This window comes from Coregonus lavaretus, assembly GCF_964263955.1.
Source record: "Coregonus lavaretus genome assembly, chromosome: 6".
NCBI lineage: Eukaryota > Metazoa > Chordata > Actinopteri > Salmoniformes > Salmonidae > Coregonus > Coregonus lavaretus.
Window position 1 is genome coordinate 55,079,829 of NC_139993.1, and position 71,755 is coordinate 55,151,583.

At 41.9% G+C, this 71,755-nt stretch overlaps 4 protein-coding genes across 6 annotated transcripts; 1 reads left to right on the top strand and 3 right to left on the bottom strand.

Moving 5' to 3' along the window:
* Positions 1-1,262: 1,262 nt before the first annotated feature.
* On the bottom strand, positions 1,263-18,826 carry scp2b (sterol carrier protein 2b). Of its 3 annotated transcripts, none has more exons than XR_014613437.1 (6): positions 18,541-18,654; positions 17,671-17,770; positions 12,786-12,915; positions 12,451-12,530; positions 4,009-6,006; positions 1,263-3,890 (listed from the first exon to the last, which is right to left on the bottom strand). XR_014613437.1 is itself a non-coding variant. In XM_084164655.1 (6 exons), the coding sequence occupies exons 1-5, from the start codon at positions 18,582-18,584 to the stop codon at positions 5,911-5,913; spliced, it is 450 nt and encodes a 149-aa protein (XP_084020781.1). In that variant the 5' UTR covers positions 18,585-18,655; the 3' UTR covers positions 1,263-3,890; position 5,910. The 3 variants fall into 3 exon arrangements, 2 of the variants coding, with proteins under 2 accessions (XP_084020781.1, XP_084020782.1); XM_084164655.1 differs by having other exon boundaries at positions 5,910-6,006; positions 18,541-18,655; XM_084164656.1 differs by having other exon boundaries at positions 1,263-6,006; positions 18,541-18,826.
* A 9,796-nt stretch (positions 18,827-28,622) lies between these two features.
* LOC311131252 (carnitine O-palmitoyltransferase 2, mitochondrial-like) lies at positions 28,623-35,109 on the top strand. Its single transcript, XM_084164116.1, has 8 exons — positions 28,623-29,091; positions 29,466-29,546; positions 29,650-29,756; positions 30,722-30,983; positions 31,214-31,550; positions 31,692-32,102; positions 34,012-34,306; positions 34,457-35,109. Exons 1-8 carry the CDS (start codon positions 28,907-28,909, stop codon positions 34,783-34,785), a joined length of 2,007 nt encoding a protein of 668 aa, XP_084020242.1. The 5' UTR covers positions 28,623-28,906; the 3' UTR covers positions 34,786-35,109.
* A 2,852-nt stretch (positions 35,110-37,961) lies between these two features.
* On the bottom strand, positions 37,962-42,512 carry LOC311131253 (protein mago nashi homolog). Its single transcript, XM_084164117.1, has 5 exons — positions 42,274-42,512; positions 41,750-41,808; positions 41,543-41,653; positions 38,451-38,533; positions 37,962-38,193 (listed from the first exon to the last, which is right to left on the bottom strand). The coding sequence occupies exons 1-5, from the start codon at positions 42,362-42,364 to the stop codon at positions 38,094-38,096; spliced, it is 444 nt and encodes a 147-aa protein (XP_084020243.1). The 5' UTR covers positions 42,365-42,512; the 3' UTR covers positions 37,962-38,093.
* Positions 42,513-44,265: 1,753 nt separating this feature from the next.
* On the bottom strand, positions 44,266-53,482 carry LOC311130617 (uridine-cytidine kinase 2-A-like). Its single transcript, XM_084163402.1, has 7 exons — positions 53,364-53,482; positions 48,048-48,207; positions 47,178-47,274; positions 46,947-47,089; positions 46,550-46,647; positions 46,335-46,383; positions 44,266-45,839 (listed from the first exon to the last, which is right to left on the bottom strand). Exons 1-7 carry the CDS (start codon positions 53,466-53,468, stop codon positions 45,703-45,705), a joined length of 789 nt encoding a protein of 262 aa, XP_084019528.1. The 5' UTR covers positions 53,469-53,482; the 3' UTR covers positions 44,266-45,702.
* Between the last annotated feature and the right edge of the window lie 18,273 nt (positions 53,483-71,755).

Sequence of the window (71,755 nt, forward strand, 5' to 3'; positions counted from 1 at the left end):
ACCCAACCACGACCCATCTTCAATGCTCTTACTGAGGGAAGGAGGTTGTTGGCCAAGATCTCGCGATACATGGCCCCATCCATCCTCCCCTCAATACGGTGCAGTCGTCCTGTCCCCTTTGCAGAAAAGCATCTCCAAAGAATGATTTTTCCACCTCCATGCTTCACGGTTGGGATGGTGTTCTTGGGGTTGTACTCATCCTTCTTCTTCCTCCAAACACGGCGAGTGGAGTTTAGACCAAAAAGCTCTATTTTTGTCTCATCAGACCACATGACCTTCTCCCATTCCTCCTCTGGATCATCCAGATGGTCCGTGCTTCTACACCTGCATTACTAGCTGTTTGGGGTTTTAGGCTGGGTTTCTGTACAGCACTTCGAGATATTAGCTGATGTACGAAGGGCTATATAAAATAAAATTGATTGAAAATTGATTGAGATGGTCATTGGCAAACTTCAGACTGGCCTGGACATGCGCTGGCTTGAGCAGGGGGACCTTGCGTGCGCTGCAGGATTTTAATCCATGATGGCGTAGTGTGTTACTAATGGTTTTCTTTGAGACTGTGGTCCCAGCTCTCTTCAGGTCATTGACCAGGTCCTGCCGTGTAGTTCTGGGCTGATCCCTCACCTTCCTCATGATCATTGATGCCCCACGAGGTGAGATCTTGCATGGAGCCCCAGACCGAGGGTGATTGACCGTCATCTTGAACTTCTTCCATTTTCTAATAATTGTGCCAACAGTTGTTGCCTTCTCACCAAGCTGCATGCCTATTGTCCTGTAGCCCATCCCAGCCTTGTGCAGATCTATAATTTTATCCCTGATGTCCTTACACAGCTCTCTGGTCTTGGCCATTGTGGAGAGGTTGGAGTCTGTTTGATTGAGTGTGTGGACAGGTGTCTTTTATACAGGTAACGAGTTCAAACAGGTGCAGTTAATACAGGTAATGAGTGGAGAACAGGAGGGCTTCTTAAAGAAAAACTAACAGGTTGTGAGAGCCGGAATTCTTACTGGTTGGTAGGTGATCAAATACTTATGTCTTGCAATAAAATGCAAATTAATTACTTAAAAATCATACAATGTAATTTTCTGGATTTTTGTTTTAGATTCCATCTCTCACAGTTGAAGTGTACCTATGATAAAAATTACAGACCTCTACATGCTTTGTAAGTAGGAAAACCTGCAAAATCGGCAGTGTATCAAATACTTGTTCTCCCCACTGTATATCTAGCCTAGCTGTAGAAGAACTCACATCTGCACAGTTTCACGTTGTACATCACTCTCTTGTTTAATGACGTGCCACTCATTCTGACAACACATTCATCCGTAAAGCAGCACACTGTCGTAAACCATAACAACGTACAGCACATCGTACCATACGTAACAAACATACTAACTCTAAGTCAGTCAGGAGCAAGCCAGGTAGAATTATTTAGGCTATATTATTATTATTATTATTATTATTATTTCTTCAAGGCTATAGCCTGCCATTTAAGAAATCAATTGTGAAGCATTTGTGACACTACAGGCTGGCAGGAGCGCTCAGCACTTCAACAACATGCATATACATTTTGCATTTACGCTCTATAATATTTATATATTTTTTTAAATAGTTACTTAGAACTAAATAATAATTAAACGAAAAATGCGTTATTAGGCTATACAGTCATTTTACAGTGCCTTTGAATTCACTTTTTGATACACGAGTTTGACCAGTCTTTGGTTTGAGGATCATGCGGTGAGCTATGCATGCCTAGTTTCTTAATTTAGTCTAGAAGATGCTCTTAAATTCCCATGCCCTAATCACAGTCAACACAAATCTATTTTGTAACAACATCATGGAACAAAATTAATTAGAAAATTATAGTTTCCCAAATAAATAAAAAGTGTATATTGGCCTACCTGATGATATGAGGCTACTGTGTTAAACAACAAACCCCTTTTTCTCGAATTCATTGATAATCAGATATTTCAGTTGTAACTGTTTCTGTTGGGCTACATTTTTACAGTTGATAGAAAACTTTAGCACTGTTCCAAACTTAGACTACCCTCTTTTTTAACAACAGCCTGTCTAGAAATCCAAATGTCTCCAGTACTGCTCTGTTGTGGTATTAAAAAATATTATGCTGGTCTCCAGTCAAGTGAAATTATGTAGAATTGCATGAAATGCATTCATAAAAGGCAAGTTTTTCGCAGACCGCAAATAAGATGATAGATTCATGCAGTGCTTTTATTACAATGGTTATCTTTTCACCCCTACCCTTGTCTGCAGTGGTCTGCGAACCCACAACCTTCTGGCTACTTTGCCATGTAATGCTTACAAAACGAAGAACAGTTTCTAAAACTGCATATATAAGGTTCTGGCCTGTCTTAGGAGTGAGGGTAAAAAGTAGGCATGTTCTCTGCTATCCACTTTATGCTTCAATTATTATTTTGGGTATAGGGGAGGGTCAAAATAAGCGTTCAGGGAGGGTAGGGTAAAAATATATTTTCCTGAAGGGCGGTCAGATTTTCTCCAGGTATTCCTCATTATAAATAATGTACAGTCCCTTAAAAGGCAGAATATTTTACAAAACATGAACAGTTTGACAGTCCTAAAAGCAGTCATTGATGTGGTAGCTATACTAAGTGAGTTTTGCAACCCTTTAGTCCAACTAAAGAGAGCTGGACCCAGAAGAGGCCTGTGAGAGAAAATCAGGCCAGAGCCAAGCCAGTCCTGCAGTACGTAGTGGAATCTGGGTCAGAGCTCGTTAACAGATTTCTGTTGTAGCCACACTCTCGCACTCGCTCTCTTACGCTCTCTTACTCACATTTACAAAGGAAAAACTAAACGTGTGGCAGTGTATAGAACCAGGAACGAGGTGAATGGGGTTAGAGAGAAAGAGCAGAACCCTCAGAGCAGGATGACACCAATGATCAAGAACTGCCTGCCTCCTGGTTAGGTGACATCAGGTAGAAAGTTCAGAAAAGGTTGGTAGCTCTGCAGGGCAGCTGACCATTAGGAAACTACAAAAACAAGTTGAGACTTTCTCACCTGATGTCCTTTTTTAGGTCAACCTTGCCATCACAGGGAACAATGACGTCTTTTCAACCACTTTTGCTCAATCAGATCTGAACCGTACCACCTCAATGTATTGATTAAAGGAAACTGAATGAATGGTGTGAAAACTCCTTCATACAATGCCTTTGTACATTTTTGAGTTTCAACCCCGACTGGCACAGGAGTCTATCTAGAAAACGAAACTCTCAATAACCGGTGTTGGGCAGAAAGTAGACAGATATTTTTATTTATTCCAATAGACATAGAATATTGCTGCTCCCCAGTGTTCCTGCACAACAAATATCTACAAACGTTTTGACTTTGGACACAGGAGTCTGGCATGATGAGCCTCCAGCCTGCACATCCTTAGACGAACTTCTGTATTTCCTGCGAACACATCACCGCTGTTCACACAATAAACCCCAGAGGTTGCCTTAAAGGAAAAATCCACCCAAATCTCTATAATTTACAGTGTTACATAAAACTAATATGTGTGAATCTTATTTTTTGTGAACAAAGGTTTCATTTTGTCGTTATAATAAGGTTGGTAGCAATGTGAAAATCGTTGTGGAAATCAGTTGCAGCTCAAGTCAACCACAAAACCCACAATGCAATGCTCTCTCTATGGGCAGGCTGGCTAGCTAGCTAGCTAGCTAGCTAACTAGCTAGCAAACAAGGCTACACACAATAATACCAAAGTCAATATCAGCATGTGAAGTAGTTAGCTGTAAAATCGCCTAAACCAACTGCACTATCAGTTTAAGAGTCTACAATCTCACCATGTTCAACCTGCAGATCGATGTGCCTCAGAGTAGAGTCTGACATTCGCAACGGCACCATGCAACGGCACCCTAGACTGAAGAGGCAGACAAATATGAGGAATGTGTTAGACCCTCTGTTAAATAAAAAATTTATCGAGGAAGGAAAATCGCAAAAAATATGATCAATGGCTAATTTGAGAGAAGACAACCTACCGCGTCATGACAACGGCCAGTATTGAAATCTGACATGTATGACAGACATTTTCGCCATCTAAAAGGCGTTTTCCTATTAACATCCAGTGTAGTGAGAGCGGCTTTACGTCATGCCAGGAGAATTTCTGCCTGCTTGAACGGTATGAAAACATGAATTGACCCAGGCAATCGACAGAACATCACTCAGAGATGCACAAAATCAATATAACATAAAAAATGGGTTAATCTTTACTTTAAGACATTTGGCCAATGTTTCCCCTTCCTTAACCTCTGCCGCATGCGTCCCCAACAACCGGACATTCCGGTTTTCAGGGGAAATGTAAAGAGAGCCTATGGACATTAACAATGTGACAATCCATCTTAACTCCTCCTCCACATTTACTGGATTGGTTGAACAGTGCAGAAGAGAACCTCCCCTTAAAGTTTGTTTTCTTCTCGTCAAGATTAGTATGGAGGGGATCTAGTTTCAGGCGTTTCTTTTACACCTGCTAGGTTAGGTTACCCCTTCCTCAACATTATCCATAAATTATCCATGGCCATGGAACCATAAAAGACAAAGACTCTGCCTCCCTCTGCCCCTAGAAAACGGGGTCAGCAGTAGTCCAACAGATGTGTTATTGTGGATTCAGATTTATGTACTGGTAGCCAGATCTGTTAGTTCTGTTTGTCGACAACATCAGGTCAACAAGTAGTCAGACAAAGGTCACAGGTGGTTGAGGATGAGAGCCGCATAGGGATATACTCCTTTAGATAAAGAGAATAAAAACAGAGTGATATACTGTATGTCAAGGAGGGGAAATGATTGGGGGGGAAATAAATAATAATAAATAAATATGCGTGGCCCCAGGTGGTTGGAATCTGCAACTTTCTCCTCTGTAACTCCCACTATATATCTCCCTCCCTCCACTCCTTCATGCCTATCTATCTAGGAGTAAACTATTTCTAAAGAGGGAGAATCAAACTTATTTTAGTGATTATTAGTAAGTGAGTTTATTTAGTAGAAATCACTTTAGCATCATCAGTCCCAAAAACATGGCTGAAAGTAACAGAGTAACAGAGTACGAAAATGTATGCACTCACTACTGTAAGTCGCTCTGGATAAGAGTGTCTGCTAAATGACTAAAATATAAATGTAACCTTCAGTGGTCCATCCATTCAGTCCTGTTTTAGATATTATGAATCTGATTATGAGACCTTATCAATGTATTTACACTTGTTCATGACACCAGGGAATATTGCACACCTGAGAGGCACTTCACTGTTTTATCCATTCATCTCTCATAAAGGCTGAATAGGGAGAAATGACTGTGTAGCACAGCTCTGAGACCATATAAGACATGATTCATCCTGTCCCAAATGTAAAGAGCAATATTATTTCCATTACCAATACACACATGAAACTTAAAAGGGGAAAAAGGTCAGAAATCGCAAGATGAGAGGGGCATGATTCAATTAATGACATCATACAAACAGATCTTCTCTGAGTCATAATAAATCAGTCTGAAAAAAATATAAAATGACACAGTTGGAGAGAAAGAGAGTAGAGTGCAGCCCTACTGTATATCTCTAGTCTAGTGTGTTCTGGTCATTAATATATTAGAAAAAGACAGAGGGGGTCAGAGAGAGAGAGGTAGCGGTGGAGAACAGTCTCATCATTCCATCTCATCCTCCTCTACTCCCATCATTTCCTCCTACAGTGCCCCCCCCCCCCTACTCTCACTACTAGTTGGATGGTGGTGGCTGCTGTGGAGCTACTGAAAATGTAGAAGTTACCCCTTAGTGCAGGTCTTGGACCAGGTTTGTTGTTGTAACCCCTAGTGGTTAAGGTTAGCATTGTGATATGAAGCACTTATCCTAGACCAGCGCTAGGAAGGTAACCTCTGCCTAACCCCAGGTTCTACCTCACAGCTTGGCTTTGCCAGGCTGCAGCTGCAGACTCTGGAGCTTCATGGCCATTCCCATGTTCCCTGTGATCTTCAGCTTGCCCTGGAAGAATGCCTGAGGATCAGAAGAGAGAGTCAGTCATTAGAATCAGAACAGAGAAAGGGAGAAACTGGCTCTGACAGTAAATCTCAGTAAGACAAAAATAATGGTGTTCCAAAAAAGGTCCAGTTGTCAGGACCACAAATACAAATTCCATCTAGACACCGTAGCCCTAGAAAACAGAAAAAAATTATACATACAGTGCATTCGGAAAGTATTCAGACCCCTTAACTGTTTCCACATTTTATACCGTTACATCCTTATTCTAAAATGGATCAAATAGCTTGTTTCCCATCTCAATCTACACACAATACCCCATCATGAAAACGCAAATACAGGTTGAGAAACTTTTGAAAATGTATTACAAATAAAAAACGGATATATCACATTTACATAAGTATTCAGACCCTTTACTCAGTACTTTGTTGAAGCACCTTTGGCAGCGATTACAGCCTTGAGTCTTCTTTGGTATGACACTACAATCTTGGCACACCTGTATTTGGGGAGTTTCCCCCATTCTTCTATGCAGATCCTCTCAAGCTCTGTCAGGTTGGATGGGGAGCGTCGCTGCACAGCTATTTTCAGGTCTCTCCAGAGATGTTCGATCGGGTTCAAGTCCGGGCTCTGGCTGGGCCACTCAAGGACATTCAGAGACTTGTCCCGAAGCCACTCCTGCGTTGTATTGGCTGTATGCTTAGATTCGTTGTCCTGTTGGAAGGTGAGCCTTCGCCCCAGTATGAGGTCCTGAGCGCTCTAGAGCAGGTTTTCATCAAGGATCTCTTTACTTTGCTCCGTTCATCTTTCCCTCAATCCTGACTAGTCTCCTAGTCCCTGCCACTGAAAAACATCCCCACAGGATGATGCTGCCACCACCATGCTTCACCGTAGGGATGGTGCCAGGTTTCCTCCAGACGTGACTCTTGGCATTCAGGCCAAAGAGTTCAATCTTGGTTTCATCAGACCAGATAATCTTGTTTCTCATGGTCTGAGAGTCCTTTAGGTGCCTTTTGGCAATCTCCAAGCGGGCTGTCATGTGCCTTTTACTGAGGAGTGGCTCCCGTCTGGCCACCCTACCGTAAAGGCCTGATTGGTGGAGTCCTACAGAGATGGTTGTCCTTCTGGGAGGTTCTCCCATCTCCACAGAGGAACTCTGGAGCTCTGTCAGCGGCCATCCGGTTCTTGGTCACCTCCCTGACCAAGGCCCTTCTCCCCGAATTGTCTGGCCGGGCGGCCAGCTCAAGGAAGAGTCTTGGTGGTTCCAAACTTCTTCCCTTTAAGAATGATGGAGGCCACTGTGTTCTTAGGGACCTTCAATGCTGCAGACATTTTTTGATACCCTTCCCCAGATCTTTGCCTCGACACAATCCTGTCTCGGAGCTCTACGGACAATTCCTTCGACCTCATGGCTTGGTTTTTGCTCTGACATGCACTGTCAACTGTGGGACCTTATATAGACAGGTGTGTGCCTTTCCAAATCATGTCCAATCAATAGAATTTACCACAGGTGGACTCCAAGTTGTAGAAATATCTCAAGGATGATCAATGGAAACAGGATGCACCTGAGCTCAGATTTGAGTCTCATAGCAAAGGGTCTGAATACTTGTGTAAAAAGCTATTTCTGTTTTATTTTTTATACATTTTCCCAAAAAAATTACAACCCGTTTTCGCTTTGTCATTATGGGTGTGTAGATTGATGAGGATTATTTCTTTTTAAATCCATTTTAGAATAAGGCTGTAACTTAACAAAATGGGAAGGGGTCTGAATACTTTCCGAATGCACTGTACCTCGGCCTAAACATCAGCGCCACAGGTAACTTCCACAAAGCTGTGAACGATCAGAGAGAAGGCAAGAAGGGCCTTCTACGCCATCAAAAGGAACATAAAATTCGACATACCAATTAGGATCTGGCTAAAATTACTTTAAATCAGTTATAGAACCCATTGCCCTTGTGAGGTCTGGGGTCAGTTCCCCAACCAAGAATTCACAAAATGGGACAAACACCAAATTGAGACTCTGCATACAGAATTCTACAAAAATATCCTCTGTGTATAAAGTAAAACACCAAATAATGCATGCAGAGCAGAATTAGGCCAATACCCGCTAATTATCAAAATCCAGAAAAGAAACGTTAAATTCGACAACCACCTAAAAGGAAGCGATTCCTAAACCTTCCATAACAAAGCCATCACCTACAGAGAGATTAACCTGGAGAAGAGTCCCCTAAGCAAGCTGGTCCTGGGGCTCTGTTCACAAACACAAAAATATCCCACAGAGCCCCAGGACAGCAACACAATTAGAATCAACCAAATCATGAGAAAACTAAAAGATAATTACTTGACACATTGGAAAGAAATAACCAAAAAACTGCGCAAACTAGAATGCTATTTGGCCCTAAACAGAGAGTACATAGTGGCAGAATACCTGACCACCGTGACTGACCCAAAATTAAGGAAAGCTTTGACTATGACCAGACTCAGTGAGCATAGCCTTGCTATTGAGAAGACAGGCTGTGCAAACTGCCCACAAAATGAGGTGGAAACTGAGCTATTTTGATAAACTCCCATATCTATTGGGTGAAATACCACAGTGTGCCGTAACAGCAAGAAATGTGACCTATTGCCACAAGAAAAGGGCAACCAGTGAAGAACAAACACCATTGTAAATACAACCCATATTTATGTTTATTTATTTTCCCATTTGTACTTTAACTATTTACACATTGTTACAACACTGTATATACAGTGGTGTGAAATAGTGTTTGCCCCCTTCCTGATTTGTTATTTGTTTGCATGTTTGTCACACTTAAATGTTTATTTTCCCTTTTGTACTTTAACTATTTGCACATCATTACTACACTGTATATAGACATAATGACATTTGAAATGTCTATTCCTTTGGAACTTTTGTCAGTGTAATGTTTACTGTTTATTTTTTATTTCACTTTTCTTTATTATCCATTTCACTTGCTTTGGCAATGTAAACATGTGTTTCCCATGCCAATAAAGCCCTTTGAATTGAACTGATAGAGAGACGAGAGAGACAAACAGAGAGAGAGAGACCGAGAGAATGCTTTAACTGCTGCTCTGTCAGCTTTTTGGAGGGGATAGCACAACAAAACAAATGCTACTAATTAATAAACAAAATCTATTGACGGACACGTGCGTCAATCTAAGTAACATAATAAAAAAATCCCCATAAAAACCGGTCAGTTTAAGCTAGAGATATGTTTTTTTGCATGGGCTGCGTCTCCATCCACCGCATCCACCTATGTCGGCCTTCCGCATCTGCGTAGAAGGTGACCAAGCTACATCGGTGTTTCTTTCTTTGCAGCAATTCGACCATGAAGGCCTGATTCACGCAGTCTCCTCTGAACAGTAGCTGTTGACATGTGTCTGTTACTTGAACTCTGATGTGCAATCTGAGGTGCAGTTAATTGCCGATTTCTGAGGCTGGTAACTCTAATGAACTTATCCTCTGCAGCAGAGGTAACTCTGGGTCTTCCTTTCCTGTGGCGGTCCTCCACGAGAGCCAGTTTCATCATAGCGCTTGATGGTTTTTGCGACTGCACTTGAAGAAACTTTAAAAGTTCTTGAAATTTTCCGGATTGACTGACCTTCATGTCTTAAAGTAATGATGGACTGTCGTTTCTCTTTTCTTATTTGAGCTGTTCTTGCCATAATATGGACTTGGTCTTTTACCAAATAGGGGTATCTTCTGTATACCCCCCCACCTCGTCACAACAACTGATTGGCTCAAACGCATTAAGAAGGAAATAAATTCCACAAACTAACTTTTAAGAAGGCCCACCTGTTAATTGAAATGCATTCCAGGTGACTACCTCATGAAGCTGGTTGAGAGAATGCCAAGAGTGTGCCAAGCTGTCATCAAGGCAAAGGGTGGCTATTTGAAGAATCTCAAATACAATGAATATTTTGATTTGTTTAACACTTTTTTGGTTACTACATGATTCCATATGTGTTATTTCATAGTTTTGATGTCTTCACTATTATTCTACAATGTAGAAAATAGTAAAAATAAAGAAAAACCCTCTATATGTTATACCTAAAGGGGTCTAATATTCTAAATCAATTACCTAAATGATCCAGGGTATGAACATCTTAAAACAATTCCATATGTTAGCTTAGTAGGTTTTACACAGAAAAAATATATTGCACACACAATTCATCTCTCCAAACTGTTCTTCGTCAAAATGCAGCACCTCCATTTTGAGCAGTGGAAAGTAAATCCCCCTGCAGTCAACAAAGCGTGGAAATATTATTCTTGAGCTGGTTGGAAAACAAAACGAATGGAAATGATTCCTGACCTGCACTTCACTCCAGTAATGTGTGTGCTCCTGCCTCGTTTAAAGAGTTAAAGTGGAGAGATTAACCTCAGAGTGGAAAGTGGGGCAGCAGCAGGAGGAGGAGCAGGAGGCTCTACAGACCAGAGGGGCTTATAGGAGGGCTGGGGACTGACTGTGTCATGTGTGGCAGGCAGCAGTGGCACAGTGACTCTAGTGTATTTGGAGAACTGAGTGAGTGTAAAAGACCACTGGGGAAGGTGAAACCAGATTAACTAAAACAGCAGCCCTCATGGACAACTCTCTCCCTGTCCTACCAATACACCCTGCTCAACTCTCTCCCTGTCCTACCAATACACCCTGCTCAACTCTCTCCCTGTCCTACCAATACACCCTGCTCAACTCTCTCCCTGTCCTACCAATACACACTGCTCAACTCTCTCCCTGTACTACCAATACACCCTGCTCAACTCTCTCCCTGTCCTACCAATACACACTGCTCAACTCTCTCCCTGTCCTACCAATACACACTGCTCAACTCTCTCCCTGTCCTACCAATACACACTGCTCAACTCTCTCCCTGTCCTACCAATACACACTGCTCAAATCTCTCCCTGTACTACCAATACACACTGCTCAAATCCCTGTACTACCAATACACCCTGCTCAAATCTCTCCCTGTACTACCCAATGCTCAGCTCAATCCGATAGTGATCAGAGCCACAAGTGTGAACACGTTCTCTGAAGTGCATGTCCCCCACATTCTGCTTGTAGGACGGAAATCATGACTGAGTCTTTAGATTTGTATGAAAAGAAACTAAAGCGAGTACAGAACTCAACGGACACATGGTAACAGAAGCCATGGGGTGTCCTTAGTTCCAAAGACACCTATCCTCCATTATAAAAGAGGCTTTATATAAACTGACAGTGTAGAAGAAGAAGAAATGGACTCTGGAAAATAATTATAGAGAATAGTACTTATAGATCTAAGTATGACATCATCGCACTATGAAGGTCACTATGAACTGACCTTACAGACAGCATAAGGCAACACAAAATCAGAGCTGAGTTCGTATACTACAATATGGTATAAGAAATTCCACTCAATCACACATACCTACATGCAGAGCAAATTAAAAGTGAAATAACACGGTCATTGACCGCAGCCTTACTCATATTGAACACATTATTTATTCCAGAACATGTCCCACTTAACCAAACAACAAGGGTAATAGGCTCTTTTAAGTTGAGCACCTGTCAGGAGGCTAGTGCTGCATTCTACTGGGTTCCTCTGGGAACTATTTCCCCCCCAGGTCCCTTTAAATGGACAGACCAACAGATGTGCATGGGGGCCAAGAAAGAAGGAAGCCACTTCTAAAGGAGCCATAAAGACTTAACCTGTTCCCAGATCTGTTTGTGCTGTCTGGCCAAGTCCTATCTATGGTGGTTGTCATGACAAACAGCACAAACAGGTCTGGGACCAGGATAATAAAGATTCACTGGGCCCCATAGCAAGAGTCTTGACTGACTTCATCAACGCAGTCTATCAGTGAAGCTTGTTACCTAGCATACCATAGTACGGTTTTTTATTTCACCATTGACCATTTGCTGACCTATGGTGGACGCTGAGTACACAAGAGAAAAAAAGCATTTCAGCACAATCATCCTAAATTGTCATAAGAAATTAAGTGGTGTTTTTGGTCTAACAGTAGCCTAACATTATCTATGCTATTATATTCGGTTTGTTATGTAGAATACGAATGAATCATTAAGTGATCTTATGAGACACCGCACCATTCTGAGAAGTGGCGGAGTGTGCCTCCGCTGCTCACCGCCAGCACTACACCCCTGATTATAATGGTTAGATGACTTCGGGAGTTTCACGTTACCACAGCTCTACAAACTAAATGGCGCATTCAGTTGACAACCATTTTTTTTTACAGCAGCGCAAAAGTTTTGGGGCTGACCCAAAATCATTCAGGCTAAAGACCCAAAGGTCAGGTCCTGGTGATGTCCATGTGCAAGGTTATCACCATGAGACTGACTGGAATACAGCGTATTAACTCCCTCAAATCATAACAGCAGAAGTCAGCTACTAACAACTATAGGGAAAATAGTTTGTTGAGTCTAATCACACCCCATCAAGGCCAATACTTACTGTCTGTGGGTTCATTTTCCCCGTCATCAAGGACAGCAGGTCTGCGTCTGACATGGCAATGGTGCAGTTTGCTTTCTTTGCTAGAAGGGGGGACGGAGGAGAGGAAGGAAGAGAGAAATACAGAAAGAGATTGAGAAAAAAAACATGGTTATTGATCATAAAATACTGTAAATTAAAAACCACAAAAATCATGACACAGCCTGTGAAAATACAACTTGATTTTTTTCACTACATATGTTTCTTTGTGAATTCAGCTTTTTACATTCTCACTCTCAATATGGACCAAACCGCTATTTCTGACCTGTCGTTGTGGATGCAGCCCTTGCTGTTCTTACCTGTGTCATTGTGAACGCAACCCTTGCCATTCTTCACGTCTACTATCCAGGTCGCCTCCTGACCATCCGGACCATCCTTCACCTTAAAGGCAAACACCCCTCCGATCTTCTTCACAAATGACTCCCCATCCTACAGAGAAATACAAGGTATTAGAAGTCATAACAATTAGGATCATAAGTACTGTGTTCATCAATCAAAAGCAGTTTTTATTATCATGTCATGTCTGAAGACGGTTATAAATATTCTTATTCATCCCAGACATAACATTTCACATCCAGTTAAACCATTTTTTTAATCCATGTGCTTTATAAAATCAATAAAAGAACAAAGCATTCACTGAAACCACACTGAAAACACAGACACTGAAAAAACACACTGATAAATACACTGAAAACAGACACTGAAAGCACAGACACTGAAAAAACACACTGAAAACACAGACATGCTACTCATACATTCACGATCAATTAGGCTACTGGACAACTATTTTCTGAACATGTGTAACAAGGAATAGGACTTTTTTTTATTTCTGTAATTACATATTCTCACAGTACAGATGGGTTTCAATATTGTATTAATCTGTGGATAATCACATACATAGCAGTGGAATAACATAATACCAAAACACAGTGAGCGATCCTAATGGGAACCAGATAGCACCACTCCACTGCTGCCAGACAGACTTACACAAGGATGGAAAATCTAAAAGTAGGACAACAGAGGAAAACCTCCTTGAGTGGAGATGACGTCGCACATCCTGAGTCAAAAGAGTTGCAGATTGGTTTAGTTACGTTTAATTCTGTCTATATATGTTTAATAGACATCTAGTTGTGTATTTTAGACCCAACAGACTGCTGTTTGCTGATGGCTTGGCTGAGTTAAGGCGAGAGACCAAGAGAGAGAGCGAGAGAGAGAAAGAAAGTGAGAGACAGGAAGCGAAAGAGCTTGAGTGACAGAGGACGAGAGAAAGCGAGAGAGAACGAGAGAAGAGGGGGAGAGGGAAAGAGAGAAAAAGCGAAAGCGTGACAGAGAGCGCCAGAGAGAGAGCTCTGTCATCATCCAGCTTGTGATGTTTATAGTAGTAAGGAGGTCAGAAACAGAGCAGCTGCAGATGAACACACAATTTAGAGTGCAGAACCATTTATCTGATTGATTCAAAACAGCATAACAACTTATATCATAAGCTAGGTTTCCATCCAATTGGCGACAGATTTTCATGCGAGTATTCTAAAATCCGCATGAAAACAATGTGCATTTTCCCACCAGAGATGTTTCCATCAAATTGACTTGTCGCAGATGAAAGACTGTGCGTGATGACATAGTGCACATAAAAATACCTTTTGCGGGTAACTTCCCATGTACCGAATAAAAAAATACTAGTTAAATGGGTTTCCATCGCATTTTCAACTCTACTGATGTTTTTCTCACAAAAAAATGTTCCGTTACATAGCAAGTGTGCCCACTCCGGTATTGGCACGTGCGTTCTAGCCATGCACGCTGTTGGCTAGAGCGCAAGTATAGCCTACATGATTATTTTGTCATATGGCAGCCAAGCATCGATTATCATGTCACCAGAATAAGACCCTCGATATTTATTAGAAAGGAGCATCAAGCTCATCACCTTGCACTTTCACCACCCTGTGAAGTTCATCATAACTTATTTCATCTGCAGCCTATTAAACTGCATGCTTTCACGATGAGTCGTAGTGGGAAGACCATGCAACATGTCATCTCGTGACTCCAAGTTTACGTCCGTATGGTTTTTATATCAATATTTGCACGTAAAAGCGTTTCTCGCATAATTCATTTCACCGACACAAAAATATCCCACCTTGTCTAGCATATTTTCTTTTGTCGACATCAGGCCTGTCATTACATTTTTTTTATCCAACATGGATGGAAACCTGGTTATTGTATGACATGGAGGGGAAAGCCTGTTTCCGGGAATGGATCCAAGTGTGCTACAGTCGAAGTCGAAAGAGAGTCTATTGGAATGGAAATGTTTCTCTTCATGTAGGATCAATGGGTTGTTTTCAATAAAACGTCACAATAAGGTGTAGCGTGTTCGATTTGCCTGCTGGGGAGCAAGGAGACCCACAGCTCTGCTAAAACCATTGACAACTTTGTGCCGTTTTCAAGGGCCTTAAATGTTAACTATTTGTTTGTAATATCATCACCTCTTGAAGAGCATAGCTAGACCTACACATTTCTGATTATTCTATGCAAAACAATTGCGCACATTTAGATCAGTTATACAGCACGTAACTGCATACTTTTCATGATCTGTAAACATCAATTGATCATGTAATTTCAGATATGTGAGGGTAGCCTAAAGATATCTCTCAATATTGGCCACCATTAATTTGATATTTTTTTTATATACACTACCGTTCAAAGGTTTGGGATCACTTAGAAATGTCCCTGTTTTCAAAAGAAAAGCAATTTTTTTGTCCATTAAAATAACATCAAATTGATCAGAAATACAGTGTAGACATTGTTAATGTTGTAAATGGCTATTGCAGCTGGAAACAGCTGATTTTTAATGGAATATCTACATAGGTGTACAGAGACCCATTATCAGCAACCATCAGTCCTGTGTTCCAATTGTGTTTGCTAATCCAAGTTTATCATTTTAAAAGGCTAATTGATCATTAGAAAACCCTTTTGCAATTATGTTAGCACAACTGAAAACTGTTGTGCTGATTAAAGAAGCAATAAAACTGGCCTTCTGGTGTTTTGGTGTTTTGCAGGTACTATTTCATGAAGCTGCCAGTTGAGGACCTGTGAAGCGCCTGTTTCTCAAACTAGACACTAATGTATTTGTCCTCTTGCTAAGTTGTGCACCGGGGCCTCCCACTCCTTTTTCTATTCTGGTTAGAGCCAGTTTGCGCTGTTCTGTGAAGGGAGTAGTACACAGCGTTGTACGAGCTCTTCAGTTCCTTGGCAATTTCCTTGGCAATTTCTTGGAATAGCCTTCATAGCCTTCATTTCTCAGAACAACAATCGACTGACGAGTTTCAGGAGAAAGATATTTGTTTCTGCCCATTTTGCGCCTGTAATCGAACCCACAATTGCTGATGCTCCAGATACTCAACTAGTCTCAAGAAGGCCCGTTTTATTGCTTCTTTAATCAGCAGAACAATTTTCAGCTGTGCTAACGTAATTGCAAAAGGGTTTTCTAATGATCAATTAGCCTTTTAAAATGATAAACTTGGATTAGCAAACACAACTTGCCATTGGAACACAGGACTGATGGTTGCTGATAATGGGCCTCTGTACACCTATGTAGATATTCCATTAAAAATCAGCAGTTTCCAGCTACAATAGCCATTTACAACATTAACAATGTCTACACTGTATTTCTGATCAATTTGATGTTATTTGAATGGACAAAAAAAATGTATTTCTTTAGAAAACAAGGACATTTCTAAGTGACCCCAAACTTTGGAACGGTAGTGTATTTTTTTTAAACCTTAATTTAAAACAGGGAGCCACCAGAGACCAGGGGCTCTTTCTGCTGCAATCTGGTAAATGGTGTCACCATAATCAAGAACTGGCAGGAATGTTGACTGTACAATCTGCTTCCTGCTATTTAGGGAGAGGCAAGATCTATTTCTAAAAAAGAAGCCCACTTTAAATCTTAGCTTTTTAACTAGCTCATCCATATGTTTTTTTAACATTAAGTCTTTGTCAATTCAAATGCCCGATATTTGTAGGCGGGAACCTGCTCAATGGGAGAACCATCCAACAAATAAATATGTAGTCCATCTGAAACAATTAAGTGATATAAAATAAAAGTGAACTATACCTGACAACTATGAGTGGTTTAGGTTAATTTCCCATCTTTTGTGGGCTCTGCCTGTCTAGCAGCAGAAGGGCACATTTGCCGTGGTACTGTTAGCTGATAAAGTTTTACTTTGCAATCTACCTAATCTCTGATGAAGCAAGCTAAATGATGTTAGCTTAGCTAGCCACATGTCAAATGGATGGGTACCTTCACGTATCTGAAATTACATGATCATTGATGTTTACTGATCATGAAAAGCATGTATATTGAACAAAAATATAAAAGCAACATGCAACAATTTCAAAGATTTTACTGAGTTACAGTTAATAGAAGGAAATCGTTCAATTGAAAAAAAATGTTTTAGGCCCTAATCTATGGATTTCACATGACTGGGAAGGGCGCAGCCATGGATGGGCTTAGGCCCACCCACTTGGGAGCCAGGTCCACCCACTGGGGAGCCAGGCCCAGCCAATCAGAATTAGTTTTTCCGCACAAAAGGGCTTTATTACAGACAGAAATACTCCTCAGCCGATCCCACAGGTGAAGAAACAGGATGTGGAAATCCTGGGCTGGCGTGGTTAGACATGGTCTGCGGTTGTGAGGCCAGTTGGATGTACTGCCAAATTCTCTAAAAACGACGTTGGAGGCGGCTTATGGTAGAGAAATTCACATTCAATTCTCTGGCAACAGTTATGTTGGACATTCCTGCAGTCAGCATGCCAATTGCACACTCCCTAAAAACTTGAGACATCTGTGGCATTGTGTTGTGTGACAAAACTGCACTAACACTTTATATGTTGCGTTGATATTTTGTTCAGTATAGTTATAACTATATTTAACAATCCCTTGAAAATGGCATGTAGCTGGGGGTCTACTTGGCCCCCAGTAGCCAAATCGAACGTATTGTGATGTTTTATTGAAAACGACCTATATAATTAACCCTTATACTATGGCTGTAGTGTGGAGGAAATGGTCTGAGGTAAAGGATCAGAAAAGAGGTCTAAGCATGTTGGTGTGAAAACAGGATGAGGGTTTGTAGCATAAACTGCAATAGATGACACCTGAAACAGATAACACACAGTAATGAAGGAAGATACCTCCTCCAGCTTCTTGTTGATCTCCTGGAAGACTGCATGGGCCTTGAACCCCTCCAGGCTGCGCTCTGCATTGGTGTTAACTGACTGGATCCTCTGAGAGCTGAGACACACACCGAGAGAGACCACACACACACACACCAAGAGAGACAACACATTATTGACAGCATAACAGGAGGCATGCCATACATAGCCTGTGAGGTACAACTATAACAAGACAATTAGGATTATTCAGCAGGAGAAAATAGAAATAGCATGATAGTCTTGAAAACCCGACGCTAGGCAACAGACTACTAGGATGTGGGTAGATTACACAGGCTTACTAAGAGTCCTCATAAGGCTCTTGCCACAGTCACAACATGATGGTGTTGCACTGTAAACCATGTCTGTCAACTGGTCTAATTATCAGTGACTAATCTGAGCGCAGTTAAAATGCAGATGGCATGTTTAATGTAAATTGTACAAAAGGGTTGGCTCTAATTTGACTACATAACTAGACTTATCTGTAGCTTTAGCCTACATCTAAATGCAATATGATGAATGTAATGCCAGTGGGTTAAAATTAATAACCTGCAAGCAAATTGATAAATAAAGTTGTATTCTATTCCTATTGAATCCATGTCAGGTTGGCAAGAGTTTTTATCTCGGGTGGTGTGATTTTCCGGTTAGTATTGCACAAGTCAGGTGTTAGCACAGCAGTAAGCTAACTTCTAACAGTTATGTCATTGTTTTCAATGAGCTAACTATCAAGCTAGCTTAGCTAACGTTACACCCTTGCAAATTCACAAGGGTGACCCGACCCAGATGAATACTCCGAGGTAACGAGTGGCAATTAAATGGCTGTGATAATTTTACTAACCCCAAGTATCTCACCTTACAACCTGTGATTCGCGCATTTTGTTATGTGAAACAACCATTGTTCAAAGCGGCCGATACAGCTGGTGTGCAACTCAGCGTGCTGCTGTGAACATATAGATAGATAGAGGACTCAACTTTGTATCTGTGCCATTTTAGCGTCTGTGATAGCATTGCCAGGAATCCCTCTGGCTGTTCTGTTTTTTTTGTGTTTTACATGTTACTGTTAAATAAATAAAAATTCAAAATAAATGTTTAAAAGACACCATTGCCAACGCCATTGAGGCAATCTCCATTTTAAAGTAGTACATTTTCTTCTTCATGATTGGCTGATCCCTCCTGATGACCCGGTTGGACATGACTCCACCAGGAGGGATCAGCCAATGAAATTGGAAGTACCACCCGGTTAACTACATTAAAATGGTGGAAGCCCTCAATAGCGCTGCCCATACTGAAACTGTCTTTTGGCCACTAGAGGCCTCTATCATTCTCTATGGTTGTGAAACAACTTTTTAGCTACCCGGAATTCCTTATTTATGCTGCTATGCAAGACAGTACCTGTCGATAGCAGAGAGGGTGATGATTTGATATTTAGTGCAGCACTCTACAGTTCGCTGGAGGTAAAGATTGTTCATCTACAATTTCAACAAAAAATGTTTTGCATGAACAGCAAACAATTCTTTGCATGAACAGATTTGAGCTATTCAAATCATACATGTTCAATACTATTCTGGCGTAAACTCCTAATTTCACCAATGATAAGCGTTGCTATGTTTAGGACATATGCATTATTTATTTCACTGTTGTTATGTGTCTGACGCACTAATGTATATTGTTTCTGAATGTGTGCTTATTACAAAAGGCACCAATGATCATCATCATCCTCACGTTCTAATTTAGGCCTACATCTAAAAAAAATCAATTATCACATTTATTCACTAGAGACAACAACTTTTGTTCAACTTGTAGGATGTTGGTATATAGTGGATCAAGGTCTAATGAAAGTTTAGTTGGTTGTCACAGAACCAGCCAACCAAATATTGAAATAGAGCAAATGTGTAGTACACACTTAGGAAAAAATGGTTCCAAAACGGTTCTTTGTGGAGGGATAGGGTTCTACCAAGAACAGTTTTGATCTAAATAACCCTTTTTGGAAGACAAGGGTTATTTGTAAGGCAAAGGGTTCTACCTAGAAACTTTAACATCCTAAGAACCATTTTTGGAAGAAAGGGTTCTTTGATGATTCTTTGGAAGGCAATAAGGATTCTTTGGAAGGCAAGAAGGATTCTACATAGCCATATATCATATTTCCCAGCATGCTCTATTGCAGGGTGATTTTCAGATTTGTTTATTTTAATATCTGTGTTTTTGCATGTACATTGATTGGTTGATTAATTTTATGCTACACAAAGATAGATAACATACATTTTTCTAAACTAATCTAATCTGTTAGTAGTTGGATTTATTGCACCCATTACTGGGATGGTTATCCATTTTAGATGATTGAGGTAGTCTTAGTATTCAATCTTCCCTACCCTGGCAGTCATTCTGAATGCAGGTTTCGGGTTATAAAAAATTACACTTGTTGAATATCCTAACTCTGGATTCCAATAAGAATTACACATCACTTTGCAAGCCAGCATAATGTGATTTGCAGGCCTGGTGTGGCCTGTAAACCAGGAGTTTCCCAACACCATTGTGTTAGGGTATAACTAGGCCCCAAAGAAAGGCCTTATGATCTATGTAATTATTGTCATTAAAAAAATCATTGTAAAGGCTGGTAGAACCGTTCATTGTCGGTTCTAGGAAGAACCCTCCAAAGATAAAATGGTTATCGGTAGAACCATATACAGGGGGTTCTATGAAGAACCCTACATAGAAGGTTCTAGGTAGAATCCTTTGCAAAGGGTTCTTCTACCTAGCACCAAAAAGGGTTTATTTTTTATTTGTATTTAATTAGGCATGTCAGTTAAGAACAAATTCTTATTTACAATGATGGCCTACCAAAAGGCAAAAGGCCTCCTGCGGGGACGGGGGCTGGGATTAAAAATAAAAATTATAGGACAAAACACACGACAAGGGAGACACCACAACACTACATAAAGAGAGACCTAAGACAACAACATTGCATGGCAGCAACACATGACAACACAGCATGGTAGCAACACCACATGACAACAACATGGTAGCAACACAACATGGCAGCAGCACAACATGGTAGCAGCACAAAACATGGTACATACATTATTGGGCACAGACAACAGCACAAAGGCAAGAAGGTAGAGACAACAATACATCACTCGAAGCAGCCACAACTGTCAGTAAGAGTAAGAGTGCCCATAATTAAAAACAAAGGTGTCATTGTACGCTGATGATTCATGTTTTCTTTTAAATCCACAATTTGAGTCCCTCCACAGCCTCATAGAGGATCTAGATACATTTTCTAACCTCTCTGGATTACAACCAAATTATGATAAATGTACTATATTACGTATTGGATCACTAAAAAATATAAAATTTCGATTACCATGTAGTTTACCAATAAAACGGTCTGATGGTGATGTGGATATACTCGGAATACATATCCCAAATGAAATAAATGATCTCACTCCAATACATTTTAATAGAAAGTTAGCAAAAATAGATAAGATCTTGCTACCATGGAAAGGTAAATACCTGTCAATTTGTGGAAAAATCAGCCTGATTAACTCTTTAGTATTATCCCAGTTTACCTATTTGCTTATGGTCTTGCCTATGCCTAGCAAACAGTTTTTTAAATTATATGAGAAAAAAATATTCAATTTGATTTGGAACGGCAAGCCAGACAAAATTAAACGGGCCTATTTATATAATGAATATGAATTCGGAGGACAGAAATGATTAAATATTAAAGCATTAGACCTATCACTAAAAGCTTCAGTCATACAAAAGTTATACTTAAATCCGAACTGGTTCTCTAGCAAATTAGTAAGATTGTCTCACCCAATGTTCAAGAATGGCCTTTTTCCCTTTATTCAGATTACAACCTCTCACTTTGTTATTTGAAAAGAAAATCATCTCCCAAATATCACTATTTCTATAACAAGCCATAGAAAGTTGGTTGCAATTTCAATAAAATCTTCCAGAAACGACAGAGCAAATAATGCAACAAATATTGTGGTTAAACTCAAATATACTAATTGATTAAAAAAACTTTTTTTTTTACAAAATGTTTTAAAAAGGTATAATCTTCGTAAATGATATCATCGGTAGGACTGGTGGAGTTATGTCAAACATGCAGCTAACAAAAACATATGGAAATGTCTGCTCTACCCAAAATTACAACCAAATAATTGCAGCATTAACGCAAAAATGGAAGAGGAAAGTGGAAGGGGGAAAAAGTAAGGAACTTGTCTGTCGGTCTTGCATTAAAGAACATAATTGGTTAAAGAAAACTGTGGTAAATAAAAAAGTATACCAGTTTCATTTAAGGACCAAAGGATTGACAGCCGTCCCATATAGATTGCAAAATAGTTGGGAAGAGATTTTTGACGTACCGATCCCATGGCATAGTGTTTATGAACTGATACGCAAAACGACGCCGGATTCAAAATGTAGAATTTTTCAATTTAAATTATTATATAAAATTCTTGCTACCAATAGAATGTTATTTATATGGGGGATACAGTCTTCCCAGCTCTGCAGATTTTGCTGGGAAGAGACAGAATCATTAGATCATTTGTTTTGGTACTGTCCATTTGTAGCTTGTTTTTGGACACAGGTCCAGGAATGGCTAAAGGATTGCAATATTTACCTGAAGCTAAATATGTATTTGGTCACCTACAAACAAGCAAGATTTCTGGCTCTTACAGACCTGTAACTTCTTCTTTAAGAGGCTCCTCTGTCCTCCACTCGTTACCTGTATTAATGGCACCTGTTTGAACTTGTTATCAGTATAAAAGACACCTGTCCACAACCTCAAACAGTCACACTCCAAACTCCACTATGGCCAAGACCAAAGAGCTGTCAAAGGACACCAGAAACAAAATTGTAGACCTGCACCAGGCTGGGAAGACTGAATCTGCAATAGGTAAGCAGCTTGGTTTGAAGAAATCAACTGTGGGAGCAATTATTAGGAAATGGAAGACATACAAGACCACTGATAATCTCCCTCGATCTGGGGCTCCACACAAGATCTCACCCCGTGGGGTCAAAATGATCACAAGAACGGTGAGCAAAAATCACAGAACCACACGGGGGGACCTAGTGAATGACCTGCAGAGAGCTGGGACCAAAGTAACAAAGCCTACCATCAGTAACACACTACGCCGCCAGGGACTCAAATCCTGCAGTGGCAGACGTGTCCCCCTGCTTAAGCCAGTACATGTCCAGGCCCGTCTGAAGTTTGCTAGAGTGCATTTGGATGATCCAGAAGAGGATTGGGAGAATGTCATATGGTCAGATGAAACCAAAATAAAAACTCAACTCGTCGTGTTTGGAGGACAAAGAATGCTGAGTTGCATCCAAAGAACACCATACCTACTGTGATGCAAGGGGGTGGAAACATCATGCTTTGGGGCTGTTTTTCTGCAAAGGGACCAGGACGACTGATCCGTGTAAAGGAAAGAATGAATGGGGCCATGTATCGTGAGATTTTGAGTGAAAACCTCCTTCCATCAGCAAGGGCATTGAAGATGAAACGTGGCTGGGTCTTTCAGCATGACAATGATCCCAAACACACCGCCCGGGCAACGAAGGAGTGGCTTCGTAAGAAGCATTTCAAGGTCCTGGAGTGGCCTAGCCAGTCTCCAGATCTCAACCCCATAGAAAATCTTTGGAGGGAGTTGAAAGTCTGTGTTGCCCAGCGACAGCCCCAAAACATCACTGCTCTAGAGGAGATCTGCATGGAGGAATGGGCCAAAATACCAGCAACAGTGTGTGAAAACATTGTGAAGACTTACAGAAAACGTTTGACCTGTGTCATTGCCAACAAAGGGTGTATAACAAAGTATTGAGAAACTTTTGTTATTGACCAAATACTTATTTTCCACCATAATTTGCAAATAAATTCATTAAAAATCCTACAATGTGATTTTCTGGATTTTTTTCTCATTTTGTCTGTCATAGTTGACGTGTACCTATGATGAAAATTACAGGCCTCTCTCATCTTTTTAAGTGGGAGAACTTGCACAATTGGTGGCTGACTAAATACTTTTTTCCCCCACTGTATATACAGTGAGGGAAAAAAGTATTTGATCCCTTGCTGATTTTATATGTTTGCCCACTGACAAAGAAATTATCAGTCTATAATTTTAATGGTAGGTTTATTTGAACAGTGAGAGACAGAATAACAACAAAAAAATCCAGAAAAACGCACGTCAAAAATGTTATAAATTGATTTGCATTTTAATGAGGGAAGTAAGTATTTGACCCCCTCTCAATCAGAAAGATTTCTGGCTCCCAGGTGTCTCTTATACAGGTAACGAGCTGATTAGGAGCACACTCTTAAAGGGAGTGCTCCTAATCTCAGCTTGTTACCTGTATAAAAGACACCTGTCCACAGAAGCAATCAATCAATCAGGTTCCAAACTCTCCACCATGGCCAAGCCCAAAGAGCTCTCCAAGGATGTCAGGGACAAGATTGTAGACCTACACAAGGCTGGAATGGGCTACAAGACCATCGCCAAGCAGCTTGGTGAGAAGGTGACAACAGTTGGTGCGATTATTCGCAAATGGAAGAAACACAAAATAACTGTCAATCTCCCTCGGCCTGGGGCTCCATGCAAGATCTCACCTCGTGGAGTTGCAATGATCATGAGAACGGTGAGGAATCAGCCCAGAACTACACGGGAGGATCTTGTCAATGATCTCAAGGCAGCTGGGACCATAGTCACCAAGAAAACAATTGGTAACACACTACGCCGTGAAGGACTGAAATCTTGCAGCGCCCGCAAGGTCCTCCTGCTCAAGAAAGCACATATACAGGGCCGTCTGAAGTTTGCCAATGAACATCTGAATGATTCAGAGGAGAACTGGGTGAAAGTGTTGTGGTCAGATGAGACCAAAATGGAGCTCTTTGGCATCAACTCAACTCGCCGTGTTTGGAGGAGGAGGAATGCTGCCTATGACCCCAAGAACACCATCCCCACTGTCAAACATGGAGGTGGAAACATTATGCTTTGGGGACAGGACAACTTCACCGCATCAAAGGGACAATGGACGGGGCCATGTACCGTCAAATCTTGGGTGAGAACCTCCTTCCCTCAGCCAGGGCATTGAAAATGGGTCGTGGATGGGTATTCCAGCATGACAATGACCCAAAACACACGGCCAAGGCAACAAAGGAGTGGCTCAAGAAGAAGCACATTAAGGTCCTGGAGTGGCCTAGCCAGTCTCCAGACCTTAATCACATAGAAAATCTGTGGAGGGAGCTGAAGGTTCGAGTTGCCAAACGTCAGCTTCAAAACCTTTATGACTTGGTGAAGATCTGCAAAGAGGAGTGGAACAAAATCCCTCCTGAGATGTGTGCATACCTGGTGACCAACTACAAGAAACGTCTGACCTCTGTGATTGCCAACAAGGGTTTTGCCACCAAGTACTAAGTCATGTTTTGTAGAGGGGTCAAATACTTATTTCCCTCATTAAAATGCAAATAAATGTATAACATTTTTGACATGCGTTTTTCTGGATTTTTTTGTTGTTATTCTGTCTCTCACTGTTCAAATAAACCTACCATTAAAATTATAGACTGATCATGTCTTTGTCAGTGGGCAAACGTACAAAATCAGCAGGGGATCAAATATTTTTTTCTCTCACTACAAATATATATATATATATATATATATATATATATATATTATTTATTTATTTTTTTGCGAGAAAAAAACAATATGGGGGATTGGAAGTGATGCAGACAATTACATTGATGGAAGTTAGAATCTATCTGCAATATTAAAGCTGATCTACCCTAAAAAAATAAAAAAATAAAAATAATAATAAGAGTGTCCATGATTGAGTCTTTGAATGAAGAGATGGAGATAAAATCCTCCCGAGTGGCGCAGTGGTCTAAGGCATTGCATCGCAGTGCTAGCTGTGCCACTAGAGATCCTGGTTCGAATCCAGGCTCTGCCGTAGCCTGCCGCGACTGGGAGACCCATGGGGCGGCGCACAATTGGTCCAGGGTAGGGGAGGGAATGGCCGGCAGGGATGTAGCTCAGTTGGTAGAGCATGGCATTTGCAACGCCAGGGTTGTGGGTTCGATTCCAGTATAAAAAATTAAAATGTATGCACTCACTAACTGTAAGTCGCTCTGGATAAGAGCGTCTGCTAAATGACTAAAATGTAAAATGATAAAACTGTCCCAGTTTGAGTGTTTTTTGCAGCTCGTTCCAGTCGCTAGCTGCAGCGAACTGAAGAGGAGCGACCCAGGGATGTGTGTGCTTTGGGGACCTTTAGCAGAACGGGTGTTGTATGTGGAGGATGAGGGCTGCAGTAGGTATCTCAGATAGGGGGCATGAGGCCTAAGAGAGTTTTATAAATAAGCATCAACCAGTGGGTCTTGCGACGGGTATAAAGAGATGACCAGTTTACAGAGGAGTATAGAGTGCAGTGATGTGTCCTATAAGGTGCATTGGTGGCAAATCTGATGGCTGAATGGTAAAGAACATCTAGCCGCTCGAGAGCACCCTTACCTGAAGATCTATAAATTACGTCTCCGTAATCTAGCATGGGAAGGATGGTCATCTGAATCAGGGTTAGTTTGGCAGCAGGGTTGAAAGGGGAGCGATTACGATAGAGGAAACCAAGTCTAGATTTAACCTTAGCCTGCAGCTTTGATATGTGCTGAGAGAAAGACAGTGTACCGTCTAGCCATACTCCCAAGTACTTGTATGAGGTGACTACCTCAAGCTCTAAACCATCAGAGGTAGTAATCACACTGGTGGGGAGAGGGGCATTCTTCTTACCAAACCACATTACCTTTGTTTTGGAGGTGTTCAGAACAAGGTTAAGGGAAGAGAAAGCTTGTTGGACACTAAGAAAGCTTTGTTGAGCGTTTAACACAAAATCTGGGGAGGGGCCAGCTGAGTATAAGACTGTATCATCTACATATAAATGTTTGAGAGAGCTTCCTACTGCCTGAGCTATGTTGTTGATGTAAATTGAGAAGCGCGTGGGGCCTAGGATCGAGCCTTGGGGTACTCCCTTGGTGACAGGCAGTGGCTGAGACAGCAGATGTTCTGACTTTATACACTGCACTCTTTGAGAGAGGTGGTTAGCAAACCAGGCCAAAGACCCCTCAGAGACACCAATACTCCTTAGCCGGCCCACAAGAATGGAATGGTCTACCGTATCAAAAGCTTTGGCCAAGTCAATAAAAATAGCAGCACAACATTGCTTAGAATCAAGGGCAATTGTGACATCATTTAGGACCTTTTAAGGTTGCAGTGACACTTCCATAACCTGAGCGGAAACCAGATTGCATACCAGAGAGAATACTATAGACATCAAGAAAGCCAGTCAGTTGATTATTGACAAGTTTTTCCAACACTTTTGATAAACAGGGCAAAATAGAAATTGGCCTATAACAGTTAGGATCAGCTTGATCTCCCCCGTTAATTAAAGGATGCACAGTGGCTGCTTTCCAAGCAATGGGAACCTCCCCAGAGAGGGGAGACAGGTTAAAAAGGTCAGAGATAGGCTTGGCGATGATAGGGGCTGCAACTTTAAAGAAAGGATCTAAACCATCTGATCCAGATGTTTTTTTGGGGTCAAGTTTAAGGAGATCCTTTAGCTCCTGAGACTCAGTGACTGCCTGCAGGGAGAAACTTTGTAGCGGGGCAGAGGAAAAAGAGGGAGGAGCATCAGGGCTGGTCGCATTTGATGGGGTGGGAGATGAGGAAATGTTGGATGTGCAATGAGGCATGGCTGAATGAAATAGGAATCCTATGGGGATAAACCAATTAACCCTATATAGTTCTACTGAGCACCTTTTTTTTCTAAGTGTTGGGATCGAGAGGCTGTGTGAGAGGGAGTGGGGGTTGGGGTGTTAGCAAATGACACTGCTGTTAATGTGCAGGCCAGGCCGGGTCGACCCGTCTGCATTCTGCAGAATGGAGGCAAACATAACAGCAGAAAATCGCATCAGTCTAATGGGAGCTATGAACTGTCACCCTCTTAACTCCCAGCCCGCTGGGAGCCCACAGCACTTGTAGTGCAGGGAGCTAGGCTGAGGGATGGAGCCAGGGAGGGGAAATTGATGGATGCTGTGGCAGTTGCTGGGTGCAGGGAGGGGATGATTTAAGGCAGAGCTTCAAACTCATGCTGGCCTGATTACTCTCTCGCCCAACAGAAATGATAGGCTAACAGTTTTCCAAGCCGAGGTAAGCCAGCCAATGTTGTGCTACTGCCGACTGCTTACTGCTGCGAGTGACAGTCTTGTTTTAGCGGGAGCACAGCATTGAGCGAAAGCTTGCTGTGGCCGGACCAAACCATTCACTGATCAAGCATATGCTGCCCTCTGCTGGTACTGTATAAGTATTGTACTAAAACTGAACGGTGTCTCTTTTCATTTAATAATATAATAATATGCCATTTAACAGACGCTTTTATCCAAAGCGACTTACAGTCATGTGTGCATACATTTTTTACGTATGGGTGGTCCCGGAGATCGAACCCACTACCCTGGCGTTACAAGCGCCATGCTCTACCAATTGAGCTACAGAGGACCACATTGAGCTACAGTGGACCACTTCTAACCATTTCAGAAAATACAGAAAATACTAACAAAAAACATTTGTCTGAACCCTTTATATCTGTCACATTGCGGTCATACAGAGATCTACAATATCCTCGAATTGTAAAGAGAAAAAAACGTGTTATTATTATGAGGAAAACATATCACCTTGAGCAGCAAACATGTACACTATTTATCATTATGTTGTGTGTGAGATTAATCATGTATAAGAAGCTTACTTTGTCAAAGTACAATACATGTAAACAGAGGTATGCAGTGCGCCATAGGAACAAACTATAGTGGGTAATTGTTCCCCCGTTGACGTACCACAAGGTGTCAATGTCCTGTAAAACACTTCCTGCTTCCGCTGTCACCAATTCTTGTCAATGTGTTTCTGTCTGTCTGTACTGTCAATCCTATTAGGCGGTAAGAGGGGAAGCTTTAGAAGAAGGACTTAGCTACTGGGCAGTCGGGGGAGCTAACTCATTCATTGAGTGAATAGCTTGTAATCAAGGAAATTATATAGCACTTAGCTGATAACAATTCCAATTTATTTCCCATACCCTAGCTAGTTTAGCTATCTAGCAAGCAAGTAGGTCGGTCACTGCAAGTTCTCTATATCCGAGCCTTCCCTTTCTGTGAGAATAGGAAATAAGATTACTAGTAGACATTATGGCGAATTTGCTCACCATGCAGTTTTGTACCACACTCAGAAAACCTGGGAATCTGAAGCCTCTGAGAAGCACTTCTACAGCACTGACAAACAAACGAAGCTACAGCAGCAAAGATAGCAAAGATAGAGAGTACCTGCATAAAAGCATCGTGCCTACAATGCACTACCAGAAGAGTTTACCCAGGTATGTAAACAAATGTGCATTTCCTTTCTAGCATGTTTTGGTTATTTAGTTACTTCTTACCTCCTCCTATTGCATTATCAATCGTTGTTAGTATCACATCTTAAACAATAATATATTTTCTCTGAAATATATCAAGTGCGCTAAAACCAGTTCTGTCAGTAGGTGACTGTTCATGACAGTAAAGGGAATGTAGGTGAAAGTGCACATAGGTCTGAATGAGATACAGGATGGCCACTGGGGGGAGTGGTTTGTAAATATGTACCACACAGCTGGGCTTAAAGTCCATCATTATGCACTGCCGTAGAGATACAATAACAATCCCATTCATATCATACTGTGATTTAATGATGTGCAATATTTTACAAATTCTACAGGCTACCAGTTCCGAAACTGGAGGATACAATCAAAAGGTATCTGGCTGCTCAGCGGCCTCTTCTTGATGACGACCAGTTCAGGTAAGCACCAGTCACCTTCCAGTTACTCACACTTAACACTTGAGGTGGTGCCTTGTAAATAATTTGTCACACACACATTCAACTCCTTAAAATATGTTTGCAGTACCACAGAGAAACTGGCCCGTGACTTTGAGAATGGAGTGGGGAAACAACTGCATAAAGAGCTGGTAGCACAAGACAAGCAGAACAAGCACACCAGCTACATATCGGGTATGGTTTTCCCATTTTAACAGAAACCTCACAATATTAACCTATGTAACTTTGAAATAACCATTGTTCATACATAGAACCCTGTATTTTCAAATCACATTTTATCTGTCACATGCGCCAAATACCAGTGGTGTAAACTACGTAAGTAAAAGTCTTTTTGGGGGGGTATCTGTACTTTACTTTGCTATTTATATTTTTGACAACTTTACTTTTACTTCACTACATTCCTAAAGAAAATATTGTACTTTTAATGCCATACATTTTCCCTGACAACCAAAAGTACTCGACAGGAAAATGGTCCAATTCACGCACTGATCAAGAGAACATCCCTGGTCTACCCTACTGCCTCTGATCTGGCAGACTCACTAAACACAAATGCTTCGTTTGTAAATGATGTCTGAGTGTTGGAGTGTGCCCCTGGCTATCTGTAAATGATGTCTGAGTGTTGGAGTGTGCCCCTGGCTATCTGTAAATGATGTCTGAGTGTTGGAGTGTGCCCCTGGCTATCTGTAAATGATGTCTGAGTGTTGGAGTGTGCCCCTGGCTATCCATAAATATAAATAAAAACCGCTGTCTGGTTTGCTTAATATAAGCAATTTCAAATGATTTATACTTTTACTTTTGATACTTAAGTATCAAAAGTAAATGGAATTGCAAAAATATACTTAAGTATATTTAAAACAAAACACTTTTAGACTTTTACTCAAGTAGTATTTTACTGGGTGACTTTTACTTGAGTCATTTTCTATTAAGGTACCTTTACTTTGTAGCCATTTGATTAGCTGTTCAGCAGTCTTATGGCTTGGGGGTAGAAGCTGTTAAGGAGCCTTTTGGACCTAGATTTGGCGCACCGGTACCACTTGCCGTGCGGTAGCAGAGAGAACAGTCTATGACTAGGGTGGCTGGAATCTTTGGCAATTTTTAGGGCCTTCCTAATTTAACTAGTCATCACATCCTCCTCCTAGCCCCATGGTTCGACATGTACCTGTCAGCGCGGGACTCTGTAGTGCTGAACTTCAACCCCTTCATGTCCTTCAACCCGGACCCCAAGACAGAGTACAACGACCAGCTAGTGCGAGCCACCAACATGGTGGCTTCCGCTGTGCGCTTCATGAAGACTCTCCGCGCTGGACTCCTGGAGCCCGAGGTGTTCCACCTGAACCCAGCTAAGAGCAACACGGACGGCTTCAAGAAACTCATCCGCTGGGTCCCCTCCTCCCTGTCCTGGTAATGAAATGTACAGATACAATTAAAACATTGTTCACATTGAATCATCAACAGCCAGATGCATTGCACCATCATGCTTTAGCTTGTACTAATTTGCAGCATCAGTTCCTAGATGGGCTTTACAATAAGTGAAAAGGGAAATACAAGAAAATATAGTATATAACTAATCCAAACAAACATTACAAAATGGTTCACAAGTGGTTACATTCTTGATGTTCTTTAATTTATAGGTATGGAGCCTTCATGGTGAATGCCTACCCTTTGGACATGTCTCAGTACTTCCGCCTCTTCAATGCGACCCGCATCCCCAAGCAAGAGAAAGACGAGCTTTTCACCGACCCGAAAGGACGCCACCTACTAGTTATGAGGGGAGGCAACATGTACGTGTTTGACGTGGTGGACCGCGATGGGAACCTGGTGAAGCCAGCGGAGATCCAGGCCCACCTGAAGCACATAATGTCGGACCCGACCCCGGCCGCGGCCCACCCCCTGGGCCTGCTGACCAGCGAGAACAGGGACACATGGGCCGGGCTGAGGGAGAAGCTCCTGGCTGCTGGGAACGGAGAGGTGAATATTTTGTTATCCATCAAACGTTTTTGTCTTGTCTTTTACCATTAAGGACCACTTTGGAAATATATATTTTTCAAGTGATATCAAATGCTTGTTGTTAATGTAATATTTTTTTATCCAAAATACAATGATATTCAGGTGCTGGGTCTGGTGGACAGTGCCCTCTTCTGTCTGTGTCTGGACGACGAGAGCATGAAGGACCACATCCACGTCTCCCACAACATGCTGCATGGGGACGGCACCAACCGCTGGTATGACAAGTCCTTCAGCATCATCATGGCCAAATGCGGAAACGCCGCCATCAACTTCGAGCACTCGTGGGGCGACGGCGTGGCTGTTCTCCGCTTCCAGAACGAGGTGTTCAAGGACTCTACGGAGAACCCACTGGTGAACCCTGGCTCCCAGCCTGCAGCCGTTGACTCAGCCGCCGCCGTGAGGAGACTCCAGTTCAACCTAGACGCAGAGCTAGAGAACGGGGTCACCAAGGCCAAAGAGAACTTCCACGCAGCCGTATCCAAGCTCACCATAGACGCCATGCAGTTCATGAAGGTAGATGGATCGTTTGCACTGAACCTGACCATTGTTGCAACCATTTTTCACTTTGATGTTTGTTGCTGTCCCCCCCTGTCCTTTGTATGTTTGGTATTTTGGTATTTGGTATTTTATTAGGATCCCCATTAGCTGTTGCAAAAGCAGCAGCTACTATTCCTGGGGTCCACACAAAACATGAAACATGACATAATACAGAACATTAATAGACAAGAACAGCTCAAGGACCTAACTACATAAAAAATAAATGTAAAGGCACACATAGCCTACATATCAATACATACACACAAACTATCTAGGTCAAATAGGGGAGAGGCGTTGTGCCGTGAGGTGTTGCTTTATCCGTTTTTTGAAACCAGGTTTGCTGTTTATTTGAGCAATATGAGATGGAACGGAGTTCCACGCAATAATGGCTCTATATAATACTGTACGCTTTCTTGAATTTGTTCTGGATTTGGGGACTGTGAAAAGACCCCTGGTGGCATGTCTGGTGGGGCAAGTGTGTGTGTGTCAGAGCTGTGTGTTAGTTGACTATGCAAACTATTTGGGATTTTCAACACATTAATGGTTCTTATAAAAAGAAGAAGTGATGCAGTCAGTCTCTCCTCAACTCTTAGCCAAGAGAGACTGGCATGCATAGTATTTATATCAGCCCTCTGATTACAATGAAGAGCAAGATGTGCCGCTCTGTTTTGGGCCATATGTAGCTTAACTAGGTCTTTCCATGCAGCACTGGACCACACGACTGGACAATAATCAAGATTAGACAAAACTAGAGCCTGCAGAACTTGCTTTTTGGAGCATCTCTTTATTACGGACAGACCTCTCCCCATCTTTACAACCATTAATCTATATGTTTTGACCATGATAGTTTACAATCTAAGGTAACACCAAGTAATTTTGTCTCCTGAACTTGTTCAACAGCCACACCATTCATTACCAGATTCAGCTGAGGTCTAGAACTTTGGGAATGATTTGTACCAAATACAATGCTCTTAGTTTTAGAGATGTTCAGGACCAGTTTATTAGTGGCCACCCATTCCAAAACAGACTGCAACTCTTTGTTAAGGGTTTCGGTGACTTCATTAGCTGTGGTTGCTGATGCTTATATGGTTGAATCATCAGCATACATGGACACACATGCTTTCTTTAATGCTAGTGGCAGGTCATTGGTAAAAATAGAATAGAGTAGAGGGCCTAGAGAGCTGCCCTGTGGTACACCACACTTTGACATTAGAGAAGCTTCCATTAAAGAAAACTCTGAGTTCTATTAGATAGATAGCTCTGAATCCACGATAAGTTTTTTCAACAACAGGTTATAGTCAATAATATCAAAGGCTGCACTGAAATCTAACAGTACAACTCCCACAATCTTCTTATCAATTTCTTTCAACCAATCATCAGTCATTTGTGTCAGTGCAGTACATGTTGAGTGCCCTTCCCTATAAGCATGTTGAAAGTCTGTTGTTAATTTGTTTACAGAGAAATAGCATTGTATTTGGTCAAACACTATTTTTTCCCAACAATTTGCTAAGAGCTGGCAGCAAGTTTATAGGTCTACTGTTAGAACCAGTAAAGGCCGCTTTACCATTCTTGGGTAGCGGAATTACTTTGGCTTCCCTCCAGGCCTGAGGACAAAGACTTTCCTCTAGGCTCAGATTAAAGGTATGACAGATAGGAGTGGCTATAGAGTCAGATACCATCCTCAGTAGCTTTCCATCTAAGTTGTCAATTCCAGGAGGTTTGTCATTATTGATCGATAACAATAATCTTTACACCTCTCCCACACTACCTTTACAAAATTCAAACTTCCAATGCTTTTCTTTCATTATTTGTTTGGGATGTATTGCTGCTGCTGACAAATCAATTTTCCCTTGGGGATTAATAGTTATCATCCATCTACCTAAAGGGCGGGAAGGAGCAGTTGAAGAAGAAGAAGCTGAGTCCGGATGCCATTGCTCAGCTTGCGTTCCAGATGGGATTCCTGAGGCAGTATGGGCAGACGGTGGCCACATACGAGTCCTGCAGCACCGCAGCATTCAGACACGGTCGTACAGAGACCATCCGGCCTGCTACCATACACACACAGCGCTGTGCTCAGGCCTTCGTGCAACAGCCAGGAAAACACAGCGTTGAGCAACTGATTGGCATGCTCAGCGAATGCTCCAAATATCACGGGCAGCTCACCAAAGAGGCGGCTATGGGTCAGTCCATTTTATTTCTAGATGATCCGATATTTGATCACTGAGTTGAATAGAATGTAGTTGAGTGAAATGTTTTTGTTGTGGTCTCAAATTTGGTCAGCCATTATCCATATTACATTCTTGTCTTTTTCTGCATGTTTCCCCCACCAGCCCAAGGCTTTGACCGGCATCTGTTTGCCATGAAGTACATGGCCAACTCAAAGGGCCAGGCCCTACACAGCCTGTACCAGGACCCAGCCTACGCTGCCATCAACCACAACATCCTCTCCACCAGCACCCTGACCAGCCCTGCCGTTAACCTGGGAGGCTTTGCCCCTGTGGTGCCCGATGGCTTCGGGGTGGGCTACGGCATCCATGATGAGTGGATCGGCTGTAATGTGTCTAGTTACCCAGAGCGTAATGTTCATGAGTTCCTGCAGTGTGTTCATAAGTCTCTAGACGACATTTTCTCTGTTCTGGAAGGAAGGCCTCTCACCTAAAGAGAAGTCCATCTTACTTTTACCGCAAATCCTAACTTCCATTTCAGTTGAATTTTCGCCCAGTCAGGCATTGACATCAAGTGAAAATTCAAAATTAGTGGAAGTTGGGATGATTTCGACTGCAGTTGTATAGTACAGTGAGATGAATGTCGGATTTAAAAGACACTTTTCCTGAGGCATAGTGTGGGTTGTAAGTACTGGTATAGGTTAATAAAGAGTGGATATCAAACAAGCTCTGCATGGTTCAGCAGCAGGTATATTCCTATACTGTCAAGTAGCTATGACTGTACACATAGATTCATAATAAATGCCCAAGGAAATACCAAATACACTAGTCTGGTCATGAAGGAAATACCAAATACACTAGTCTGAAGGAAATACCAAATACACTAGTCTGGTGATGAAGGAAAAACAATGAAAGCTTCAGGTGTGTTTGTTCGAGCCAATGTTTCTTCCCTTTCTAACTAGCATTGCAATGGATCTATTGAGACCCTAGTAAATTAAGTCTCACATTTTATAGTATTAACCTTTTCTGATTGAGGCCAGTGCTTTTGAATGAATGTCCTCATATAAAGGCCAGTTTGGGAAATTAAATTGAGTAATATATTGATTGATATATTCCGAGTAGCACGTCATTTGTTTTGCTGTGCAGCCTTGTCAAAGGATTGTATGACAATTTAGATATCCACTTTGCTTTGTGAAATGTTTTCAAGCAATACCTCAGATCTTTGCTATTAAAGGTCCAATGCAGCCGTTCTCAATATCAAATCCTTTCTAGGTAACAATTAAGTACCTTACTGTGATCGTTTAATAAAGAAATGGTCAAAAAGACCAAATAGCTTCTTAGCAAAGAGCAATTTCTCAAGCAAGAATTTTGCTAGGACTGTCTTCGAGGGGTCTGAGAGGGGAGGGGGAAACTGAACGTTTGCTGTTATTGGCAGAGGTTTGAAACTCTTATTGGTCTATTAACCAATTTATCGCATTGGGGATGTCACCATGGAAGGCCAAAACTCCATCCCACCAACATGCTGAAATATCCAACAGTCTTTTCAAACAGCGCTTACACTAAAAGTGCATTGTTATTTTCACAGTATTATTCCAACCCCAGTGTGGAAATATATATATATATATATATATATATATATATATATATATATATATATAATGCAGGAAAATCCCATTTGACTGCACTGGGCCTTTAAGGGGCAGATTGTTTTCCTTCTGTGCCTTATGGAATGTTCTATGGTTATTTATCACACAGCTTTACTGAAGTAGTGTAAAGGAAAATCTAATAAAACGTGAACTGGAATTACTAATCTATATTTTCTCATTGTACATTTTGCTTGACTGTAATTAACTTTCTGTTAATCTGTGTACTCTGAGTTGGGTGCTGGAATAAAAGACTGATCTCTGTATGGCGGTACTAGTATTTCTTTGTCTCAAAACAGAGGACTGAGCAGCAGGTAGTGTAGTGTGCAATTCTCCAACCTTTTTCATACTATCAAAGGGGACTAAACCACAGCTATGGCTTGCAGTATTTAACACTTACAGTGAGGGGGAAAAGTATTTGATCCCCTGCTGATTTTGTACGTTTGCCCACTGACAAAGACATGATCAGTCTATAATTTTAATGGTAGGTTTATTTGAACAGTGAGACAGAATAACAACAACAAAATCAGAAAAACACATGTCAAAGATGTTATAAATTTATTTGCATTTTAATGAGGGAAATAAGTATTTGACCCCCTTTCAAATCAGAAAGATTTCTGGCTCCCAGGTGTCTTTTATACAGGTAACGAGCTGAGATTAGGAGCACACTCTTAAAGGGAGTGCTCCTAATCTCAGCTTGTTACCTGTATAAAAGACACCTGTCCACAGAAGCAATCAATCAATCAGATTACAAACTCTCCACCATGGCCAAGACCAAAGAGCTCTCCAAGGCTGTCAGGGACAAGATTGTAGACCTACACAAGTCTGGAATGGGCTACAAGACCATCGGCAAGCAGCTTGGTGATAAGGTGACAACAGTTGGTGCGATGATTCACAAATGGAAGAAACACAAAATAAACTGTCAATCTCCCTCGGCCTGGGGCTCCATGCATGATCTCACCTCGTGGAGTTGCAATGATCATGAGAACGGTGAGGAATCAGCCCAGAACTACACGGGAGGATCTTGTCAATGTTCTCAAGGCAGCTGGGACCATATTCACCAAGAAAACAATTGGTAACACACTACGCCGTGAAGGACTGAAATCATGCAGTGCCCACAAGGTCCCCCTGCTCAAGAAAGCACATATACAGGCCCGTCTGAAGTTTGCCAATGAACATCTGAACGATTCAGAGGAGAACTGGGTGAAAGTGGTGGTCAGATGAGCCCAAAATCCAAGCTCTTTGGCATCAACTCAACGTGTTTGGAGGAGGAATGCTGCCTATGACCCCAAGAACACCATCCCCACCGTCAAACATGGAGGTGGAAACATTATGCTTCGGGGGTGTTTTTCTGCTAAGGGGACAGGACAACTTCACCGCATCAAAGGGACGATGGATGGGGCCATGTACCGTCAAATCTTGGGTGAGAACCTCCTTCCCTCAGCCAGGGCATTGAAAATGGGTTGTGGATGGGTATTCCAGCATGACAATGACCCAAAACACACGGCCAAGGCAACAAAGGAGTGGCTCAAGAAGAAGCACATTAAGGTCCTGGAGTGGCCTAGCCAGTCTCCAGACCTTAATCCCATAGAAAATCTGTGGAGGGAGCTGAAGGTTCGAGTTGCCAAACGTCAGCCTCGAAACCTTAATGACTTGGAGAAGATCTGCAAAGAGGAGTGGGACAAAATCGCTCCTGAGATGTGTGCAAACCTGGTGGCCAACTACAAGAAACGTCTGACCTCTGTGATTGCAAACAAGGGTTTTGCCACCAAGTACTAAGTCATGTTTTGCAGAGGGGTCATATACTTATTTCCCTCATTAAAATGCAAATCAATTTATAAAATTTTTGACATGCGTTTTTCAGGATTTTTGTTGTTGTTATTCTGTCTCTCACTGTTCAAATAAACCTACCATTAAAATTATAGACTGATCATGTCTTTGTCAGTGGGCAAACATACAAAATCAGCAGGGGATCAAATACTTTTTTCCCCTCTGTAAATGTATAGAAAAGCAAGGCTATTAAAACATTTGGCATTTTCCCAATCATTTATTTAAAATTTAAAAAAGACTGATCGATCAAAAGCAAATGTACAAATGTAATCATACATGAATCAAACAATGAAATTAAAACATTTCCCAAAAGAAAAAAACATCCCCTCTTAGATGGGCTTGATCTTGAAGTGTAGTCCGATGAGACTGAAGACGAGACATTTCAAATCCTGAACCAGGTAGTAGAACACGCGGAGGCCTTCTGGGTCCCTGGAAAACACAATGGCATTTATTTTAGAAGCTGGCACCCAATTCCACATCAACCCCACTATGCACTTGTGGAGATCTGATAGCATTACATAGCTGTAGGCTAGGTATAATTTACACCATTCTGCTTACACCCATCAAATCCTCAGTTCTCTACCAGTGAATATAAAGTAGAGACTAGAGGCCAATTGGGAACTTTAAGGAGGGATATATCCTTCCAAGTGTACCCAGATCATTTGAGAGAGTATTATTGTACTTACTTCGACTGGTTGACATCAATCAAGGAGCCGATCTTGGAAGTTGTGAAGGAAATGTGCTCATCGCCAATGACAATCTCCAGCTCCTAAAAGAGTTGAGAAGTTAAGACACTCCTCAGACACTATTTGTAATTGAAGCCATATAAAAGAAAACAAAAAACATTGTTTACTAAATCATCGTAACTTTATGGGGTTGTGCCAGGACTCCAGTCTTGTGCAGAAAGGGTCAGACTTGAACACTGGTTCAAATTCTTTCATTGGACAGATTTGTCTGATGTGGACAGTAGAGATCAACCCCAAGAGGACTACCATGACTTGACTTTCATGGCTAGCCCTTCCCAAAAGCACAATAAGTAGGAGACTCATTGCCTCAGTCAACCTCCTCCACGCTTGTGTAAGTTTCAGTATTTAGAAGTGGTGGGCACCAATATTGATAATTGGATAGGATATCATTTGATATCGATATGAGCAAGACATATCTTGATATCGGTTTATTCTTTCTGTTACCCTTAGTCCTGCTCGATGAACCAAATGTCAGTTTATTTTAAATTTTTTAATAACTAATTGACCGACGTCGGTTCAATTATTTGAATTCCAATTTGTTCAGGTTTTTTCGGTAAGCTCAACACAGCAGCTCTTTAGAGATCTCTCACTGGGACATATTGTCCAACTCATAGAAAAAGCACAGAAAACATGGTAATTAACTACAATGACCAGAATCCATTGCGCCTACAGCTGCCTGTTCTCATTGGTTCCTTCCGGCAGACAAACACAGAGAGGAAGAGCTATAGACACGAGGGGGAAAGAGAGCAGTTGCTTAGGTCTCTCTACCCGACAATACATCTAATTGATTGCTAGTTGTTATTTAGCATTGTTAAAAGTATGCCTTATCTACTTTGAAGAACTACTGAAATAGTGATTGTCAGACAGTAGGCAGCTAGGCTAGCCTGAAGGATGACTCTTTGGGGAGAACAGAGATAGATGTCTGGCTGCTACTGCCTGAGCAAAGATGAGATGATGACTTGGAATTAAATAAGTAATCAAATAAAACAAAAAGTAATACACAACTGAAATATTTTATTAAAGTAAAATATTTGTGAAATGTTTTGATACAGTCATGTATGCCTGAATTAATCAATTATGCAATCAATTTGACTTTGTTTTTACCAATCTAACTACAAAATCAACATAATGGTAATAATTTATTTGAATGTGCCACTAGAGATCCTGGTTCGAATCCAGGCTCTGTCGTAGCCGGTCGTGACCGGGAGACCCATGGGGCGGCGCACAATTGGCCCAGCGTCGTGTAGGGGAGGGAATGGCCGGCAGGGATGTAACTCAGTTGGTAGAGCATGGCGTTTGCAACACCAGGGTTGTGGGTTCAATTCCCACAGGGGGGATATGAAAAAATAAATAATGTATCCACTAACTGCAAGTCGCTCTGGATAAGAGCGTCTGCTAAATGACTAAAATGTAAAAATGTCTATTCACAATAGCATATTATTCAATAAGACTGTGTGCATGCATAGCATTATTGAGCTTGTTTTAGCACATTTCATGGGGCTACAGATGACAAACAATCCCTTCCATTTAAGACTTATTTTTATTGGCAACTGCTAGGAGAACATATTTTATAGTACTGATCAACATTTGCATAGAAGAAGCTATGAAATCTAGTGGGAACCAGACAGGTGGCTAGGGAGATGAAGAAGTGAATGAGTTTTTGGTGGAGAGGGAGACAAAGTCAATTACGTTTTTAGTCAGACCAGTTTTGAAATCAGCATATTTTGAGTTATCGTTTGCATATTAATCACAAACAATGTACTAGCGTAGTGAATTCAGCTGTATGCTAGCAAGGAAAGTTAGCCTTCAATTAAAGCTGGAAGCTACCGGTATCGTCTTGCATTGTAAAAGTGTTCTACCCTGTATGTACATTGTTTTGCCAACAGTAATGAACAGTTTTAACATTTCTACATGCTGTGTTGCATTATTCAAGTGGGTCAACTTCTGTGCAGCATGAGTGGGGAGCTAACAATAAACCCCAGACAGTTCTGGCAATGAATGAGTAAGTGACACTTTGCTGTTCCCGCTATTAAGGGGCTGCACTGATAGACTTTATCCTCTCAATCACGTGACACACATTTGACAGAAGTACCTAACATAACAAAAAATTGTAGTAACAAACCGTTTAAAAAAAATAAAGTACAGAAGTTTTGGTAATCAGTGTACCGTGCAACAATAGCAGTCACTACCATCATTGGAGTTTCATTAAATAATAAAGTCATCATCATACTAAAAACATGTAATTTACACAACCAAAATATTGTATTTATGTAATGTGATAAATGACAGTAATGGACTGTCTACCAGCAACTGTTTTATTCTGTGTTGTTACCGCATTGAACCCACATCATGCATTTGTTTAAAAATATATAAACTTAGATTGAAAACCGTGATAACTGTTTATTTTATTTTTTACAAACCAGACCTCAAAAAGCACTAATCACTCAGCACTAGTTAACCTACAATATTCTATGGAGGGGGGGGAAGCATACATGGCTGTTCCTGCATGCACAAAACTTGACTTAGCCTATTTAAATGCCTGCTGATGGACCATCAACTGTGGGTGGGCTTCCCATTGTATTCAAACTGGTTAGGTAGCTTTATGCTACCAGAACATTCACACCTGGCCCAATGGGCAATCTGCAAGCAGTTGTCTAGACTTCACAGAAAAGTGAACATTTACATTTTAGTCATTTAGCAGACACTCTTATCCAGAGCGACTTTACAGTTAGTGAGTGCATACATTTTTTTTCTTCATACTGGCCCCCCCGTGGGAATCGAACCCACAACCCTGGCATTGCAAGCGCCATGTTCTACCAACTGAGCTACACAGGGCCACAGCTGCAACTCTGACACGGGCAGTACAGAAGCATCATGACTAAAAAAGACCATCAGGCTGCTCACCACTAGTCAGCTATCTGAAATCGAATCCAATGTATTTTCTACAAACCAATATGATATCGATATCAAATAGATTTTCCATAAGGGTGTCCATCACTAGTATTTAGGTAGGTGTGAGAGGATGGACCGACCTGTCTGCCAACTCTGTCTGGGGGCGGCCACAATGCATCATCTTCCTTGGTGATCTCACTGTCATCTATGATCCTCTTCAGTTCCTCCATCACACTCTTGTGTACGTAGGCCTGTATTGGAGAACAATCACAATAAGGTTTCTATGACATATTCAATTGTTGCAGCAGCATCTCATACAGATTTCCTTTGTAAATGTGATAAATTACCTCTTTTCTGATCATGACGTCATTCTTGTAGTTGCTGTTGTTCGCGTACCTCAGTTTACCTGAAAATACAATCAATACATTCATTGTGTTATCTTCGCTTAAGTTATGAATGTTATTACATTGTTGACACACTGCTATTGTTACACAGTAGTCTTTTTTTGTAGCTAGTTCACATATAACCGTTTTTAAACCTGCTGTAAAACAATCTAGGTTATTTGGCAAAATGTGTTGGCTAAATAACACGCTAGCCAAATTAGCTAGTTTTATAGTTAACTAGCACCTAACTAGTAACTTAGTACTGTAATTAGCTAGCCAAAATAGATTAATGAGGGTATGGTACAGAAATAAACACTGACTAAGATGTAACGAAGCAAGCAAAGTATTTCTGATGCCATGATATTATAACAGAAAACAAGACTAGCTACAAAAGCAATGAGGAAATGCTGCTAACAAGCCGTCGTTTGCGTACTTTGCTAGCTAATGCTAATTAGCAGGCTAGATAGTACAATTTCCGCCTAACTTACCGTCCGGTCTAAACTCAAATTCCAAGAACTCGTGTCCAAACTTGCCCTTGTGCCCGACATAATATCTCAAATAAAAGTCAGTCGTTGACATTATAAACCGCAAATGCAGTGTTTGCGGAGTCTGTGAGAATCGGAATCAACGAAAGCACACCTCTTCCCAAATCGTCTTTTGCAAAACTCAACACGCATGCGTGCTGTGGCGCTTTTCTGTTATATCATATGAATGGTCGCATTGCAATGATGTCAGAACAAGCTGCCTGTGCTTTAGTGTGTATTTTAACCAGCAGATGTCAATAAAACACCAAATGATTTAATGATCGGGTCCCAAATATTGTGCCTCACTGATATGTTCTATTATTTTATTTGATGGACCACCATATTACTGGCAATCAATTTCTATGATTTTCTCCATCTGTGAATCTTGTAAAGGAAACATTCACACAGCATACATAGTACAAAAACTTTATTTCCTTGTTTGATTGCAGATTGTTTGATTTGTTAATACATTTACATTATAATACAGTTATGAAGGCTATTGTATTCATGTAGTCATATCTTGGTGTGTGTCAAACAGAAAATTAATCCCTACATGAAATAAAAAATATTACTATTTTATAATTCCAACTTTAAGGTAAACCAGTTAGCTCACAATTTGATGGGTAACTTGGCTTTTTGTTTTACTTGTCTGGTAACAGTATTGGTTAATCATACTATTTCTTACTCTCTTATTACAGTTATCTTGTGTGCTAGAGTCATGCACAACAATGCCTGAGCTATGTGTCAAAGGCCTCATTCTTCACACATACTGTACAGTACATTACTATTTTCAAATGTACAGTGTTCACACTGAGGCCATTGACAGTACTTACTCATGGTCCAGTGTTACACCCTGATCATGGAACAAATGTAGTGCAGTAGCTAGCTAGCTCTTGCACGCAAGTAACTCATATCATGTCATTGAGTTGAATGACCAGACAAAATGTGTTTTATGTACAGCAGATTTCATCACCAACATCGAAGCTACATTTATACAATTATACACAAAGCAACATTTTAATGATTGAAATAAATACAGATGATCCACATCCACAGCCTTTGGACCATAATACATTTTGAGCAAAGGAATTCATTTGTTACTGAATGTTTGCAAGATGGCTGCCTATGATAGGCATTGCTTGACTGACCTTTTGAAGGCCTTTGAAATGAAAGGTCATGTACATTGAATTCAAGTTAGGGCATTTCCTCTACATTTTAGATAGGCATCGTATTGCTAGTGTTCATGATTATATTCATATTCAAAATCTCTCTAGTTCCTGAGCTGACATTTGAATCAACAAGTTCACTTTCTCTAGTTCTACATCTCACAATGTAGATAGCCTAATCATGGAGTCAACATTCATGCCTCTATGTAAGGTGCTTGCTCATACAGTACTTTAGAAACCATTTCTCATTTCAATAATCGATCAATCCGAAGCCAAGAAACAAAGGGTATGATGATGCACGGATGGACTGCGGACAACACTCGTGGCTGGCTGTCTCAACATTGTGACATGCCCATCATTGGCCCTGGAAATGTAAACAAAACTACAGTGTACACTTTGCATACAGGTACCATAAATATTAAGAGGTAGGAAACACAGCACAGCAGTCAGGAGGTTTTTAGTACCTATACATTTCTGAAAGCAAAACAATCCATTGTGATTGTAGGCGACCTTTTGCAATGCAGCACAACCTTTAGTAGAACACTAATAGCATGTCATTCAGTGAGTGAGTGTTAATAACACCCCAATCTCACCCTTCTAATCACAGTCTGGGAATATTGCAGTATATTTTTGATTTATGTGAATAAACCAACATATGATGGGGCAATTGACTGAGAATTCAACTATATTAATGACCGGAGAGCTTAATCCCAAAGGAAAATATTTTGGGTACACGTTAAATTCATGGAAAATTGTAGGAAATAAGAATAGAGAAAAAACAGGAGTTTTACATTGATGAACTACAGTTTAATAGCAGCAGTAAAGAGCAATGAAAGATACTAATGCTTGAAGAGTGAATTGTTACTAACATAGAAAATAAGATGGAGATCATGTCCTATTTAAGTGCAAATTTACCTCAAATGAACTTGCAGTTCAAAACAACCTACAGTATATATAGCCTAGGCCTAAACATTGCTATCAAATGTTACGGATGTTCAAAAAGAGGCAGTTGCAGTGATCTCATCCTTCAAGAGCATTAGCTTTTATTAATGAAAAAAAGTTATGAGTTGGAACCACAAAGAATTCAATAGACATGGGGCCTTTACAAACTCCCCTGTCTAGGGCTTTAAAAGAGGGGCCATGGGCACAAGTACAGAACACTATTTTTTTGGTGGGGTTGTCAGTCCCCATACACAAAACTGGTCGAGGTAAAGATTGATTGACGAAAAAGACAGTCTCAGTTTTGATGTTCTCAAATTCAGGTTGTTTGTTCAAGATGCATGGTAACAAGTAAATACTGTGAAACTCAAATTACTGAAAAACAGCAACATCAATAGCGCAAATAATACTAAATACATTATGTACAAACTCTAAGAACACCGTTTTGATTTGTAAAGTCAAGTAGTTCAGTATTTTTTCAGAGTGAGACAACATGAAGTTGCATTGACCCACTGGATTGGTCAGCAAAGGCAGATAATCTGTGTAGGGCCTGAGAAATTGTTCCCTTTCACTAACTCAATATGAGCATGCTTGTAGCAAATAGCAGTTACTAACACTTCAGCTCATACTGAGTCTCTCTATGGTGCGTCAGAATGTGTATCGAGGGACTACAGTACCTTGACAAGTGATAAGATGTCTGCCTATACATAGAGCAGCCTCAGTACTAGGTGTGGCAGGCATCAGTCCTGAATTTAGTTTTGCATCTTGGTTCTTGGATAGTTTCCAATATAATGGTGTGTGTGTGTGTCAGAGTTCCCTCAGTAACAAATCAAATCTGTCACACATCCTCCCTTCCATTCCAATAAAACAACAGTAAAGACAGACATGACCAATCAAAAATGCACTGACCACTGAACGCACACCAAGGGCTCAAGCTCAACCCAGATGAACCATCTTCCTCCTTATTTATTCACATCTGTAAGCTCAAAAAATGTATCCAGAAAATCAAATAAGAGATAAATAAATAAAATAACTGCTGCACCTTTGACCTGAAACAGTTACAAAACAAACAGCTAATCCTCTTCCTCCCTTCCAAACAATGTCATCCTCCAGTACAAAAAAAAACAATTTCAAATGAAGGCCTTGCAGCTTCTTGCTAGAGAAATAAATAGTTCTGGTTTTTAAATACAGTGTAGCGGACAGGCAGTAGGTAGGTATGTACAGGTGAGGCCTCAGCTCCTCTACCATCGATCCCTCGCTCCCTGGCGCTGAGAGAGGGACTGTGCAGTCAGTGGGGCCGACTGCTGGACTCAGACACCTGCCGTTTACGGGGAGTTCCGTAACCGTTAAGGCTGCTGTTCAGGCGTTTGGTCAGACCACCGTTCAGAATGTCCTGGATGTGCTGAACTATAAGGTTTATGGCAACTGTAAGGAGAGGGAAGAAAGCATTCAGAGGGCATTGAAAGATAATATCACAAGGTGTTCCATTCCTCTCTTATTCAGATAAAATGAAAGAAGAACACGTTCCAGGATTTAAAAGCATAACAATTTGACTAATAGGGCCTGCAAACAAGTGAGAAATCTACAATTGTCCTTTCAATTCCAAAACAGAGACAGTCAAACATTCCCAGGACAAAACAGTCAATCTAGTCTGATTCCCATGTCTAGGTCTCACCAATCACACCATCTATCCATCTCAAAACAGTAAAATAAACAAAAGAGCCATCACTTACAGTCACATCAGCCTTTAGTAAGTTTACTATCGCAGGGTAAGAGACTGCATTGATTAACAACGTAAATGACGGACTATGGGGAGCCATGTTCCAAGAATGAGTCAGTAGTATTTGTCACATACCAGCATACTTGCTTGCTTGCATACATAAGGCAGCCATCTTGAGAAACAAACAGTCAGAAACTCACCAAGATTATCTGCTCCTCTGGGAATGATCACATCAGCACACTTCTTGGTCTACAGGGGGTGAAGAAATAAACATGATTAGCAATACGATCTGAACCAGGGCCAGGGGGTTCAATACCTTTCAAGAGGAGGTCAGCAACAACTAACGATGACACAAATAGATTGATCCAAGGTTGTTAAAATATGTGTTGTGGCAGTATCATAGCTAGGTACTCACTGGCAGACAGAACTCCTCAAAGGCAGGCTTGACAAAGGTGATGTATTGCGTTAGCACCTGCTCCAGATCCCTACCTCGCTCGCCGATGTCTCTGAGCACTGGGGAGGGAACACAGAACAGGAGTGGAGCTGTCAGTAGGATTTTTCCGGGATTCTTATGAAGCTAGTAGACGTCTACATCTTTTGTCTGTAATTTATTTTTCGTTATATATGTAGGACCCCAGTAAGACTAGCTGTCGCCATTGGCGTCGGCTAATGGAGATCGTAATAAATCAAAATCATTAATGTCCTCCAAGCCCTATATTGGAAGCCCACTGCTGTCTTTTTACAATTCACAAGTGTCATGTTTGATGTGTTTCACCCAATGAAATGGTAAATGTGTATGTCTATTGTTTCACCTCTGCGTGAGAGCCGTGTGTCTGCGTCTGTGTCCACAAACAGCTTCATCTGGAACAGGTCCCTGATCTCCTGGGAGTAGAACATCAGGATGCCCTCGAACAGCACCACGTCTGCTGGGTACACCATCACCACCTCCTCCTTCCTGATACACACACCCACCAGGGAGAGGACAATGTGTATGAGGTGTGTGTGTGTGTGGTGTGTGGTGTGTGTGTGTCCTGACTACTAACCTGGAATGGGTGACAAAGTCATACACCGGGATTTGCACCGTTTTGCTCTCTAAGATGTCCCACAACGTTTTGACGATGAGCTCGTTGTCAAATGCATCTGAGAAGAGGAAGAGATAGGACAAAAGAACTCAGAACCATGGTGTGTCTGTCTCCATGTCTGCCAGGCCATAGGATCAAGATCTAATCCCCACAAGGAGATTACATGTGGGATAGAATATATGCTGATATGGCTGGCAGATGCATGCTGACCAGCCAACCCTTACAATAGATTCCAGAATCAGAGCCAGCCCAGACTGACTAAGATATATCACAGCCAGCCAAACACAAAGCCAGACTGCAATGACTAAGACATAGGTTGCGTCGGAAATAGCACCCTATTCCCTATTTAGTGCACTACTTTTGACCAGGGCCTGGGCCCAACCACACTGTCTGAGACAGACTGCTCTGCTCCACATTCTGTCAGAGTGAGAAACTCTTCTGCTGAGTATCTACTGAGACAGACTTTCAACACAGCAGTCTATCATTGGCCATAAGGGGACCCAAGGCAGGACATTTAGAAACCTTTGGTTCTCCCCTGGAATTATGGTCATTCTACTTCTAAGAACTAGAGGGGAAAGCCAAACATTAGTATTCCACATTATGAAACTCATTTGAGTAGAAACAAAATCATGCAATCATTTGTCTTCAATGAGAAGAGCAAGGGGAAGTGAGAGTAGAGTAGTATTTTACACTGGAAACCAAGAGATAAAGCTACATTTGCTAGTTGGTAAAATATTCCATATATTGAAAAAAATAGTAACTATTTAACAACTGACACACTGTAATGTATCCTGATGTATAGATAAATAAATAAATAGATGAGCTAAATACCTGGGTGGTCGAAGTTGAACTGTCCCTTCAGTGCCTTGGCCTTCTGGTCCGGGGTGAGGACCCTGTAAAAGCTGTCTTGGCTGAGAATGGCCACCTGGCGCTGGTGATGGTCAATCTTGTTCTGGCCAAGCAGCTCCATGATCTTACCGCAGACAGACGACTGGCCGGGGGAGGAGGAGGAGGGGGGAAAGAAAGAGAGGATATCAAGTTATCAACAGTGTCTGGTTGTGATCTGAATTAAGTTGTGACCCACAGCGACTGGGGTTTTGATGTGTTCATTGAGATTTGGAGATAAAAGCATGTTAAAAATATGAATGGGTCATAAAAAATATATTGATATACCAGACTATGACAGAGATGGACGCAGTATATTAGAATATACATTTGCAGCTATGCACAATAGCTCAAAGTGTGGTCACCTTGTCTGGTTTCCAGCTGACTACATTATGCACGGTTAACCTTTCTGTTCAAGTAGTGCAGGGGGGAAATGAGAGTCATTTTTCACACTGGAAAATACAGTATACCAACATACAAATAGTGAAGTGGTCCGTGTGCCTTCCCCACTGATCAGGTAGTACAGCCTAAAAGACATGTCTCTATGGTTCGCTAGCCAATTCAAGGAAGAGGAGTGAAAAATAGGATGAACTACTTGGATTTAATCACTTTCTAAAAAAAATTATACACATGAAGTCTGTAACATTAATTTTAACACATGTCCAAACCAGACATTAACATGTGTTTGCTTTGTAGTCATTTGTTGTAGATAGATGTAGAAAATGTGTGCAGATAATGCAGATAACAAATTATTTAACCCTTTCACATCCTCTATGAAATGCTGTTCTGGGGCATGAATTGTGGTCCACCTGACATTCCTTAGCGTGTAATATTTCTTGGTATCATACCCCCAACAAACGGAAGAGACAAAACTACCACTAGAGCCACCTGTTTATCAGACAGTGTTTTTTCTTCTTCTGACAAACTTTACAGTTTAGGCATTGTGTATGTGGCTGTGTGCGCGCCTGTGTGTGTGTGTGTGTGAGGCCATGTGCCCGCCTCTGTGTGTGTGTGTGTGTGTCCATGAAGTCTGTAGGGCCCAGGCTGCGGATGATTAGTTAAATGGATTGAGAGTGTGACCCCGGACTGGTGATTAGCATTTCAGCTGGCAGCTAGGGAGTACAGCTCAGAGATGAGAGGAGTGTGGATTAAACATACAAAGAAGGCTAAGTATAGTCCCATCAAAGACGGAATTGTTGCATGGCCATCTTGTGATGCCCCTTCTTCTTTGACATCTTTGAACTATTCCCTCTGAATGTCTAATAATTTATAAACTTGTATTGACTCTACAGACACATTTATTCTGCTTAATCCTCTTGTAATATCTTTGCCCTGTCTGAGCTCTTTCCAAGGTGACACTTTTGTATTCGTCACTGATGGCTAGCATGCATTTTCCCCTTTGCTGCAATACATTTTCCCTTATGCAAGTTCACCTAGACCTATTGTCTGTTGCCAGTTATCTCTGTTTTTCTGATCTCTGGTAGGCCTGAAGTAAGCAGTTAGATTATCATTGCAGTCGCCTGGTGGCATGAGTAGGTGCAGCGGTCTAAGAATAGGGCGTTGCTACTGAATGACTGACATCCTGTCTTCTCTGGTGTGTCTCAGACTCAGTCAGGGTCAGGGCCGCCTTAAAGGGAAATGTAACAATTTTTCAACTTCATATTAATCATCTCCAGCACCACCCCAACATCAACATATGTGAAAATGGCACATTTCTATGTTTTGTATTAAAAAAGATAGAGGAAGATAAGTCTTTCCAATGACATCAACCAATTAGTAGGCAATTAGTAGTCAAGTCCTACACACAATTGGTTAAAATCACACAATGCACACCGATGTCACTGAAAACACTTATCTTGCTCCCTCTTTAAAAATAAATAAAAATAGGGCAATGTTTACATGACCCCCTTACAAACAGGCCCATTTAAAATCCATTCTGATACGCCTTTTATAACTCCTGTGCCCATGCCAGCATGCTGGTGACGAGTGGTAGTAGTGGTGTGCAGATGTGGTTGGGCGTTTATTTTAATAAATCCATTGAATATACACCATCAAAAATAAATCCATTATTAATTTGTTTAAGCAGGTCCTAATAAATATTATAAGACTAATAAACTGTATTTTCAAAAGAATAGAATAGCATATTTTGAGTTGAATTAGGTGTTACAGGTCTGTGCAGCCATCCAAATAAAATCAATACTTTGTTATTTTGTTAATTAAACAGACAAGACACACTTACCCAATCAACACACATATTTTATATTAAGAATATTATGGAACATAACAGAATAAAATAAATAATATTTGTGTGGAACCGCTGTCATATAAAAAAGTGATATTTTGAAACAGAGCCCAAGTCCATGCATTTTAAATTCACGTTTCATCGCTTTCCTACCCCCACTCCACTTTGTTAGGGAGCAGGCATAGGGTCTTATATTCTCTCAGGGAGACAGTGAAAAACAAAACAGAACAAGAAGTAACAGTAACTTCCTTCAGAGGGGCCGGGGGGTTAACAACATTTCTGAACACCTGCTGTGTATCAAATGACTATGTCGTTTCAGTCAAATTAAGGTTACCTACAAAAATATGTCCTAAAAATTGGATAATGTAAAACAAGCCTAGATGCATTTGAAAGGCCATAACAGTTTACCTAACCAGACAGACAATTGTGAATATTGTCTAGACTAAGACAAAACAACACAGTGGGCTAGATAATACTTTATAATTCATAGTATGACTTTGGCATGGATGAATTTGGCCTACTGAGTCTTGAAAAAATAACATTTATTTACTGTACCATGACTAACAGTAGCCTACATTGGAAAAGAAGCAGCTGGCTGATGTAGGCCTTTATTTATATCTAGGCTACACTAGATGACTGACAGGGGGCGCTGTTTTGAAGCACCGCGTCTCCATTTTACTAGTCCCCCACCATTGTAAAAAAAATTGATTTTGGAAGCAATAGAAATGCATTTATTAATGTCTACATTAGTTTTTGCCACGTTTATTCTATTACAGTCACCTTAATGCATATACTTTTAAAATTATATTATGTGAGCTAAACATAGGAATAAAAAATAAGAATATAGAAAGACATTTTCCTTAAAGTAGATTTTTTAGAGAGTAGGCCTGCTAATGTTACTGTACCCACTACAACAAAACCATTTCCCTGTTTGACCTCTAGGTTTTATTGGTATTATGACACTTCCACTGTGGGGCTCTATAGGAATGAATGGAATTCTACAGTATTTCAATTAGCGGTCAAACAGGGAAATGGTTCCAATTGTTTTTCCACCATTCATTTTTCCCATAGGGGATTTTAGAAACACTTAAAATAAGGTCTGTGTTTCGTGTAGGCTTACCCTGGCGTGACGTTTTGATAACCATGTAAATCTCTCTCGGACAAGGTGACTTTTATCAATATATTAGGCTCTATTTATTCTGATTCGAAAATGATAATTAGCATTAAAGTAGACATCATGCAAAACTACAAATCCCTAAATGCTCCTGCATGTCATCTCTAGCTGACACCTTTGCTAACAGGTATTGGGTCAATTTAAAACTTGCACAATACATTTTTTTTGGGGGGGGGGGTCATTTAGCAGACGCTCTTATCCAGAGCGACTTACAGGAGCAATTAGGGTTAAGTGCCTTGCTCAAGGGCACATCGACAGATTTTTCACCTAGTCGGCTCAGGGATTAGAACCAGCGACCTTTCGGTTACTGGCACAACGCTCTTAACCACTAAGCTACCTGCCGCCCCAGATGAATTGTCCATTTAAATGTAGCCAATTTATTCATTACTACATTTAGCTAACATTAGATAGTTAATCCAGTAATTCTGACCTTTGCCTCGATTCGGCAGGCTGGTTCAGATCATCATGACATGTGTAGTTCTTTATGATAGCCACATTAGCAGCTAATTAGCATTTCATTTGTTGGGTGTGTATTATATATTGATAATATATTGACAAAATTCACCTTGTCCATGAGTGATTTACATGGTTATCAAAACGTCACGCCAGGGTAAGCCTACATGAAACATAGCCCTTATTTTAAGTGTTTCTAAAATCCCTATAGGAAAAATGAATGGTGGAAAAACGATTGGAACCATTTCCCTGTTTGACCGCTATGTTTTATGGGTATTATGACTACTGTGGTAATCTATGGAGGACTGAGTCTTCTCAGGAATACCAATATGGCAGACCGGTGGCTTCAAAACCTCTCATTGGCCAATACATAGCATCAGCAATCTAGTGTTTATATACATCATTGGCTGTTACACATATTACTGTGCCACTGACCCCATTCTAGTGTATTATGGCGGATATGCAGTGTTTTCAGCTGGTCTTGTTGACGCAGTCAAACAATAACAATTGGTTGGATCAATAACTGTATGGCTCTTATGAATAAAAAACAATTAGTTCGGATTGGATTGTATGTGAATGTCACCGCCAAGATATTGTCTGGAGGAGACACCGGCTTTGTCCTTCGATCGCTCACATAAACTGTTAAGATTTCCGTTAGGTTCCCCCACCCCCACGATGGTCACTGTCTCCGAGCGAAGAGTTCTTTGAAACATTACAGATAAATTGTTGCTACTTGTTTTTCTTTCTTGTTACATTGTAGAGCGAGAATGACAGCCATCCAGCATTCCATCGGATGGAATGAGGAGCAGCACCATTTGCCAGACAGCTGTAACATGCCTCTTAACAAAAGGTGCTGTAAGGCTGGCCTATATTTTAGATAGGCCGATTAGTTATAGAACATTGTATAGCCTACATTGAAATGATATGTAAAGAGAATATAGCCTAAATGACAGGATAAAAGGAGCCATCTTTGTTTAGCAAAGTATTGATTTTCTGTCTGGGTTGTCATAAATGCCCTTTCTGAATTTAAATATGCCTAGTCAGAATAGATTCATCGTGAAATCCATGTTTCCCGGAGGTTTGTGGAAATGTTGAATTATTTGTACACTAATTGATAGGGCTATTAGGACAGTTCTCTACAGGCACATAAGTGGGCTAAATTCTTGCCAAGCAGTGGCCTATACCTATAATCTTAAACAATTTAAATGTTTTTCCTGAAATTATTAAAGAACAAACTAGCTTTGATGGAACAAATGTGACATTCATTCATTGGTCTATCATGAACCACGCGGTCAGTGCGTTCTCATATTTCAACCACGTTGACAATTCCCTGTCACTGTTTATAGGCTAGAAAAACAGGACATTTCTAATTCATAAAAATCATAATGCCAACCTTGCCGCTGGCAGTCCCTCCGGCTACCCCGATGAGGAAAGGTTGCCGTGTAACATTCTCGTTCTCGGCTTGACTGTCCAGCCTAGTCTCGCTGTCGCCTGCCATGCTTGCTATAAGCGCATACTGACGCACCGAGGTGGTTTTGCTCCGGCTGCGCTCCTCCTCTTTTTTCAGTTGTGCATTTGCTTTGATGCTCTGAGTGTGCGTGGATATCAATCTAGCCTTTTGTAGCCTACTTGAAATGCAGAGCGTTTATATAAGGTTTTACATGTTATTGAAATTATCAGAACTCTGTAAATCATTGCTACATTTTGATTGTCAGCTCAGCACATTTACAATAGTTGTAGTGTGTGTGAGACACAACTACAACAACATAACCAACAAAAACGGGTCACAACTCCTGCAGCTCTGTCACGCGCTGTGTATGTACATAGTCAACAGTAGGCTTCGAGGGGACTCCTACGGTAGGTACACCTATAGGTCATCCCTTGGCAGTAGTACTGTGTCTTGTTTTGTATGCTTTGTACAAAATAATAAAATGCAGGACGACAGGATATTTATAAACGTAGCTCTTTATTAACTAGCTATAACTTGCATGTCCATGTGTCTCTGGCCATGATCATCTTTTAGAATGACCTCACCACCTGGGTGGTCTTAACCAATCATAGCACAGTATGATATGACAGTATAATGCATCCAATTACAATTCAGTATGCTGACACATATGAATATTACATCCCCCTTCTTTTAAAAAAAAGAAAAAATATGTAGAACAATAAAGCGTTTCTTTTGAATATATGCTCTGTAGTTTGAACTCGAGGTAAGTAACCATTTAAACTGCACCAACTGCATCAACATAACAGACAAACAATGATTCAGCATACTGTTACTTTTAGAACAAACATTTCTCAGCAACTCAGCTTTTCACTGTAGCAATGACATCTCAACATATCAAACAAATACCATACCAAAGCATTTCAAGTTAACTTTCAATAACAAGTTTACAGTCTGGAACTCTTTTAGGGCAGAGATCCGCCTACACCCTTTGACATTTCACAGGTCTAGGACAGCTCTAGGCTTGACCTCTCTTCCTGACCTTGTGTGATATGAAGCTGAGCATGCTTCTGTGTCAGTCAACTGTTCTTGTGGTGTTGCAGGTAAGTATGGTGTATGTTGTGTTGTGTCTGTGTTTAGTCCACCCCGTTCTCTTTCAGGGGAACAGTTCATCTCGTCAGTGTGTTGTTCTTTTGTGTTCAGTAGGTGACGACGATTGCGGCGGTACACCGCTCCTTCTGCGGTGCGAACGAGATATGAACGTTCAGTGTCAGCTGGTTGGATGACGACTGCTGGCTTCCAGTAGCCATGCTCCTGGATTCTAACTGACTCTCCGTCGTTCAGTGGTGGCAGTGGTCTGGCTGACCTGTCGTAGTATCGCTTTTGCTGTTGTTGCCTCTGTGCACGTTTTGCATGCATTTCCTTGTAGCTGACGACCTCAGGTTGCAGCTGCTGGTTGGTGCTGGGAAGGATTGAGCGAAGTCTGCGGCTCATCAACAGCTGGGCTGGTGATTTGAAGTTGTCAACTGGAGTGTTGCGGTATTCAAGGAGACTGAGGTAGGGGTCTCTCTTGTCTGCTTTTGCTTTGTCCATGAGTGATTTAGCGATCTGCACAGATTTTTCAGCAAGGCCATTACTTTGAGGGTAATGTGGGCTTGTGGTGACGTGTGTGAACTCCCATGCTTTTGTGAAGGATTCAAACTCATTTGATTTGTAACAGGGCCCATTGTCAGATATTAAAGTCTCTACAATGCCATGCCTGGCAAAGGCTGCTTTCAGCTTGTGTATCACAGCTGCAGATGTGGTGCTGTGAAGCTTGTCGAGTTCGAAGTACCTGCTGTGGTAGTCCACTGTTATAATGTAGTCCTCGTTGTTCCACGTGAACAGATCGGTTGCCACGACCTGCCAGGGTCGGTCTGGGATACGGTGAGGTAACATTGGCTCTTTGGTGTTCAAGGGGCGTCGTTCAAGACAGGTGGGGCATTTACCAACCATGTCCTCTATTTGTTTGCACATTCCGGGCCAAAACAAAATGTCCCGTGCTCTCTGTTTGCACTTTTCCATGCCCATGTGTCCAGCATGGATCTTTGTCAAAATCTCTTCTCTGAGACTGGTAGGAATGATGATTTTCTCTCCTTTGAAAATGATTCTGTTGATCTGTGATAGTTCGTCACGATGGTTCCAGAACTCTGAGACGCTTTGAGGGCATTTTCTCCTCTCCTCAGGCCATCCTGACTGTATGACTTTCCTCAGCTGTGTGAGTTGTGTGTCTTTTTCGGTTTCTGCTCGGATCTCCTTCAGTTTTGTGTCACTAACTGGTAAGTTGCTGTACACAGTGTGCACCTGCATGTCCATGCCTTCATTGAGGCTGCTGTCCTTGTAGGTAAGAAACTTCCTGGAGAGTGTGTCTGCGACAGGGATGTCTTTGCCTGGACGGTGAGTGATTGTGAAGTCGTATTTTTGTAGTTGAAGGATCATTCTCTGTAGCCTTGGCGGGGCTGCGGCTAACGGTTTCCTCATGATTGACTCGAGGGGCTTGTGGTCTGATTCCACAATGACTTGTCGTCCATAGACATACTGATGGAAACGCTTACATCCGAACAGAATGGCATACAGCTCCTTTTCGATTTGAGCGTAGTTGATTTCACAGTCTGTGAGAGATTTGGAAGCGTAGCCGATGGGTTTTCCTTCTTGCAGTAGCACTGCCCCTAGTCCATACTTCGACGCGTCCACCTAGAGTCTGAGCTCTTTGTTGGGGTCGTAGTAGGCAAGGATTGGTCCTGGTTCTCTCGTGATCAAGTCTTTCACTTTCTGGAAAGCGATGTCGTGTTGGTTGTCCCAGAGGAACTCACTGGACTGCTTTAGCAGCTGACGCAGGGGTGCATTAGCATTGGAGAGGCTGGGTGCGAACTTGGCTAAGTAGTTGACCATGCCAAGCACTGTTTCCAGCTCTGCGCGGTTCTTTGGTGGCTCCATTTCCTTTATGGCTGAGATCTTCTGCGGATCTGGCTTGATTCCATTCGCTGTGAGAAGATGTCCGAAGTAGCTGACCTCTGTAGCGCCGACTGTGCTCTTCTCGGGGTTGAGCCGGACTCCTCTCTCGCGGGACCTTTGCAGCATCGCGTTGAGGTTTCTGTCGTGTTCCTCTTTGGTTCGACCATAGACAAGGATGTCGTCCACAATTGCCACGACTCCGTCGAGGCCTTCGTACACCTCGTCGATCTTTCGCTGAAACTCGTCTTGGGCTGAGATAATCCCAAAAGGCAGGCGACGGAACCTGTAGCGTCCAAACGGTGTGTTGAACGTTGTGAGCTTAGATGACTCTTCTGTGAGCTTGATAGCCCAGTAGCCTGATCTGGCGTCCATGACACTGAAGTAGCGTGCGCCCGCTAGCTTGTGTGTGATGCCATCTAGCGTCGGTAAGGGGTAATGGGGGCGTTTGATAGCCTTGTTCAAGTCTCTTGGATCGAGACACACTCTGAGCTTGCCTGTGCGTGGTTTCTCCACCACCACTAACGCGTTGACCCAATCCGTCGGTTCTGTAACGATGTCAGATTGCTCCATGCTCTCCAATTCTTTCGTCAGACGGGCGCGGAGGGCAAGTGGAATCTTTCTCGGTGGGTAGACCACAGGGGTTGCGTCTGGGTCAAGGTGAATGGTACATTCTCCTGGGAATAGTCCTATTCCTGTAAAAACATCAGCAAACTCCTCCATGACATTCTCTATCTCTACTGGTGCTGTCACTGATACATTTACATTTTAGTCATTTAGCAGACGCTCTTATCCAGAGCGACTTACAGTTAGTGAATACATATTTTTTTATACTGGCCCCCCATGGGAATCGAACCCACAACCCTGGCGTTGCAAACGCCATGCTCTATCAACTGAGCTACATCCCTGCCGGCCATTCCCTCCCCTACTCTGGACGACGCTGGGCCAATTGTGCGCCGCCCATGAGTCTCCCGGTCGCGGCCGGCTGCGACAGAGCCTGGATTCGAACCAGGATCTCTAGTGGTTAGCACTGCGATGCAGTGCCTTAGACCACTGCGCCACTCAGGAGTACTGATAAAACTAGCTTGATAAGGTCCATGTCTAAACATACTTTAAGACCTAGCACTGCAGGTGCTCGAGTGTCAACAACGTAAAAGTCCAACATCATGTCCCTTTCCTTGTATTTGCATTTGAGAGTGCATGTGCCTTTTACTGGGAGCTGTTCACCACCATAACCAGTCAGTCTGCGCGTGGTGGGCTGTAGCTCACACTCAGATGTCAAGCTTCTGTACTTACTCAGAGGAATAATGTTTACTTGTGCACCAGTGTCTAGTTTGAATTTTAGCTCTGTGCCTTGTCTTCCTATCTCAATGTCAGCAAAGGCTTGCTCTGTCTCTGATATCTGACTTTTCTGTGTCACTGAATCAATAAACAGTTCATCAGCATTTGACTCTTTGATTGACATTTCATCTTCACTCACTGTATGTACTGTTTTTCCACGGTAAACTCTGCACACTTTTGCAAAGTGATTCCATTTTCCACATTTAGTACACTGTTTGCCTTTAGCTGGGCAATTCCCCTGTTCGCCATGCACTTTGTATCCACAATATCCACATGTTTTTGGGCGTTTGGAGTCTGTGTCGCTCTGTTTTGGAGTTCTGTCTGTCTCCGTTCTGAAACATGCTCTCTGGGCACTGGAGGTGTGCTTTGATGTCTGCCTGACTGCGTGCACTGCTTGTTCACGTGATGCGCTCGTGCTGCCGCCTGAAATGGTTTTCATCTGAACCTGTGCTAGCTCGTGAGATCTGGCTATGTCGATAGCTTTGTCCAGCGTTAACTCTGATCCAACATTCAAAAGTTTCTCTCTCACTCGCGGTGAGTGTATTCCAAATACAATACGGTCCCTGACCATCTCATCCTTGTTTGCATAATCACAGTCTTTCACAAGCAGACGCAGCTCAGTGACAAACTGTTCAAACGATTCGCTAGCGCCTTGTACTTTCTCATGGAATTTGTACCTAGCGAAAATTGTATTGGTCTTTGGCACAACATATGCTTCAAAACGATCGTAGTATATTTTCAGTACCTTTGATTCAGCCTCGGTAAGTGTCCATGTGTTGTAAATGTCTCTCCCTTTTTCACCGATCCAGAGGAGCAGGTAGCTGCACTTTTCCTCTTCTCCTCTTTCCTTCAGAGGACCCGTGAACATCGGCTCCACATGCTGTTTGAACTTACGCCATGCATCGGGTAGATTTGTAGACCCCCAATCCATTCGAGGTGAAGGAATTCCAGCAAAATCCATATTTTAGTCCTTTTACTCTGACACCATGTCTTGTTTTGTATGCTTTGTACAAAATAATAAAATGCAGGACGACAGGATATTTATAAACGTAGCTCTTTATTAACTAGCTATAACTTGCATGTCCATGTGTCTCTGGCCATGATCATCTTTTAGAATGACCTCACCACCTGGGTGGTCTTAACCAATCATAGCACAGTATGATATGACAGTATAATGCATCCAATTACAATTCAGTATGCTGACACATATGAATATTACATACTGTAGACTACTTTATCACTGACCTCAACCCAGAGTCTCTAAGAGTGTTCAGTATGCCCACTGACACCCCTATCAGATCACAGCAAAATCACAGTCTAATTGAACAGAGCAATACTCATCCATGAGGCATCAAAGCCAAAGGAACTGAATAATATTAAGAAATGCTATAGATGGAAGGAAAGTAGTGTGGAAACCTACCAAAAAACAATTAGGCAACAACAAATTCAATCCCTTTTAGACAACTTCCTTGACAAAACGTTTCACTGTAATAGTGAAGGTGTAAACTTGGCAGTAGAAAACCTAAACAGTATATTTGACCTCTCAGCTTCCCAATTAAATCTAAATATTTCAAGTAGACAACCTAAAAAAATTTACAACAAAGACAAATGGTTTGATGAAGAATGCAAAAACCTAAGAAAGAAATTGAGAAACGTATCCAACCAAAAACATTGAGACCCAGAAAACCTGAGCCTACGCCTTCACTGTGGTGAATCACTAAAACAATAAAGAAATACACTACGGAAAAAGAAGAAACAGCACATCAGAAATCAGCTCAATGTAACTGAAGAATCCATAGAATCTAACCACTTCTGGGAAAATTGGAACACACTAAACAAAGAACAACAGGAAGTGTTATCTCCAAAACGGAGATGTATGGATAAACCACTTCTCCAATCTTTTTGGCTCCGTAACGAAGAACAAACAGCAAAAACATATACAGTACCAGTCAAAAGTTTGGACACACCTACACATTCCAGTTTAAAAAAAACTATTTTCTACATTGTAGAATAATAGTGAAGAAATCAAAACTATGAAATAACACATATGGAATCATATACAGTGAGGGAAAAAAGTATTTGATCCCCTGCTGATTTTGTACGTTTACCCACTGACAAAGAAATGATCAGTCTATAATTTTAGTGGTAGGTTTATTTCAACAGTGAGAGACAGAATAACAACAACAAAATCCAGAAAAACACATGTCAAAAATGTTATAAATTGATTTGCATTTTAATGAGGGAAATAAGTATATGACCCCTCTGCAAAACATGACTTAGTACTTGGTGGCAAAACCCTTGTTGGCAATCATAGAGGTCAGACGTTTCTTGTAGTTGGCCACCAGGTTTGCACACATCTCAGGAGGGATTTTGTCCCACTCCTCTTTGCAGATCTTCTCCAAGTCATTAAGGTTTTGAGGCTGATGTTTGGCAACTCAAACCTCCCTCCACAGATTTTCTATGGGATTAAGGTCTGGAGACTGGCTAGGCCACTCCAGGACCTTAATGTGCTTATTCTTGAGCCACTCCTTTGTTGCCTTGGCCGTGTGTTTTGGGTCATTGTCATGCTGGAATACCCATCCACGACCCATTTTCAATGCCCTGGCTGAGGGAAGGAGGTTCTCACCCAAGATTTGACGGTACATGGCCCCGTCCATCGTCGCTTTGATGCGGTGAAGTTTTCCTGTCCCCTTAGCAGAAAAACACCCCCAAAGCATAATGTTTCCACCTCCATGTTTGACGGTGGGGATGGTGTTCTTGGGGTCATAGGCAGCATTCCTCCTCCTCCAAACACAGCGAGTTGAGTTGATGCCACAGAGCTCCATTTTGGTCTCATCTGACCACAACACTTTCACCCAGTTCTCCTCTGAATCATTCAGATGTTCATTGGTAAACTTCAGACGGGCATGTATATGTGCTTTCTTAAGCAGGGGGACCTTGCGGGCGCTGCAGGATTTCAGTCCTTCACGGCGTAGTGTGTTACCAATTGTTTTCTTGGTGACTATGGTCCAGCTGCCTTGAGATCATTGACAAGATCCTCCCGTGTAGTTCTGGGCTGATTCCTCACCGTTCTCATGATCATTGCAACTCCACGAGGTGAGATCTTGCATGGAGCCCCAGGCCGAGGGAGATTGACAGTTATTCTGTGTTTCTTCCATTTGCGAATAATCGCACCAACTGTTGTCATCTTCTCACCAAGCTGCTTGCCGATGGTCTTGTAGCCCATTCCAGCCTTGTGTAGGTCTACAATCTTGTCCCTGACATCCTTGGAGAGCTCTTTGGTCTTGGCCATGGTGTAGAGTTTGGAATCTGATTGATTGATTGCTTCTGTGGACAGGTGTCTTTTATACAGGTAACAAACTGAGATTAGGAGCACTCTCTTTAAGAGTGTGCTCCTAATCTCAGCTCGTTACCTGTATAAAAGACACCTGGGAGCCAGAAATCTTTCTGATTTGAGAGGGGGTCAAATACTTATTTCCCTCATTAAAATGCAAATCAATTTATAACATTTTTAACATGCGTTTTTCTGGATTTTTATGTTGTTATTCTGTCTCTCACTGTTCAAATAAAAATAAATATATTTTGATATGTTTAACACTTTTTTGGTTACTAAATGATTCCATATGTGTTATTTCATAGTTTTGATGTCTTCACTATTATTCTACAATGTAGAAAATAGTAAAAAATAAAGAAAAACCCTTGAATGAGTAGGTGTGCCCAAACTTTTGACTGGTACTGTACATGATCAAATACAAATCTTAGAATCAACTATTAAAGACTACCAGAACCCACTGGATTCTCCAATTACATTGAATGAACTACAGGACAAAATACAAACCCTCCAACCCAAAAAGGCCTGTGGTGTTGATGGTATCCTAAATGAAATGATAAAATATGCAGACCACAAATTCCAATTGGCTTAAACTCTTTAACATCATCATCAGCTCTGGGATCTTCCTCAATATTTGGAACCAAGGACTGATCACCCCAATCGACAAAAGTGGAGACAAATTTGACCCCAATAACTACCGTGGGATATGCGTCAACAGCAACCTTGGGAAAATACTCTGCATTAACATTAACAGCAGACTCGTACATTTCCTCAGTGAAATGTACTGAGCAAATGTCAAATTGTATTTTTACCAAAGGAACGTACGGCAGACCACATATTCACCCTGCACACCCTAATTGACAAACAAACAAACAAAAACAAAGGCAAAGTCTTCTCATGCTTTTTTTATTTCAAAAAAGCTTTTCACTCAATTTGTCATGAGGGTCAGCTATACAAATTGATGGAAAGCGGTGTTGGGGGAAAAACATACAACATTATAAAATCCATGTACAAAAACAACAAGTGTGCTGTTAAAATGGGCAAAAAACACACATTTCTTTCCACAGGGCCATGGGGTGAGCAGGGATGCAGTTTGAGCCCCACCCTCTTCAACATATACAGTGCATTCGGAAAGTATTCAGACCCCTTGACTTTTTCCACATTTTGTTCCGTTACAGCCTTATTCTAAAATGGATGAAATAAAAACAATTCCTCTTCAATCTACACACAGTACCCCATATTGACAAAGCGAAAACAGGTTTTTAGAACATTTTTGCAAATGTATTACAAAACAAAAAACAGAAATAGCTTATTTACATACGTATTCAGACCCTTTGCTATGAGACTCTAAATTGAGCTCAGGTGCATCCTGTTTCCATTGATCATCCTTGAGATGTTTCTACTACTTGATTGGAGTCCACCTGTGGTAAATTCAATTCATTGGACATGATTTGGAAAGACACACACCTGTCTATATAAGGTCCCACAGTTGACAGTGCATGTCAGAGCAAAAACCAAGCCATGAGGTCGAAGGAATTGTCCGTAGAGCTCCGAGACCGGATTGTATCGAGGCACAGATCTGGGGAAGGGTATCAAAACATTTCTGCAGCATTGAAGGTCCCCGAGAACATAGTGGCCTCCATCACTTTTAAATGGAAGAAGTTTGGAACAACCAAGACTCTTCCTAGAGCTGGCCGCTCGGCCAAACTGAGCAATCGGGGGAGAAGGGCCTTGGTCAGGGAGGTGACCAAGAACCCGATGGTCACTCTGACAGAGCTCTAGAGTTCCTCTGTGGAGAAGGACAACCATCTATGCAGCACTCCACCAATCAGGCATTTATGGTAGAGTGGCCAGACAGAAGCCTCTCCTCAGTAAAAGGCACATGACAGCCCGCTTGGAATTTGCCAAAAGGCACCTAAAGGACACACAGACCATGAGAAACAATATTCTCTGGTCTGATGAAACCATGATTGAACTCTTTGGCCTGAATGCCAAGCGTCACGTGTGGAGGAAACTTGGCACCATCCCTACAGTGAAGCATGGTGGTGGCACTATCATGCTGTGGGGATGTTTTTCAGCGGCAAGGACTGGGATACTAGTCAGTATCAAGGGACAATTTTAAAGTCTCTGAATGTCCTTGAGTGGGCCAGCGCGAGCCCGGATTTGAACCCAATTGAACATCTCTGGAGAGACCTGAAAATAGCTGTGCAGCGACGCTCCGCATCCAACCTGACAGAGCTTGAGAGGATCTGCAGCGAAGAATTGGAGAAACTCCCCAAATAAAAGTGTGCCAAGCTTGTAGCGTCATACCCAAGAAGATTCGAGGATGTAATCGCTGCCAAAGGTGCTTCAGCAAAAGTACTGGGTAAAGGGTCTGAATACTTATGTAAATGTGATATTTCAGTATTTAAAAAATTATTTGCAAACATTTCTAAACGTGTTTTTGCTTTGTCATTATGGGGTATTGTGTGTAGATTGATGGGATACAAAAATATATATATATTTTAGAATAAGGCTGTACCGTAACAAAATGTGGAAAAAGTCAAGGGTATGAATACTTTCCGAATACACTGTATATCAAAGAATTGACGAGGGCACTAGAACAGTCTGCAGCACCCGGCCTCACCATACTAGAAGTCTGAAGTCAAATGTCTACTGTTTGCTGATGATCTGGTGCTTCTGTCCCCAACCAAGGAGGGCCAACAGCAGCACGTAGATCTTCTGCACAGATTCTGTCAGACCTGCGAGAAACTGGCCCTGACAGTAAATCTCAGTAAGACAAAAATAATGGTGTTCCAAAAAAGGCCAGTTGCCAGGACCGCAAATACAAATTCCATCTAGACACTGTTGCCCTAAAGCACCCAAAAAACTATACATACCTGAGCGCCACTTCCACAAAGCTGTGAATGACCTGAGAGAAAAGGCAAGAAGGGCCTTTTTATTTTTGGATATCCAATTGGTAGATACGGTCTTGTCCCATCGCTACAACTCCCGTACAGACTCGGGAGAGGCGAAGGTTGAGAGCCATGTGTTCTCCGAAACACGACCCTGCCAAGCCACACTGCTTCTTGACACACTGTTTGCTTAACCCGGAAGCCAGCCACACCAATGTGTTGGAGGAAACACCGTACAACTGGCGACCGTGTCAGCGTGCATGCTCACACCCGCCACAGGAGTCGCTAGAGTGTGATGGGACAAGGACATCCCGGCCGGTCAAACCCTCCCCTAACCCTAACGACGCTGGGCCAATTGTGCGCCGCCTCATGGGTCTCCCGGATCGAACCCGGGTCTGTAGTGACCCGGGTTTGATGCAGTGCCTTAGACCGCTGCGCCACTCGGGAGGCCCAAGAAGGGCCTTCTACGCCATCAAAAGGAACATAAAATTCGACATACCAATTAGGATCTGGCTAAAAATACTTGAATCAGTTATAGAACCCATTGCACTTTATGGTTGTGAGGTCTATGGTCCGCTCACCAACCAAGAATTCACAAAATGGGACAAACACCAAATTGAGACTGCATGCAGAACTCTGCAAAAAATATCCTCTGTGTACAACATAAAACACCAAATAATGCATGCAGAACTGAATTAGGCCGATACCCACTAATTATCCAAATCCAAAAAATAGCAATTCAATTGTACAACCACAAAAAGGAAGCGATTCCCAAATCTTCCATAACAAAGCCATCACCTACAGAGAGATGAACCTGGAGAAGAGTCTCCAAAGCAAGCTGGTCCTGGGGCTGTGTTCACAAACACAAAAAGACCCCTCAGAGCCCCAGGACAGCAACACAATTAGACCCAACCAAATCATGAGAAAACAAAAAGAGAATTACTTGACACATTGGAAATAATTAACCAAAAAACTGCGCAAACTACAATGCTATTTTGCCCTAAACAGAGAGTACACAGTGGCAGAATACCTGACCACTGTGACTGACCAAAAATGAAGGAAAGCTTTGACTACGTACAGACTCAGTGAGCATAGCCTTGCTATTGAGAGAGGCCGCCGTAGGCAGACCTGGCTCTCAAGAGAAGACAGGCTATGTGCACACTGCCCACAAAATTAGGTGGAAACTGAGCTGCACTTCCTAACCTCCTGCCAAATGTATGGCCATATTAGAGACACATATTTCCCTCAGATTATACAGACCCACAAAAAAATGGTGAACTCCCATATCTATTGGGTGAAATATCACAGTGTGCCATCACAGCAGCAAGATTTGTGACCTGTTGCCACAAGAAAAGGGCAACCGGTGAAGAACAAACACCATTGTAAATACAACCCATATTTATGTTTATTTAGTTTCCCTTTTGCACAACATTACACTGTATATATCCATAATATGACATTTGAAATGTCTCTTCCTTTTGTGAGTGTGATGTTTACTGTTCATTTTATACACTGCTCAAAAAAATAAAGGGAACACTAAAATAACACATCCTAGATCTGAATGAATGAAATAATCTTATTAAATACTTTTTTCTTTACATAGTTGAATGTGCTGACAACAAAATCACACAAAAATTATCAATGGAAATCAAATTTATCAACCCATGGAGGTCTGGATTTGGAGTCACACTCAAAATTAAAGTGGAAAACCACACTACAGGCTGATCCAACTTTGATGTAATGTCCTTAAAACAAGTCAAAATGAGGCTCAGTAGTGTGTGTGGCCTCCACGTGCCTGTATGACCTCCCTACAACACCTGGGCATGCTCCTGATGAGGTAGCGGATGGTCTCCTGAGGGATCTCCTCCCAGACCTGGACTAAAGCATCCGCCAACTCCTGGACAATCTGTGGTGCAACGTGGCGTTGGTGGATGGAGCGAGACATGATGTCCCAGATGTGCTCAATTGGATTCAGGTCTGGGGAACGGGCAGGCCAGTCCATAGCATCAATGCCTTCCTCTTGCAGGAACTGCTGACACACTCCAGCCACATGAGGTCTAGCATTGTCTTGCATTAGGAGGAACCCAGGGCCAACCGCACCAGCATATGGTCTCACAAGGGGTCTGAGGATCTCATCTCGGTACCTAATGGCAGTCAGGCTACCTCTGGCGAGCACATGGAGGGTGGTGCGGCCCCCCAAAGAAATGCCACCCCACACCATGACTGACCCACCGCCAAACCGGTCATGCTGGAGGATGTTGCAGGCAGCAGAACGTTCTCCACGGCGTCTCCAGACTCTGTCACGTCTGTCACATGTGCTCAGTGTGAACCTGCTTTCATCTGTGAAGAGCACAGGGCGCCAGTGGTGAATTTGCCAATCTTGGTGTTCTCTGGCAAATGCCAAACGTCCTGCACGGTGTTGGGCTGTAAGCACAACCCCCACCTGTGGACGTCGGGCCCTCATACCACCCTCATGGAGTCTGTTTCTGACCGTTTGAGCAGACACATGCACATTTGTGGCCTGCTGGAGGTCATTTTGCAGGGCTCTGGCAGTGCTCCTCCTGCTCCTCCTTGCACAAAGGCGGAGGTAGCAGTCCTGCTGCTGGGTTGTTGCCCTCCTACGGCCTCCTCCACGTCTCCTGATGTACTGGCCTGTCTCCTGGTAGCGCCTCCATGCTCTGGACACTACGCTGACAGACACCGCAAACCTTCTTGCCACAGCTCGCATTGATGTGCCATCCTGGATGAGCTGCACTACCTGAGCCACTTATGTGGGTTGTAGACTCCGTCTCATGCTACCACTAGAGTGAAAGCCCCGGCAGCATTCAAAAGTGACCAAAACATCAGCCAGGAACTGAGAAGTGGTCTGTAGTCACCACCTGCAGAACCACTCCTTCATTGGGGGTGTCTTGCTAATTGCCTATAATTTCCACCTGTTGTCTATTCCATTTGCACAACAGCATGTGAAATGTATTGTCAATCAGTGTTGCTTCCTAAGTGGACAGTTTGATTTCACAGAAGTGTGATTGACTTGGAGTTACATTGTGTTGTTTAAGTGTTCCCTTTATTTTTTTGAGCAGTGTATAATAATATGCCATTTAGCAGACGCTTTTATCCAAAGCGACTTACAGTCATGCGTGCATACATTTTTGTGTATGGGTGGTACCGGGGATCGAACCCACTACCTTGGCGTTACAAGCGCCGTGCTCTACCAGCTGAGCTACAGAGGACCACATATATTGTTCATTTCACTTTTGTTTATTATCTATTTCACTTGCTTTGTCAATGTAAACATATATTTCCCATGCCAATAAAGCCCTTTGAATTTAACTGAATTGAGAGAGAGAAATAAATAAATACATAAAAGAAAGTAGGTTGTGAAAGTCTAACAAAATATATCAACTACAAAGGGCCCGGAGCTTTGTCTGATCTGGTCACCTCGAGAAAAACTAGGGACTTAAACATAATTCATCACACTCACCTGTAGGAGGCAATGCAGACCTTGGTCACAGATTATCCAATATATTAACATTTTACATTTTAGCAGACGTTCTTATCCAGAGCAATTAGGGTTAAGTGCCTTGCTCAAGGGCACATCGACAGATTTTTCACCTAATCGGCTTGGGGATTAGAACCATCGACCTTTCGGTTACTGGCACAACGCTCTTAACTACTAAGCTACCTGCCGCCCCAGATCCTCTAGTGGCTGCTCTAATAATGAACATAAGATCATCTGTCTGTATCTCTAGAAATAGAAAATAATAAGAGTTATGATTTTAAAGCTGATACATTTTTTTTTCATAAAGCAAGATCAGGTGGACCATTCTAACCAATGAGAGGGATGTGAACAAGATGCACAACGGTTTCCACTAGTTACCACAGCCACAAAGTCAATGGCTATACCATAACAATTCATGAAAACAACAATTAGCTTTTTGGTCCTAATTCAAGGTTAGGGTTAAGTTTAAAATCACATTTTAAGAAGAGACATAGAAATAGGCGGGGTTTATGACATTGTGGCAGTGGTAACTGGTGACGACCATGCTCAACTCCGATATAAAGTGTTTTTTCTCAAAGTTGCTGGGATGTCATGTGTTGTACTTATATCAGTACCCTCTTAACAACCTAATCATTACAAAACTTATATTCGAACAAATAAGCCATTACATTTTTTGTTTACCAAATTCGACACTCTCGTTGACCTCCACACAAAAACTCCTTGCCTGGAGAGCGCAAAAAAACGTCAAACGCTACCTGCTGGAGAAGACAGATTTTGGTGCCCAGATATCCCTCTCGCTTGAGAAGGGTGCAATTGCGGCCCGCAATTCAGGGCGTTCCTGCTGTAGGAACAATTTTTAAATTAGGACAGGCGGGAGGCAGGGGCACTCCAAGTTTCAAGTTTCATGTTTTAAGTTTTAATGTCACATGCACAAGTACAGTGAAATGCCTTTCTTGCAAGCTCTAACCCAGGCAATGCAGTAATTTGTATTTGTATTTATTAGGGATCCCCATCAGCTGCTGCCAAGGCTGCTGCCAAGGCAGAGTGCATGTGCTAGTGTGTTTGTGCGTATGCGTGTATCTGTTCCTGTGTGTGTGTGTGTGTGTGTGTGTGTGTATCTCTTCACAGTCCCCGCTCTTCCATAAGGTCTATTTTTATCTGTTTTTTAAATCTGATTCTACTGCTTGCATCAGTTACGTGATGTGGAATAGAGTTCCATGTAGCCATGGCTCTTTGTAGTACTGTGCGCCTCCCATAGTCTGTTCTTGACTTGGGGACTGTGAAGAGACCTCTGGTGGCATGTCTTGTGGGGCATGCATGGGTGTCCAAGCTGTGTGCTAGTAGTTTAAAAAGACACCTCGGTTCATTCAGCATGTCAACACTTCTTACAAAAACAAGTAGTGATGAAGTCAATCTCTCCTCCACTTTGAGCCATGAGAGATTTACATGCATATTATTAATGTTAGCTCTCTAAGCAATAACAGTGTAAACACAAGACATAAAAATAAGAAATAAGAAGAACATGATAAAGTAAGTAAGCATGTATACAGGGTCAGTTCCAGTACCATATTTAAAATGTGCAGGGATACTGGATCGATAGAGGTAGATATGTATAGGGGTAAGGTGACTAGGCATCAGGATATATGATAAACAGAGTAGCAGCAGGGTATATGATGAGTGTACAGTATGTGAGTGGGTGGGTGTAGAGTAAGTATACAGTGAGGGAAAAAAGTATTTGATCCCCTGCTGATTTTGTACGTTTGCCCACTGACAAAGACATGATCAGTCTATAATTTTAATGGTAGGTTTATTTGAACAGTGAGAGACAGAATAACAACAACAAAAATCCAGAAAAACGCATGTAAAAATTTTTATAAATTGATTTGCATTTTAATGAGGGAAATAAGTATTTGACCCCCTCTCAATCAGAAAGATTTCTGGCTCCCAGGTGTCTTTCATACAGGTAACAAGCTGAGATTAGGAGCACACTCTTAAAGGGAGTGCTCCTAATCTCAGCTTGTTACCTGTATAAAAGACACCTGTCCACAGAAGCAATCAATCAATCAGATTCCAAACTCTCCACCATGGCCAAGACCAAAGAGCTCTCCAAGGATGTCAGGGACAAGATTGTAGACCTACACAAGGCTGGAATGGGCTACAAGACCATCGCCAAGCAGCTTGGTGAGAAGATGACAACAGTTGGTGCGATTATTCGCAAATGGAAGAAACACAAAATAACTGTCAATCTCCCTCGGCCTGGGGCTCCATGCAAGATCTCACCTCGTGGAGTTGCAATAATCATGAGAACGGTGAGGAATCTGCCCAGAACTACACGGGAGGATCTTGTCAATGATCTCAAGGCAGCTGGGACCATAGTCACCAAGAAAACAATTGGTAACACACTACGCCATGAAGGACTGAAATTCTGCAGCGCCCGCAAGGTCCCCCTGCTCAAGAAAGCACATATACAGGCCCGTCTGAAGTTTACCAATGAACATCTGAATGATTCAGAGGAGAACTGGGTGAAAGTGTTGTGGTCAGATGAGACCAAAATCGAGCTCTTTGGCATCAACTCAACTCGCCCTGTTTGGAGGAGGAGGAATGCTGCCTATGACCCCAAGAACACCATCCCCACCGTCAAACATGGAGGTGGAAACATTATGCTTTGGGGGTGTTTTTCTGCTAAGGGGACAGGACAACTTCACCACATCAAAGGGACGATGGACGGGGCCATCCTTCCCTCAGCCAGGGCATTGAAAATGGGTTGTGGATGGGTATTCCAGCATGACAATGACCCAAAACACACGGCCAAGGCAACAAAGGAGTGGCTCAAGAAGAAGCACATTAAGGTCCTGGAGTGGCCTAGCCAGTCATAGAAAATCTGTGGAAGGAGCTGAAGGTTCGAGTTGCCAAACGTCAGCCTCGAAACCTTAATGACTTGGAGAAGATCTGCAAAGAGGAGTGGGACAAAATCCCTCCTGAGATGTGTGCAAACCTGGTGGCCAACTACAAGAAACATCTGACCTCTGTGATTGCCAACAAGGGTTTTGCCACCAAGTACTAAGTCATGTTTTGCAGAGGGGTCAAATACTTATTTCCCTCATTAAAATGCAAATCAATTTATAACATTTTTGACATGCGTTTTTCTGGATTTTTTTGTTGTTATTCTGTCTCTCACTGTTCAAATAAACCTACCATTAAAATTATAGACTGATAATTTTTTTGTCAGTGGGCAAACGTACAAAATCAGCAGGGGATCAAATACTTTTTTCCCTCACTGTATATGTATGTTTATGAGCATATGTGTGTGAGCAAATGATGGAGTGAGTTTGTAGATGTGTTGGAGTATCAGTGTGCGTAGTGTGTAGGACCCTGTGCGTGTGCATAGAGACAGTCTTAAAATAAGAATAAAAGCAAAGGTCATCTCAGATAGTCTGTGTAGCCATTTTGTTATGTATTTAGTTAGCTATTTAGCAGTCTTATTGCATGGAGATAGAAGCTGTTCAGGAGCCTGTTGGTGTCAGACTTAATGCACCAGTACCTCTTGCCGTGTGGAAGCAGAGAGAACAGTCTATGGCTTGAGTGGTTGGAGTCTAACAATTTTTCAGGCCTTCCTTTCACAACGCATGATATAGAGTTCCTGGATGGCCCCAGTGATGTACTGAAGTTTCCTGGATGGCCCCAGTGATGTACTGGGCTGTCCGCACCACACACTGTAGCGCCATGCGATCAAGGGCAATCCTATTGCCATACCAAGCAGTGATGCAGCCAGTCAAGATGCTCTCAATGGTACAGCTGTAGAACTTTTTGAGGATTTGAGGGCCCATGCCAAACCTTTTCAACTCGCCCACAAGGATCCAGTTGCAGAGGCAGGTGCTTAGTCCCAGGGTTGTAAGCTTGGTGATGAGCTTGGAGGGGACAATGGTGTTGAATGCTGAGCTGTAGTCAATGAACAGCATTCTCACATAGGTATTCCTCTTATCTAGGTAGGTGAGGGCAGGGAGGAGTGCAATTGAGATTGCGTCGTCTATGGATCTTTTGGGGCGGTATGTGAATTGGAGACGGTCTAGGGTGGCTGTGATGATGGAGTTGATGTGTGCCATAACCAGCCTCTCAAAGCACTTCATGATTACAGATGTGAGTGCTACAGGGCGGTAGTCATTGTGGCATGAAGCCTTAGAGTTCTTGGGAACAGGAACGATGGTGGTCATCTTAAAACATGTTGGGATTACAGACTGGGACAAGGAGAGGTTGAAAATTATTGTGAATATACCTGCCAGTT

Coding starts and splice junctions, on each gene's coding strand:
- scp2b (XM_084164656.1), bottom strand. CDS start 18,584: ATGGTTGTTTCACATAACAAAATGCGCGAATCACAGGTTGTAAG. Junction 17,771..18,540: donor CGCGAATCACAGGTTGTAAG/GTGAGATACTTG, acceptor TGTGTGTCTCAG/CTCTCAGAGGATCCAGTCAG. Junction 6,007..12,450: donor GGAAAATGAACCCACAGACA/GTAAGTATTGGC, acceptor TCTGATCCTCAG/GCATTCTTCCAGGGCAAGCT.
- LOC311131252 (XM_084164116.1), top strand. CDS start 28,907: ATGGCGAATTTGCTCACCATGCAGTTTTGTACCACACTCAGAAAACCT. Junction 29,092..29,465: donor TACCAGAAGAGTTTACCCAG/GTATGTAAACAA, acceptor CAAATTCTACAG/GCTACCAGTTCCGAAACTGG. Junction 31,551..31,691: donor TGGCTGCTGGGAACGGAGAG/GTGAATATTTTG, acceptor AATGATATTCAG/GTGCTGGGTCTGGTGGACAG.
- LOC311131253 (XM_084164117.1), bottom strand. CDS start 42,364: ATGTCAACGACTGACTTTTATTTGAGATATTATGTCGGGCACAAGGGC. Junction 38,534..41,542: donor CAGACAGAGTTGGCAGACAG/GTCGGTCCATCC, acceptor CAACTCTTTTAG/GAGCTGGAGATTGTCATTGG. Junction 38,194..38,450: donor ATTGATGTCAACCAGTCGAA/GTAAGTACAATA, acceptor TGTGTTTTCCAG/GGACCCAGAAGGCCTCCGCG.
- LOC311130617 (XM_084163402.1), bottom strand. CDS start 53,468: ATGGCAGGCGACAGCGAGACTAGGCTGGACAGTCAAGCCGAGAACGAG. Junction 47,275..48,047: donor GTTCAACTTCGACCACCCAG/GTATTTAGCTCA, acceptor TCCTCTTCTCAG/ATGCATTTGACAACGAGCTC. Junction 47,090..47,177: donor GACTTTGTCACCCATTCCAG/GTTAGTAGTCAG, acceptor TGTGTGTATCAG/GAAGGAGGAGGTGGTGATGG.